Source organism: Citrus sinensis, chromosome 1, assembly GCF_022201045.2.
Source record: "Citrus sinensis cultivar Valencia sweet orange chromosome 1, DVS_A1.0, whole genome shotgun sequence".
In the NCBI taxonomy this organism is placed as follows: domain Eukaryota; kingdom Viridiplantae; phylum Streptophyta; class Magnoliopsida; order Sapindales; family Rutaceae; genus Citrus; species Citrus sinensis.
The window spans coordinates 15,083,552-15,155,640 of NC_068556.1; the positions used below are offsets into that span (position 1 = coordinate 15,083,552).

General features: G+C 32.9%; 4 protein-coding genes across 11 annotated transcripts; all 4 read left to right on the top strand.

The window, feature by feature from the left end:
- Positions 1-3,294: 3,294 nt before the first annotated feature.
- Positions 3,295-9,150, top strand: LOC102609711 (E3 ubiquitin-protein ligase ORTHRUS 2). The gene is made up of 9 exons (XM_006490673.4): positions 3,295-3,921; positions 4,929-5,461; positions 6,045-6,170; positions 6,643-6,742; positions 6,829-6,890; positions 6,966-7,068; positions 7,368-7,512; positions 7,762-7,976; positions 8,255-9,150. The coding sequence occupies exons 1-9, from the start codon at positions 3,454-3,456 to the stop codon at positions 8,759-8,761; spliced, it is 2,259 nt and encodes a 752-aa protein (XP_006490736.1). The 5' UTR covers positions 3,295-3,453; the 3' UTR covers positions 8,762-9,150.
- A 26,244-nt stretch (positions 9,151-35,394) lies between these two features.
- Positions 35,395-40,762, top strand: LOC102608864 (peroxisome biogenesis protein 3-2). 3 transcript variants are annotated; one of them, XM_006490670.4, is made up of 8 exons: positions 35,395-35,851; positions 36,041-36,190; positions 36,306-36,505; positions 36,612-36,742; positions 38,462-38,589; positions 39,157-39,384; positions 39,914-40,170; positions 40,419-40,762. In XM_006490670.4, the coding sequence occupies exons 1-7, from the start codon at positions 35,838-35,840 to the stop codon at positions 40,164-40,166; spliced, it is 1,104 nt and encodes a 367-aa protein (XP_006490733.1). In that variant the 5' UTR covers positions 35,395-35,837; the 3' UTR covers positions 40,167-40,170; positions 40,419-40,762. The 3 variants fall into 3 exon arrangements, with proteins under 3 accessions (XP_006490733.1, XP_006490734.1, XP_006490732.1); XM_006490671.4 differs by having other exon boundaries at positions 40,534-40,762; XM_006490669.4 differs by lacking the exon at positions 40,419-40,762 and having other exon boundaries at positions 35,396-35,851; positions 39,914-40,349.
- Positions 40,763-41,738: 976 nt separating this feature from the next.
- On the top strand, positions 41,739-46,366 carry LOC102608089 (pre-mRNA-splicing factor SPF27 homolog). 2 transcript variants are annotated; one of them, XM_006490666.4, is made up of 7 exons: positions 41,742-42,095; positions 42,187-42,362; positions 43,664-43,747; positions 45,114-45,183; positions 45,276-45,409; positions 45,493-45,546; positions 46,099-46,366. In XM_006490666.4, the coding sequence occupies exons 1-7, from the start codon at positions 41,859-41,861 to the stop codon at positions 46,106-46,108; spliced, it is 765 nt and encodes a 254-aa protein (XP_006490729.1). In that variant the 5' UTR covers positions 41,742-41,858; the 3' UTR covers positions 46,109-46,366. The 2 variants fall into 2 exon arrangements, with proteins under 2 accessions (XP_024948182.1, XP_006490729.1); XM_025092414.2 differs by lacking the exon at positions 43,664-43,747 and having other exon boundaries at positions 41,739-42,095.
- An 8,589-nt stretch (positions 46,367-54,955) lies between these two features.
- On the top strand, positions 54,956-65,645 carry LOC102608389 (uncharacterized). Of its 5 annotated transcripts, none has more exons than XM_025092415.2 (19): positions 54,956-55,121; positions 55,604-55,645; positions 55,738-55,815; positions 56,805-56,855; positions 57,004-57,105; positions 57,992-58,103; positions 58,816-58,861; positions 58,964-59,035; positions 59,273-59,335; positions 59,430-59,584; positions 59,662-59,726; positions 61,758-61,908; positions 62,824-62,929; positions 63,019-63,154; positions 63,886-63,950; positions 64,068-64,232; positions 64,615-64,687; positions 64,778-64,856; positions 65,317-65,645. In XM_025092415.2, the coding sequence occupies exons 1-18, from the start codon at positions 55,118-55,120 to the stop codon at positions 64,834-64,836; spliced, it is 1,545 nt and encodes a 514-aa protein (XP_024948183.1). In that variant the 5' UTR covers positions 54,956-55,117; the 3' UTR covers positions 64,837-64,856; positions 65,317-65,645. The 5 variants fall into 5 exon arrangements, with proteins under 5 accessions (XP_024948183.1, XP_015389637.1, XP_006490730.1 ...); XM_015534151.3 differs by having other exon boundaries at positions 65,334-65,645; XM_006490667.4 differs by having other exon boundaries at positions 55,741-55,815; positions 65,334-65,645.
- The last annotated feature ends 6,444 nt before the right edge of the window (positions 65,646-72,089 follow it).

Genomic DNA, 72,089 nt, shown 5'->3' on the forward strand with positions numbered 1-72,089 from the left:
ACTGTACAAATCAGAATCAAAATGAGCTAAATTGCTATCGATGTGTTTACTTCGTCTTGAAATCAAAATTGAGATGAATTAGATTGTTACAAGTTAATAAAAAGTTCTTAATTAACTATTGTCATAATTGGACTATTGGCATAACCCCTATTGTCCTCTTAAAACCACTTTTTTAAATATGCCTCATAAAATAATTTGAAATATAGATAACTTGTATTGATACCCTCTTTTATTCCACATATATCCCTACTTCTATTGACGCTCTTTAAACAAACCCCGTTCATGTTATCTCTTTTCTTAATTTCTTTAGCTACATAAACTAAAAATTCTATGTTTTTCATGTTGCTAACGTTAATTGGGCATCTTATAAATAAGATAATAGCTAATATCTTTTCGGAATTGATTGTTTTTATAGTAATTTGTCTATTGTTCAATTTCTCAATGACTTAAAACTCAAAAATAAGAAAAAATTAAAATTTGAATGTCATAAGTACTTCCAAGTCTTACAACAAGTCATGAGATGTTTCCATCTTCATCTATTTCTATTCATGAAAGCCATTTTTCTGGGTTTGGAGTTTTTCCTTACGCATCAAAAGAGGGCACCATTGATAATTTTTTGAGATGATTAAGAACAATGATTAATGGATTTATTTTAAGTAGTGTAAATTAGTTTTGCCACGGATAAAGACTATTCATCAAACTCATCTGCAATTGTAAGTGGGGTCTTCAAATTTTACTTGTGTTGGTATTGCCGTATTGGATGTGGGTATGCAAGGTTTTTTCAGTTAGGGGTAAATTTTGTAAATAGAAATAATAAGAGGGGTATTAAGAGGATAATGGAGGCGCGCCAACAACACCACCGTTATTATTTTGTATTTTAATTCTTGTGATTATTATTATTCAAAAATTATTATTACTATCATTAATTATTGTTAATAATAATAATATTATTAGTAATATTAATTTATTAATTAACCATAATACTTTTTATTTTTAATAATAATAATATTAACATTAATATAATTAATTAATCATATTACTTTTTATCATTAATAAATAATGATATTAACATCAATATATTAATTAATTATAATACTTTTTATTATTAATAATGATATTGATGATGATAATGATGGTGGTGGTAGTAGTAGTAATAAAAATAATAATAATAATAACAGCAACAACAACAACAAATCGGAATTGGACCAACAGTGACTGCGACATCATCATCATCACCGACATCATCATCGATGCCAATTGCTGCTACTGCTCGAAAATGGCCCCAAACAGAGACGACATCGGTGGCCAGCTGCTACTTCACAATCGACGATGATGGTTTGCTTGCTGTGATTTGCTTTGTTCTGCTGCAATTTGCCTTTTTTCATATTTTTAATTTATAGGAGCACAATTTTGAAATTTTGAAATGTTAATGAGGGTAGAACATCGGAGACTGATTCCCAACCTTCCCTTAAGAATAAGTCTCCCATTGCCTATTCTTAAATTGGAATAGGTTTTATGATTTCGATTTGGATTCTCGCCTCTATTTTGGGAAGTAAATGTTGTCAATTATTTCAATTTTAACTTATGATTCTCCAATATGAAAACTAAATGCACCATAAAAGTAGTAGTATTATGGGAAAATTGAAAAAGAATATGTGTCTAATCATAAGTTGCGACGTGACAAAAAATCTAATACGTCCATTGATTGGACGATCCCTCTTCACCTCAACAGATAACATGAATAATTATTTAAATGGGTAAATGACAAAAGCAATTAGAGGTAAGCACAATTTGGTTTAGTTTTTGCTAAATCGAGTTGAAGTAGACCGAAATAGTTCTAGCTCAGTTCATTTTTTTTAAAATTTTCTTAACCTTTAAAATTTTTATTTTTTTTAATTATTTAGTTTTGGGGTCATTTTTTATTAAAATGATTAGACCTATTATTATTATTTTTAATTTACAAACTGAACTGAATCAATGATTCAATTTGGTTTATTTGGTTCCCCTATTTTTTTGCCCACCCCTAAAAGCAAACAATGAGGAAAAAGATCACAACATATTACAACAAATCTTGTTGTAACGTTAGTTATTTATCTATCACAAAGTCAGCTAAAGGAAGGTCTCTAATATAGAACAAATACTTGTTAAAGGCGCTACACGTGGATAAGAGATGAGTTGCTTTGGTAGAAGTAGGCCAAAGGTCAAATCATGTAATTTTTGTATACTCATTATCCTTATGCTTATTTTAATTTTGGTTTGGTTCGATTTTTTTTTAACCTTTAAAATTTTATTTTTTATAGTTATTTCTTTTAGTCATCTTTTATTTAACTAATTAAATCAATCTTTTTTTCAATATATAAATCAAACCAAAATTAAATGAAATTGGCTATCCAGTTTGGTTTATTTAGTTCCCTAATTCTTTTGTCCACCCTTAAAGCAACTAACGAGAAATAAGCACAATGTTAGTCAACAAGTTAGGTGTTATCATGTGAGTTGCACAAACTATCACAAGGACATCTAAAAAAACATCTCCAATATAGAATGGGTACTTATCAAAAGGGTTACACGTTGATTAGAGATGAGTTACTCCTATGGAAGTTGGCAAAAAATAAACAATGTAATTTTTGTATGCTCGTTATATTTTATGCTTAATTTCATTGTTATGATTTTGACAACCATATTAAATTCTATACGTGAGCTCACCCAAACTCCTCATATCATCTTTCTAGATTAACCTCCACAACTCATATATCCCTTATATGCTTGCCTCAACCATACCACTTACCCAAAAACGCTTCCAAGCTAAACTTAGCCCACAATTCCTTGATTACAAATTGATTTATTTGATTTAGATTTGAACTAATGCCAATGAAAGTAATTGATTTGTTTAAATTGGATCTTAATGAAAATTTAGTAAATATAAAATTATTATTTCACATTTTTTGTATAAACCATTGTGGCATAATTTTATCCAACCAATAAAATTATACTACATCACTTTATATAAAATAAATTTATACAAAATTTATAATTCTATCATCACTATATACTTGTCCAATTGTGGATGAATAAAATATAACCTCATTCTTAGAAAAGATGGATTGTATTTACGAAATTTGGAGCGGGTTTCGGATTTTACCCCTATGTTAATTATTAGTTTACCAAATTACCTTTTATGCTTAATTTTAGTCAGCAGATTAAATGAGTAAGCTGTAAATAAAGCGGAAGCGGAGAGGAGACAATTGTCATTTCACAAATTTTGAAGCAAATTTAGCTCCCGTTTGAAATTCAAAACGCGCTCGACTGGAAAACACTTTTCGGAAACCCGCCTCTCGCTCTTCCCTCACTCTCTCTCTCCACTCTCTTTAATACCCCAACAAATATCATATCACACATTGTCACTCTCTTATCGTACGCACACCCCTCCTCCCCCAAACAACCATCGCCACTTCAATGGCGCACGATATCCAACTGCCCTGCAACTTAGATGAGCAGTGCATGCGCTGCAAAGTGAAACCCCCTCCCGAGGAAACGATCACGTGCAGCACGTGCGTCACTCCCTGGCACGTGGCCTGCCTGACCAAGCCTCCCGAGACCCTAGCTTCGTCTCTCTCGTGGTTATGCCCCGACTGCTCCGGCGTCGATGGACCTGCTCTGCCCTCGGGCGGCACCGCCGGAGATGGCGGGGATCTGGTGGCGGCTATACGAGCTATTGAGGCGGACGAGAAGTTGACGGATAAGGAGAAGGCAAGGAAAAGGCAGGAGCTTTTGAGCGGGAAAGTTGAGGAGGAAATGAAAGAGAATGAGAATGAGAAGAAGAGCAAAGGAAAGGAGAGGGAGAGTGATAGTGATGTTTTGGACCTGCTTGATGGTAGCTTGAACTGTTCTTTCTGTATGCAGTTGCCTGAGAGACCTGTTACGGTTAGATTCACGAAACAGACAATATGCTTTAATGCTTTTACTAATTAATTTTATCTGCTTTTGTAATTGTTTTCTACTTTTAATGCTATGCTTAATTAGGGTTTCCGGGGTCTTGAATATCGATTAACTTAGTTAGCTTACAGGTACGTTTGTAATTGTCGTAGTTCGGCTCGTGTGCTATAGGTCTGGTAAACACCCACTTTTATCATGTAGCTGATGTTTACTAATTACTACCCACTTATTAACTAATAATTCCATTCCATAATAGGTGCGAATTAAAAGCTGCAACACTTTAATCCCGAACATGTCGTCACAAGGTTTCAAGTAGTTTGAACTGCTAGATATTGGTTTTTGAGTGCTGTATTTCTTATTTGGTTCGGAAATAAGAGCTGTAGTTGTGAGTTTATGGCACATTCTTCTATTGTTTTTCTAAATGGTAAGAATGTCATATATCATTAAGTAATTAAGTATCACGATTGTGTTAGTGGTTGTCCTGGCAAGTGATGCTAGCGCAAATCAAACTACATCAGCAAGGGTATCAATTCACTAATACTTTACTGAGCTACTAAATATCCATTAGAATCATTTAAAGTAACTGAACTCGATAAGTAGTAACTGTTACGATATATTCTTTATTTGTGTATAGTTTTGGTACATATTGGTTATTGGTAATGACGATGTGTCAGTTTGAAATGATTTTGATACTTGTTTTGGAAATTTTTTGGTAGTTTCATTGAGACCATCCCACAACATCTGCAAATTTCTGTTTTGGATCTATAAGATCTTCTAATGTTTTGGACAACTTGCTCAGTGGGAAATGAATTTTCCTTAACTTGGATAACACTAAATTCTAATAATCAGTTATCTTTTGGAACTTGGAGTGCAGAAAGTAGGGATCTGTTTAATGTTTGCGACGGATGTGCTTCACAGTTGTTTCACATATTCAAAGTTATATAATTTGGGAAAGCTGATAGAACTTCAGAAGTTTTTTGTTTATCTTGTTTCAGGCACCATGTGGCCACAACTTCTGCCTAAAATGCTTCCAGAAATGGATTGGGCAAGGGAAGCGGACCTGTGCAAAATGCCGTCACATAATTCCTCCCAAAATGGCAAGCCAGCCCCGCATTAATTCTGCACTTGTGACTGCTATTCGTATGGCCAAGCTGTCAAAGTCAAACCTTGCTGCTGTGCCTACGAAGGTTTACCATTTTATGCGCAACCAAGACCGTCCAGACAAGGCATTTACTACTGAGCGGGCACAGAAGACTGGGAAGGCCAATGCTGCAAGTGGGAAGATTTTTGTTACTATACCACCTGATCATTTTGGGCCAATCCCAGCAGAAAATGATCCAGAGAGAAATCAGGGTGTGCTTGTTGGTGAATGTTGGGAAGACAGATTGGAATGCCGGCAGTGGGGTGCACATTTTCCTCATGTTGCTGGTATAGCTGGACAGTCAAACTATGGTTCTCAGTCAGTGGCACTATCCGGGGGATATGAAGATGACGAGGATCATGGAGAGTGGTTCCTATATACAGGAAGGTTTGTTTCTACATGACTTCACATTTAACTGGTTTGAGTTCACTATATAGGGAATCTTTTAGTTCATTTAATTCAACTTTTAGTAACTCCCTAGTAAAGAAGTTGCATTTGTTGATTGGTAAACCTAGTTGATGTCAGTATTTCACTGTTGTTTTCTTATGGCTCAGGATTAGTCTGCTTATATGATCTAAAAATCTGATTTTGTTTTGGTTTTTTTAACTTTGTAGTAAAAATCAGTGATTATGCTTGAATAGTTGCAATATAACCTGTTCTCTCTACTCTGACCAATCAATCCTATATTAAAAAAATTAGTTTCTGCTGGGACCCTTCTGTGAGTGTTGTCTATTTCTTCCCGCTCTATCTGATGTTGTATAAAACATCAAATCTTCTTTAATCATTTATATTAGATTTTATCTAACACTCCCTGCTTTTCGAGTATCTTTTGTTAAAACAATTGATTTATTTATCCTGTTTAGTAGTATGCCTTGTTTGATTTTTTTATTGGGACCCTAAAAAGTATTGCCATTCATTCATACCATTCTAATTTCATGATATGATTTGTTTGCATAAATGTGGTTGGCAGTGGTGGTAGAGATCTAAGTGGGAACAAAAGAACAAACAAAGAGCAGTCTTTTGATCAAAAGTTTGAAAAAATGAATGAAGCCCTCAGAGTAAGTTGCAAAAAGGGCTACCCAGTTCGTGTTGTGAGGTAAGCGTTTCTCTTTCAATCTTGTTCTTTCAAGACACTTTCTTTCTTGCCTCATTGAATTAAAGATGACAAAATGTATTTACTTATTGCTTCTTCGGGTCCTTTTTAGATGTGTTTTTGCATAGCAGAATATCTCTTTCTTCATGCTGCTTTCTGTCAGAAAATAGACAACGTCGTTGGCTTGGCAATTAATTTTTGAAGTTTAAAGGAATTAATTATTTCTATGCCATTTTCTGATATAATTAATATATTTGTTGCCTGTCCATACTTGTTTCACTCTTATGCATTATAAACCTTTAAGTCTGTGCAGTAGTTATTAGTAATTATTACTAATGGGAATCATAATAATCTTTTAATGTCTTTCTGTGTGATTTGGGTTTATATGGTGAGGACTGTTATTTTGGATTATTCATTTAAAACTTCCACATATATTTTCACTCTAGCTTCTATGTTTCCTTTCTTTCTTGAGCAGGTCCCACAAGGAGAAACGTTCTTCTTATGCCCCTGAGAAAGGGGTGCGTTATGATGGAGTCTACAGAATTGAAAAGTGTTGGCGAAAAATTGGAATCCAAGTAAATATATTGTATTTAATATATTATAATTACCAATAATATTGTTATCAGCTAAATATATAAACTGACACGTTTTTCCTGCAAAGGGTTTCAAGGTCTGCAGATATTTGTTTGTTAGATGTGACAATGAGCCTGCTCCATGGACAAGGTTTGTGCTGTTATTGATTTATTTGGATTCTTTCACTATTCTCTCCCTACTAAATTTTTGAAACTTTAACTGCAGTGATGAATTTGGGGATCGCCCTAGATCTTTGCCAGGTATTCCAGAGTTGAAAATGGCAACTGATGTAACAGAGAGGAAGGAAAGTCCAGCATGGGACTTTGATGTGAGTTTATGCAGTTTCTTTTCTAAAATTTGAATTGCATGTCTCATGCTTCTGTTCAAAGACATGTTTTATGGTCTATTGAATTGCTGTGTAGATAAAATTAGGTGAATACTAAAATTGTTTCATAATAATGCAAAAAGGTCTTGTGTATCAATGTTATAATGGATTTCAGCAGTTAAAGGACCCTTTTCATTGTTCTCAATTTGTGATTATTACTGAAACATAAATCCTTTCGTCACAGGTGTCACAGGTGTTTGTTATTTTGACTTGATATGGAATTCTGTTATTTCCATTTTCAGGAAGAAGATAGTCGCTGGAAGTGGAAGAAACCTCCACCGCTTAGCAAAAAACCAATTGGTACAGGTAAGCCTGAGGATGGGAAGAAGGTGAGGAGAGCTATTAGGCAAGCACAGAATACAAGCGTACGAGAGAAGCTCCTGAAAGGTTTGCTTTTTCTATGCCTTTATTGATGTCTTTCTTGAGGCAGTTGGTAGATTTAACATTTACAAACAGAATTGTTGATTGTTTGTTGTATGGCGAGCTCATGCTGGTTGCTGCAAGGAAAAAAGAAAATAAAAAAATAAAAAATGTACTAAAGCTATAAGTTAATAATTCTAGATTCTTAGATGCACTACATACTATTCATATAAGAAGTTTGAAAACTATGTTCACTTGGTAATTCTTTACGTGCAGAATTCAGTTGCCTAATTTGTCGGCAAGTGATGAATCTGCCTATTACTACACCTTGTGCTCATAACTTTTGCAAGTCTTGTTTGGAAGGCGCGTTTGCTGGAAAGACTTTTGTGAGAGAGAGAAGTAGAGGTGGACGGACTCTTAGATCACAAAAGAATGTCATGCAGTGTCCGTCGTGCCCAACTGACATATCTGAATTTCTTCAAAACCCTCAAGTAAGATGGGGACACTTCATAATTGTTAATTGTTGAAATGTGAAGAAAGTTTTGCTTTTTTCTACCACATAAACAGAATAGATGCTTCTAAACTGAAATTTTTAAAATACCATGGCATTCAAACACTTGTCTGGATGTTATTAGCTCTAAATATTTCCTTATCTGCTCAGCTTCGATGTAATGCATTAACTCATGACTTCTTATATTTCCAAGCACAAATTTTTCTTTCCACAATTGGAAAATTAGTTTACTTCAATATGTAATGTTCAAATCGACAGGTCAACAGAGAATTAATGGATGTAATTGAGTCACTGAAACATAAGACTGAAGAGAATGAAGACCCTCCTGAGGAATTGAGTGATGAAGAGATAAATGGGATGGAAAATCCTAATCCAACGTCTGGGATCACCGGAACTGCCGCCACTGAAAATTTTGAGAATGCTGATGTGAAAGAGGATTTGCAGAATTCTCCTGCCAAGCCTAAACCGAAAAGGGCTAGCAAGCGGATGAAACTTGATTCTGGGGGGAGCTCATCATTTGATGGCAGCAATGAAGAGGAAAACAGGATTTCAGTGGAGAAGCCTGGCTGTTCAAATGGAGACTCTAAAGTTAAAAAGGTTGAGTCAGGAGTTCCAAAAGGCTTGACCAATGATGGGGATGGTTCTGTGAAACAGAATGTTGGATTACAGAGCAGGAGCAGGAAAATTCCTGCAGCAACAGCAGATGAAGGGGATTCACCAGCAAGTACCCTCCAGCTGCAATCATCTGACGAAGATTTCGAATGACATGATTTTTGGTCAGACCATCAGGTATATGCGACTCCATAAGTCGAAATTTGAAGCTTCTATCAATTTGAAGGGGTTTGACGTTGATATTTGTACTGATGGTTCTTGTTTTGGGTTCTAAATCAAAATGGTTTTGATAATGGGGTTAGAGAATGCGATAGCTGGTTTTTGGGGAAGCAACAACTGTGAATACACAGTTTGTCATTTTTTCAAGTAATACAGATTCTCATTTTGAAGGTTAAAACAGTATGCTTGAAATGTAACTGATACTGCCCCGTCGAAATTTATTTCAATGCTATGTTAGCATTGGCGGTTAACCTTTATATTTATGAAGACCTTGGTTCCCATAAAGCTAGAATCCGAAATGTGATGAGGGTGTTGGTTTTTTATCCCACGGTGAATATAAGGCGCGGGTAACCGCGTGCCACGGCAAATGGTGTCATGTTTAAACACTACATTTATTTTTTTAATTCTTTTTGAGGTTATTTTTGTAATTGAAATCATGTTACCATCACCTTAATTAAACATAAATTAAACCAAAAATATGTAAATTTAGAATACAACTTATAAATTAACATTAAGTATAAAATAAAATATAAATTAATAGAAATAGAACATAAGATTTATAAATGTAAGTACGGGTAGACATAGGTTGGTTTGATTTTGGTTTTAGGTCAAGTCAAATCAAATCAGAAAATTTTGGGTCTAACCGAAGCCAACTCAAATATTTTTAACTTAATTTAAACTAACCCATTTAAGTTTGGTTTGTGTTTTGTTTGAATTTTATGATCAAAATATTATAATTATATTAAAATTAAAATTATTAATGGTTATATATATTAATTATAATACGAAAAAAATACAGTGGATAAAAGAATTGTAATTAACAAATTTTGCAACAACTATGGACGTAGTTGATCATTTTGATGCTTTAATTAGTAATGTATTCATAAAAACATAAGTTATTGACGAGTGGACTTGGCATGACGTAACGTAAGTTTTTTCATTATTTTTACATACTTATAACTAAAATCAAGATGTATTAAATAATATTTGAAAAATATAACAAAGAATTTATTACTAATAACAATAAATTTGTGATAATTTTATCATTAATTCTTTGGCTTTTTTATCAACATTGTTCACAAATAAAAGGTAATCAAATAATTTGAAAAAGGTAGCATCTTTATCCAAATTAAAAATCACTTTGCTTTTTTTTTTAATGGCTTTATCACTAATTCTTTAGTTTTTCTTTTCTTTTCTTCTATCTCTTTTTTAGCATTAAAGCATCAAATTATCATGCTATAAGTCCATTAAAAATCCTTTATGATGACCTGAATCAAATTGCATTAAATAGATCAGCCATAGTTTCTTGCTAAAGTTTAGCATTCGACCGAAATCCTTTTTTATAATAATATCATATTCAGTGTACATGACATGCTTTGTTGAAATTTATCTAGTGAACATTTTAGCTTTGGCCAACTTGCATATCTTGCCAAATAATTTAATCTGATAACATCATTTGCCATCAAATGACAACTATAAGGAGTAATGTCCGCATAGAGGTTAATCAAACCCAAATCGTACTAAATGTTTATTGTAAAACCCACATCCAACCCAATTTTATTATTTACCCAACCCAAATTATTTAGTGTGGTTTAACTTTTGTTTAAACCATGGGTTATGAGTTTTATGCCCACCCTTAGGTTACAATAACATTTTATTTTTCCTTAATGGTGGTAGTAGTTTTGGCAATCATGTTGAGGTGAGGTTATTGGAAATCTATTGTAATTTTTAGGATGCATGTGTTTGCTACCTTAACTGCATTTTTTCAACGTACTTGCTATGTTTTATAACTGATGACTACATTTCTTCATTGCTCCGAATAACATCTAACTCATTGAGATATTTAACCACTAAATCTTACCCAACAATGAGGAAATTTTTTTCAGAATGAGGATTCTTTGTTTTATGGTTGGGAACAAGATGTATATGCGCATGGTGAGCCTCATTGGTAAGCGAAAATTTTATGTTAATGAATTTTAAATGAATTGAGCTGAATTTAATTCATTTGTGTTATATAGGTTATTCTCAAATATATAAAATTTGAAAATTTCATTTGCTACCGACTAGAGTACGGAAATTCTATGATTTCATTCATTGGACATAATAGTAAATTTGGAATGCTTGTTAGAGGGTAAGAGAGTGAATGAAATGAAGCCATTATACAAGAAGTTTATTGGAACCATTGAACCTGATTCTAAGGGTTTTAATATACGTGAAGTATTAGAAATGAAAAATATAATAGAGTTCATAATAAAAAAGCTTCCAATTCATACGTGCACAAATTCTTATTATCAGGAGGCTTTGCAATGTAAGATGAATGGTAATAATAGTTTCATTATGGGGAGCAATTTATCTTCATAATAGTTTTTGATATTTTGATGAATTTTTACTTCCTTCTCATAGTCAATTTTGCAATTTGTAAGATTATATGGTCTGGCCAGTTACCTCTGAAATAACAATTCATGCCAAATTTTCAACTAAAAATAAGCTTACTGATTTGGATTTGCTAAAGAAAGCATGTACGAATACCTCTTTGTATAAAATTATTCCTTGATTTAATTTAAGTATTAACAAATTTTGACTTTTAATTACAATTATTTCAAAATTTTACATGATAAGGCTTGAAGAATATGGCAGGAGAAAGGTAGGGCAAAGATAAAAAGTTATTTAGTCATTTCACATTAACATATGATAATTTTAATGGTTATTGTGCACGCAAAATGTTCAATTAAAAGAGATGCAAAGATCATTATCAAAAGGTTTGGTAGCCGATGTAATTGATTTGCACTTTGAATCTATTGATGCTAAGATACTGAGTGATTGTTTAGCAGGAAAGTGAGAGAAAGTTTGAGAGAAAGGAACGAAAAATATCAGTTTATCGTTTCTAGAACAATCGAAATGTTTAGAGTGTTCTGAATATATATACAAAGCTATAACAGATTTTAACTAACTCAATATACACGAGGTCATTGACAAAACGGTTTAACAAATATAACAAACTAATATGATTCCAGCTCAGCGTCCACCTCATCAATCCAAGTGATATAAAACCTCAGCCATTGATTCTTTGAATTCTGTTAGCTATCTCAACACCCCTCCTCAAGCTTAAGGGTCGTGGAACAACATTAAGCTTGTCTCTATAATAGTTAAAAAAATTATAAGCCAAAGGCTTTGTAAGGACATCAGCTACATTCCATTCACTTGGAACATATCTGATTTCAACTTGCTTATTTGTCACATTCTCTTTTATGAAATGCATGTCCAGTTCAATGTGTTTAGTCCTGGCATGGTATACTGTATTTGAGGCCAAAGCAGATGCTCCATTGTTATCACACCAGATAACTGGTATTTGACAGCAAATCTGCCTTAATTCATTAAGCAAGGCTTGTATCCATAGTATTTCTGAACAAACTGAAGATAAGGCTCTATACTCTGATTCAGTGCTTGATCTTGCTACAACTTATTGTTTATTTGAAACCCATGAAATGAGATTTTTACCCAAATGTATACAGTAAGCTCCCACTGATTTTCTATCATCTACATCACATGCCCAGTCTGCATCTGTGTAGGGTGTCAAGACTATATCTCCTTCTGACGTGAATAACAGTCCATAATCCATTGCAGCTTTAAGGTACCTAAGAATCCTTTTACAAGCAATCTAATGCTTTTCTGTAGGTGCAGTAAGGAATTGACTCAGTTTGTTTACTGAGAAAGCAAGTTCTGGTCTTGTGAGAACTAGATATTGCAGAGCACCAATTATACTCCTAGACTCAGTAACATTTGCAATTAAGTTATCTTCACTACTAGCTTTCTTCAATTTCTGTCCAATGCTCATAAGTGTATCGGTTTCTTTACAATTCTTCATATCAGTTTTAGTCAACAAATCACTGACATACTTAGCTTGAGAAAGATGTAGATTTCCTTTTAAATCATGAGTCACTTCAATCCTAAGAAAGTAATTAAATTCACCAAGGTCCTTTAAAGCAAAAGTATCACCAAGATACTTGATAAACTGTTTAATGACTACCTTATTAACTCCTGTAATAAAATATCATCAACATATATCAATACTACTACAATACTTTCATTCTCTTTTTTAAAAAATAGTGAAGAATCTGCCCTTGAGTTCTTAAACCCCCACTGCAACAATATTTTTCTCAACCTGTCAAACCATGCCTTGGGGGCCTGTTTAAGGCCATACAGAGCTTTAATAAATTTGCAGACCTGACCAGCAGGTTGCTGTACAAAACTTTTAGGCTGAAACATGAAAACATCTTCAGTAAGCTCCTCATTAAAGAAAACATTGTTGATGTCTAATTGCTTGACAGTCCAATGCTTCATTATAGCTAAACTCAATACAACTCTAACAGAAGATTGTTTCTCAACAGGGCTAAATGTCTCAAAATAGTCAATGTCAGGGGTTTTATGAAATCCTTTAGCAACTAACCTGACCTTGTATTTTAGAAACAAAGCCATCTGCATGATATTTTATCCTAAACACCCATTTGCAATCATCAACTTTAGTAGCTTAAGAAGCAGGAACAAGAACCTAGGTTTGGTTAGCCATAAGAGTATCATATTCTGCTTGCATTGCTGCTTTCCACTTAGGATCTGCCAAGGCTTGTGAAACTATTGCATGTTCCTTTTCTTCCAAGGCAGTAGAATAAGCAAGAAACTTAGGCTTGAAGATACCTGCTTTAGCCCTTGTAATAATTGGATAAGATGGAGGTTGTATAGGTGCAGGAACAAGTGACTGCTGGTTAAAGGATTGTAGTGGTGGAGTTGGTGAAGATGGTAAATGTGGTAAAGATGAAGAAGAAGATGAAGAAGAAGAGGCTGGTGATGAATGTAATGGTGCAGGTGGTGAAGATGAAGCTGCTGAAGAAGTGGATTGAGAAGGGTCCATAGCATTGTCACTTAATCCTGAAGAGTCATATACTGGAATTAAGACAGATGAAACTTTGAACATGGGATATCTATAGTCAGAAGCCTGAGATGAAGAAGATTGCTTTGTAAAAAGTGGATCACTAGAAAAAGGAAACTATAACTCATTAAAGACTATATGTCTTACAATATAAATAACTCCTTTGGAACTAATACATTTGTAACCTTTATGCTCAGAACTGTAACCTAGAAATACACATTTAGTAGTATGAAAATTGAGTTTGTGTTTGCTGTAGAATCTCATATATGGGAAATAAGAACAGCCAAAGCATTTTAGGAAGCTATAGTCAGGTTTAAACTTGAAAAGAGTTTCAAAAGGAGACTTGGTTAAAGACAAAACAGGTGTGGGTAGCCTGTTAACAAGATATGCAGAAGTATGAAAAGCCTCCTACCAAAAACTTAGAGGTAAATGAGCTTGAGTTAAGAGAGTTAGACCCATCTCAACAATATGTTTATGCTTTCTTTCTACTGTACCTTTTTGGTGATGAGTATGAGGACAAAGATGTCTGAAAATAATCTCATTTTTCTGAAGATGTGGTACAAAGGACTTATATTCACCTCCCCAATCAGACTGAAGAATTTTAATGGCTGTGTTAAACTGTTTCTCAACCTGAGTTCTATACAAAATAAAGGTAGATAAAGCTTGTGACTTAGTTTTTAATGGATAAATCTAAGTGAATCAACTGAAGTCATCAACAAAGGTAATATAGTATTTATAGTCATTAAGAGAGATTATGGGGGCAGGTCCCCATAGGTCAGTAAAAACGAGCTCTAAAGGAGAGGATAATTTTATTTCAATAGCACTGAAATGAAGTTTATGAATTTTACCATATTGGCAAGCATCACAGAAGTCAAGAAATGAAGTTTTAATGCTAAGTTTCAGGTGTTTACAACCAGAAATAATAATTCCCATGACTTTAGAACTAGGATAACCTAGTTGTCTATGCAATATATTCATTGAAGTTTCAGCCTTAGAGCTGGACTGTGTAAACAGACATATCAAGGTATTACAAGAAGTGCTTCTAAAATCAGAACATGACTTATACTGTAATAACTATGAGCAACGGGACATCATTGAGATAGGAGCAGTACATGAAATGTTATTAATAGATGAATCATTGAGATAGGAGCAGTACATGAAATTTTATTAATAGATGAAATGAAAGCTTAATAAGATAGACTCTTAAGATCAAGTTTTAGCTTATACATGCCCTTCACAGCCGCACCCTCCAACAAGACATTCTTCATCTTCTTGTCCTTGAAAAAGCAAAATTTCTAGAAAATTCAACAATTAGAGGATTATCAGTAGTTAATTTTGAAATACTTTAAAGGTTCTTTGTAATGTGTGGCACATAAAGCAAATTTTTTAGCAATAAAGTGTGTGTACTAGCAGTCAAATGTGTGCTTTCTATGTGTGAAATTGATAAGCCTTGTCCATTTCCAATAATTAATTTTTCATTATCTTCATATGGTTCATTAATACTGAGGTTGTTGAGATCATTTGTTAGGTGATGGGTTGCCCCGCTGTCCGAGTACTAGCCCTCATCCATAATGTCTCAGGTGTGGCCATATATGCAGACATATTCCTCTAGTTATAGCCTTGATTAAACCTCTGATTATTATTCCCTTGATGTAGATACCTCATTTGTGGTGGAACAAAATCTCTATTAAACCTATCTTTGCAGTCATAGGCTGTGTGTCCAAAATTAAAACATACTTGACACTTTGGCTGATATTGAGATGAAGAACTACCTGGAAATAAAGGCATACCAGGCCTACCTCCTTGATTCCAATTCTTTCCTCTATTATTATTTCCTTTGCCACCTCTCTTTCCTCTGAAATGATTTCCTCCTTGCTGGCTTGTTCTGAAACCTCCTTACATGTATCCAGGATTATCAAATCTATTTCCATCTTGATTAAAGTTGGCTTTAGAATTAACTTGACCAAAACTTTTCTTCTTATTTGATCCTTTCCGAACAAAATTGGCTGCCAAAGCCAGATTTGCTTTCATTGCTTCTGCATGTGCTTGTTGTTCCAGCATTTCTTCAAGAGTCATTAGCATTGAAAGTGACTCTGAAAGATCAAGATCTTGACTTTTTCCAATGATTAGCACTACTACTAGATTATAATCAGAACCAATATCACTCAACACACTCATCATAAAATCATAATCAGATAAAGGTGCTCCTCATGCTGCCATGCTATCAGCAATTTCTTTCATCTTGTGAAAGTAATCATATACACTCAGATAATTCTTCTTAGTCATCATTATTTGATTTCTCAACTGTAGAGCTCTAGTTTTATTTTGTGAACCTGAAAGCTTCTCAAGAGTTTTCCAGACTTTAAAGGAAGTTTTACAACCAAGAGCAACACCAAGAACACTCTCAGACATTGATGAGAGTAGCCATCCATAAGATGCTTATCCGTACGATTCCAGCTTACATATTTTGGACTTGGAGCTCTCCAGCCCAAGTCTGGAGCTTCAATCAAACCGTCAATGTAACTTTCTAAACCATTACCTTCAATTAACGCCAACACTTGTGATTTTCAGGTCAAGTAGTTAGATCTGTAAAGTTTTATAGGTGTAATGAAGGAATATGTTCTTACTGAGGCAGAGGCTTGGATTGATCTTGAAGATGAAGCCATTCCCGCTCTGATACAAACTCAGAATCTATTGATGCTAAGAAACTGAGTGATTGTTTAGAAGGAAAGTGAGAGAAAGTTTGAGAAAAAGGAACGGAAAATATGTTTTTATCATTTCTAGAATAATCGAAATGTTCAGAGTGTTCTAATTATATATACAAAGCCATAACAAATTTTAACTAACTCTATATACACGTGGTCATTGACAAAGCAGTTTAACAAACATAACAAACTAATATGATTCCAGCTCAGCGTCTACCTCATTAATCCAAGTGATATAAAATCTCAGCCATTGATTCTTTGAGTTCTGTTAGTTATCTCAACATTTACAGAGGGAAATTGAGGCATTATGCCAAAAAGATCCAAGACAGATGTGGAGGGAGAAGGTAAATGATCTCATAAATCATTTTACACAGATTAACCAATTTATGAGATGGAAGCTGTAGTTATAATATTGTGTAATGTAAATTGGCTTTCTATCCATGTATTAATATCATCAACTCTTATTATAGACCACTAACAAATTAATGGAATAGGATAAATGATGTTATCAAATTAGATTACATAGCGAGATATGCAAGTTGGCCAAAGCTAAAATGTCCATTATATAAATTTCAACTAAGCCCATCATATACACTAAATACAATATTATTATAGAAAATGAGTTCTATCAAATGCCAAACTTTAGCAAGAAACTATTACTATTCTATTTAATGCAATTGGGTTCAAGTCATCATAGTGGATTTGTAATGGATTTATAGTGCGATGATTTGATGCTATAAAAGAATTAGTGACAAACTTATCACAAATTTATTGTTATTGGAAACAAAATTTTTGTTATATTTTTCAAATATTAGTTAACACATGATAGTTTTAGTTATAAATACGTAAAAATAATAAAAAAAATCACTAATGATGAAAAAATTACGTTACTTTATGTTGTGTCCACACTTCAATGACCAATGTTTGTACATTGCTAGTTAAAGCATCAAAATGATCAACTACAGCCATAGTTATTGCAAAATTTATGATGTATAATTTTGTATCCACTATATATTTTTCTTTTTTGAATATTTATTTAATAATTATATGTATAACAATTAATAACTATTACAATTTGGATATAATTGAATTTATCAAAACAAAAAAAATTTAATCATAGAATTCAAACCAAATCCATGTCTAGTTGCCCACCCCTAGACTAAGGTAAAATAAGTAAATTAACATAGTGATAAATAGATATATTATTAGTAAACAGAATAAAAAATTACAAACATAGCATAAAACTTATAAATCAACCTTATGTATAAAATAGGACATAAATTATGCAAATAAAACATAATACTTGTAAATTAAAAAAATAAATTGATGTATTATTGGGACGTAAATAAAAAAACTTATAGATGAAACATAAAACATGTAGATCAAAATTATATATAAAATAAAATATAAATTATGTAAACGGAATATAACACTTGTAAAAAGAAGATAAAACAAACAAATAAATATAGGAGTGGTAAGTTAGTATATCAATGATAAACAAAATAAAAACTTATAAATATAATAAAAAGTTCTTAAATCAACAATATGTATAAAATAAATCATAAATTAAGTTAACGAAATATAAGACTTATGAATAAAAGGTAAAATAAGTAAATTAATATAGGAATTGTAAATTGGGTTTATTATTGTTAAAAAAAACTTACATATGTAACATAAAACTTGTAAATTAACATTAATTGTAAAATAAAACATAAATGTAAATGAAATATATGATTTATAGATAGAATAAATTATGTAAATGAAATATTAGATTTATAGGTAGAAAGCAAAACAAATAAATTAACATAAGAGTAGTAAATTAGTGTATCATTTGTAAGCTAAAAAAAAAATATAAATGTAATATAAAACTTGTAACTAACATTAAGCATAAAATAAAACATAAATTATGTAAATGAAATATAAGACTTATAAATTAAGGTAAAACAAGTAAATCGACATAGGTAAATTAGTGTATTATTAGTAAACAAAACAAAAACTTATACATGGAATATAAAACTTATAAATCAACATTAATGATGAGTTTACTTTCAGGATTAGAAAATCAGAATCTAAAATCAAAATTATTGACAACGTTTATTTCATAAAATAAGAGTAGAAATCGGAATCAATTAGGTGCCAAAATTTTCCATAAATATTATTGGCAAAAAAAAATTAATTGCATAATTTTACTTAAATTTTGTCATGCTTGATGAACATTATAATGATTTAGTTTTTCTTATTTGATGAATGGTGGCTGCAGCTAGTTATTTAAATAATAATCCATAATAATGGTGAAGATTCATGATAGTCGATTCCCCATCATATTGTTTTGGTTTTTTCCCCATAACTTTACAATGATTTTATCATTAATTGATCATTGGTATGATGATGTATATTATATTATTTTGTCAATGGTGGCAAAAGTAAGTGATTTAGCAAAACAATTGCTAAAATAGTAATAATAATGGCGAAGATGCTCGATTTCACATATGAAATTTGAACTCGTATATATTCATCAGAGTTAATTAATATTGATTGAGTTTATTTGTGATATTGAGATATAGAAATGATTTGGTTGTTAGCAAGAAAGAAGAGAGTCATTGTAATTATATAAAATTTGGTGATGATGTTGCAAATGTTTATGGTTGTGTGCTCTACTATATGTTCCCATCTTTAGTTATGTTATGAACGAAGATTGATTTTCAAGTCACATTATAGAGTTTATCAATAAATGAACATTGACTATGAATTTGTTTATGAAAATGATGTGAAATGTATGTCATAATTAAGAATAGATAGACAAGCCTTTAACAAATTATGTAAGCTTCTTCATGAGAAAGGGAGTTTGGTAGGTAGTAGGAAAATGTCACCTGAAGAAAAGCTTGCAGGTTTTTGTATATTTTAACACATTATTTGAAGGCAGATGATTGGTATCAATTTTAAAAGATCTAGGCGAATAATTAGTAAATGTTTCCATGAGTGTTTAAAGGTAATGATCAGATGCCAAAAAGAATTTTGAAAAAATAACCCAAGTCAATATTTGATAATTCAATCGACCCAACATGGAAATGGTTTAAAATATGTATAATATTTCTTTAATATCGCTTTAACTTATACATTTATGTACAATGACTTTGAAATTTTTTGTATCTAATAATGTAGAATTGTTTGGGAACATTAGATGGTACATATATAAAGGTTCGTGTTTCATAAACAGATAAATCAAGATATAGAACTAGGAGAAACAAAATTGCAACAAATGTCTTGGAGGTTTGTTAACAAGATATGCAATTTATTTCTGTTTTACCAGGGTAAGAAAATTCAAGTCACAATTTGCCGGTGGTAAAAAATACTATATCTAGAATAAATGGTTTAAAAGTTCCTTATGGTTATACATTTAACCAAAATTATTTTTAGATTTGAAGATTTTATAATTGATGCCATGACTTTTTTTTAATGGTATTTTTTTTTGTCAATTGGTTATTATTATTTGGTTCTTTGTGGATACGCCAATGAATTGGGTTTTCTTTCATCATTTAGAGGGTAACAATACCATTTGACGGACTTTAAGAATATATGCCAACCTACTAACCAAAAGAGCTATTTAATATGAAGTATTCAAGCGCTTGAAATGTGATTGAATGATGTTTTGGAATTTTGAAAAAAAAATGGTTATACTAGGAAGTTCTGCCTTTTATGATATAAAACACAAAGGTGTATAATATATGTTTATTGTACGTGACATAATTTCATTAAAATGGAAACGCCTTTGGGTGATATAAAAGGGGAAATGGATAATAAACCAACTCCAAATATTGACTACAGCTTAGAGGTTATTATATCATCAAGCCCTTAAATGAGTCGACTATTTGGAGACAAAATTTGGCCTAAAAGATATTGAACACATGGCACGCAAGCAGAAAGCATAAAGATTTTGTCTATGAGCTTATGGAATTCAGTTTGTTTAACATTGTATTGTACTGTTATTTAACATTTGTTACTGTATCGTTTGTTGACATTGGATACTATGTTGCTTAAATTTAGAGATTGTATTGTTATTTTACATTGGATGTTGTATTGTACTTTCAGTTTGAATATTATATTGTTATTTTACATTAGATATTGTATTATTGTTTGAGTTTATATTTTGTTTTTCATTTTTACAATGGACATTAAATTGTTCTTTGAATATGGATGTTGTATTGCTTTTTAGTATAGAATATTACACTACTGTTTGACTATGAATATTATATAGAATGAATTCTATTCCCACTTCAACTCTCAGAGGTCGGGGTATGAGCAAACATTTTTGGACAACTACGGAATCTAATGCATTGATTGACTCATTATTGGAATTGAGTCAAAATCTTATGTAAAGATTTGATTGTGATTTTAAAAATGGGTATTTGCAACAACAGGGAAACAAGTTGGATGCAAAACTGCCAAGTTGCTGTTTGAGAGATTCTCTTTACTTTGAATCTAAAGTCAAATGGTTCGAGCAAAAATATTGTGCTACGTTTGATATGTTATCTCTTAGTGGGTTTGGTTGGGATATAATAATATATAAAAAAAAATGTGTTTTTGATCACCATGTTAAGGTAACGGGTCAGATCGGGTCGGGTCACTAATTCAGGTTAAGTTCGAGTTAGATCGGGTTGGATTTAAAACGGGTCGGATTGAGTTCGGGTCAGTTCGGGTCAAATCGGGTTAGTTCGGTTCAAATCCGGTCAGTTTGGGTTGGTTGAAATCGGGTCAATTCGGGTCAAATTCGGTTAATGCAATTTTGAGCTCTTTTTTTTTTGCTATTTTTGTAGTTTTTATGATAGTTTTAAGACATTTTTCTTAATTGTAGTCATTTTTACTAATTTTCAACAGAAAAAAAAGAAAAGAAAATTCTATTAAATCAAATGAATAAAGTTAAAATGCTAGAATAGGATTATTTGCCTATTGGCTTGGAGGATGGGATTAGGACTATTATTTGCTCAACCAACAAAGTCCAAACTTAATCAAAGTTAAAATAAATACAAACTTACAAAGTCCAAATATTAGTCTTTGAAAGTTTGAAACATAAACTCACAAAGTCACAAAATTTAAACATAATTAAATTGTTTAGAAACACAAATCATAAAGTTCAAACATTAAAACTAAATAGGCTTTCTTGGCTCCTCCACCTTGGTTCCTCCATGGCTCTGTTGAGTGTTAGAAAATGCATATTTATAAAGGAGAAAACCATCATTTTACATTTTAAGTCTTACTAACAACCCTTACTTTTATGTTTTTAACATTCTTGTGATTTAATTACGTGTATTTTATTTTAATTAAGTAATTTATGTATTTTAGGGGCATTATAGTCATTTCACAATAAAGGAGAGATCAGACGGCAAAACGGATATCACTTTTGAACTCAGGATGGTCGAAAACCTTAGGAGGAGCATAAAATGAAAAATAGCACTATTCACATGTACGGTACTACTCACGTATACGGTACTGTATCCGGTACTGTTCACAGCACTGTTCACATAGACGGATCGATGACGTGACATTGACCGATGATGTGACATTGACTGATGAGGTGTCACGATCCTGTTGGACTAAAATTCTTATGTACTGTTGATGGTGATGTGGCAGCATATCAGTGGATGAAAAATCTCGCGTACGGTGCATGCATCACACAGGATTATTTTCAACCAAACCGTGTTACTGTTCATCCGGGTCAAACCGTGTTACTGTTCATCCGCGTGGTCAAACCGTGGACTGTTAACTGATGACGTGGCGCAATCCTGAGCGTCCAAACTGTTTTTAATCCGATGGCTATAATTTACTCCATGTATCTATAAAAAGGGGGCCTCCCCCCCCTAATTTGATATCTCTGGATCCATTTTTGGACTCTGTTTTCTGTAATTTTCTCTCCATCTTGTATTTTCTTCGTATTTTAATAAATTCTCATTTTGCCCCTAGTTCAATTATGAGTGGCTAATTTTCTTTCAAACTTGGGTTGAAGGTGAAGTCTCAACATGTGTCATGGGCTTTATTTGGTAAATTTATTTTCTCTTCCCCTCTAGTTTTTGTGGATGTTTTGACTTCTCGTCGACAAATAATACTAATCTTGTCTAGTACCGCCTTGGTTTCACCGGCCCTCTAGTACAAGGTTATTATTATTTGGCACGATAAGCCCTTAGTACCATATTGATTAGAGCGTGGTTCATGAGGTGTGGATTCCCCCCTCATGATTTAATTGGCATTAATACGAATTATTTAGCCTATGATGCATGTTGATACAGATCCAGATACCCAAGTACGTCATTTTAATAGAATTCTCTTCAATTTATTCTCGTCATTTCAATTCCAATTTTAGAATTTATTCTCGCCATTTTAATTTAAGTTTTAACATATTCCAAATCATTTCCACCACAAATCCAATCTCCCATTTACAAAATTAATTCTACACACAATTAAAATTCACCTCCTCGTGGGATCGACACTCGTCACCATTAGTCCATACTACAATAGATTCGTGCGCTTGCGAGTACATTAAAATTTGCACAACATGCTCCATGCAAGCACTTTGACAAGTTCTAAATTTAAATTTTTGAACTCCAAGTTCAAGCGCCGATTGCCTAGAGAAAAATTGAAGAAATGTACAATAAATATTTTTTTTAAGCTATGTTGCAAATGAACAAACTCAATTCATATAAAAAATTGAGCAAATAAACCAAATTCATAAGGTTACACATCAAACACAAAGACAAATAAATAAATCCAATTCATATCTTTAATTGAGCTAAAAGGGTGTTACAATCTTTCTAATTTCTATTATATCATTATAAATTTATAATTACAAATAAATATATATGTTTACCAAATTTTTCAATACACACACACACTTGATTATATATATATAAGTCAATCATGCTTATTTTATGACATTCATCACTAAATCAAGTTAATAATAATACTAGACAATAATAACAGTCTATCAACTTCAACTTGTCTAACTAAAATAATTACAAATTAGACTTAAAATTTAAAACTATAACAACTATAATTATAGTTTAAATTACAACCAAATACTAATAGTACTATAATATCAAATTATGAATAATAATATATATTAAAAAACTACCTTTCAAACATCCATAACACCAATGTCGGCGCTCACCGCTTCCACTGTCAAAGCTTGCGATCTTATAAGCTCTATAAAATTTATAAAAAAAAATTAGTAACTCAAGTACATGACTGCATGCAGATATTCTATATAAAGTTATGATGCATTTTAAATATATTATGTATATAATGTATGATAAAAAATTAAAAACATTACCTTCTTGTAATTCCATATGAAACATTTGCTCTTTAATATCTTCTTGGAGGTTGTAGATGGGATTGGCAAAAAGTTTAGATTGCAGCCAATTTTCAGTGCATATCAATGCCTCAACTATAGCCGGTGTCAAAGAACTCCTATACTCATCAATAATACGATACCCGATGCTAAAGGCAGACTCAGATGCCACTGTGGAAACAGGAACAACGAGGAAATCTCTTGCAATTTGCTCCAAAATTGGATACCTCGATCCATTCACCCTCCACCAAAGCAAAACATTAAGTTTAAAATTGCTGGGATCTTCAACTAGGTCCTTCAAGTAACTTTCCACCTCAGATACTACTTTTCTACTCTCATTTTGAACAGAAACCTGCCTGGCATATCTAAGAAAAGGGCGAGCAACTCGAAAATCGTCATCGCCTTCACCACCAGCAACATCCACCAAATTAGCCTCAGTTGTAAAACGTTGAGAAGAACTTGTACCTCCATAATTGTCACTAAGACCACTCTCACTATACATCGATGGTGTGGAACTAGCGGAGAATGCACTATATGCATCATAAAACTCATTTAACAAGTCCTTCACTGCTTTGGTCATTTGTTCAACCATCAAACTATCATTGCCAAAAATGATATCAAAAATATGTTTAGCAAAATCTATTTTCGCTCGTGGATCAAGAATAGAGGCAACAATCAATATTTTGTTTATCTTTCTTGTGAACTCCCAATACTTATCAAATTTTTTCCTCATACTATAAGCCATAGAGGACACCCAATGATCTGTACTTTCTTGCAATGCAATCAATGAACTCTCAATTAAGCCAATAACATCAAAACAAAGATTAGAAGTCACACTCAAAGTGGCAGAAAACAACAATGTGGCATCATAAAATACCTTAAAAAACTTCACAATTCGTTCAGCAATCTCTCAATCCTCCGGTCCAAGTGGGCCCACCCTTCAAACATTATTTTCTTACTCAGCAAAGTATGCCTCATAAGGTTTATCCACTTCTGCCATTCTATCAAATGCCGCTTGAAATTTTAGCGCAGTCATCAACATCAAAAAAGTGGAATTCCACCTGGTAGGACAATGTAAAACAACAATTCCTTTTGAACAATTCACCTACTCAGCACATTGTTTAAATTTCCGCAGCCTCGTGCTGGAGGATCTCACATACTTCACAGCATTCCGAATAGCGGTAACACTAGCATGCTACTCTCCCAATCTTGAAACAAAAATTAAATTCAGAATATGTGCACAACAATGCACATGCATATATTGTCCCGCCAACACAAGTGCATCATCATTCCTCCAAGCAAGCAACTGCATAGTGACATAACCAACAACAATATCATTTGCAGTGGCATTACCACAGTTATTGCAAACCTCTCTATTCCCCAATCCTGTAAGCAAGCCACAATCTTTTTGCCAATCGACTTCCTTCTATGATCTTCGATTGCGCTAAAACTAATAATCCTCCTATTCAAACACCAATCACTATTAATAAAATGAGATGTAATCACCATGTAGCTCATGTTTTAAACAGAAGTCTATAAATCAATTGTAAGAGACACCCACTGCTTGTTGTTGCAAATCAAACTCTTCAACATTGCCTTTTCCTCCAAAAATAACTCCATGACATCTTTACCAATAGTTCTTTGAGATGACATAACAAACTGCGAGATGATTCCACACTTCCGATCATGCCTAAATCCTTTGTTGTCTACAAAACTAAGCGGCAACTCACCCATAATAATCATTTTAGTTACTGCCCTTCAACACGTGTCTTGACTCCATTCTTTACCCAAAACCAAATTACTTGCATTTTCTTCGGCGGCCTAAACTGTCAAATTTTGTTGACTTCCACTTTGTTGTGCCCGAAATGTCTTGTATGATTCGCATGTCTTTATATGCCTTGTCATATTTGTAATCCCATCAAGCCTTGAATGACATTGATATTATCTACCACAATAGTTACACTTGCATTTGTTTAGAGTATCTTCGAGTAAAGTGAAATGATTCCACACTTTCGATCTTTTCTTCATTGGCGGTCTTCTTCGCTTTGCCTTTTCCTTTCCTCTTTGAGTTCCTTCCATTTGTACACTTTGTTCTTCATCGTCACTCATCGAATTTGATCTTGAATGTCCAAACATCTGAATATACAAAATAATAATTAATAATAATTAATTCAAAAATCAAAGCATAGAAATATTATTGACATAATCTAATTAGTAATTTCAATTCAAATTGTTCATACTCCATAAAAAAAGTAAGAAATTCATGATTAATTAATTTATTTATAATATCCAATTACCCATTCCCCATAATAATATGATATTATTTGCCTATCTTTGTCTTAATTTTTATTATAAACCCTTTAATTTCAAGCCCAAATTACTTGTACTTAACGATTAACGGATGATTAACAATTTAACATACAATAAAATATTAATTGAATTTATTAATTTTTTTAAAGTTAAAGGCTTGAAACTTCTGCACAAGTGCACATAATCACATAACACATTATAATTATAAAATATATACAACATAATACTTAATTTTAATATTTAATCTACCTAATGTGCTAATTTATTCATAAAAAATCAATTATGAACTATTATTAACAATTATCAATTAATATTATTTCAATTATTAATAATTAACAAAAATTTTGTTATTTATTAACAATTAATAAAAATTTATTCATAACAAAATCATAAATACACCAATTTTCTTGATTTTATTACTAATATTTATAAATATATAATTACAAGTTTACAACAATTAAATAATAATCAATTACATAATAACCAATTATGCATATATAATTATATAGTATATATATATCATGAAAGTTATGAGTTATGACTTAGGTAACTTGAAAGGCTAAGCTTGAAAGGCTAAGCTTGAAAGTGGAAGCTTAAAAATCGAGTTTGGGTGGGGAGAAAGTCGGGACGGGTTGTGAGGATTTGACCTTCAAGCAGTAGATCGGTGGCCACGGCTCACGACTGGACGCGATTTCACTTGGCAGCAGATCGCGACTTTACTTGGGAGTTGGCAGCAGCATATCGGGGAGACGCGGACGGCTCACGGCTGGACGGGTTTGACTTGGCAGCAGCTGGTCGCGGCTTCACTTGGCAACAGCAGATCGTGGTTTCAACAGTTGGCAACAACAGATCGTGGACTGGTGTGTGTGAGTCTTGTGGTGGCTGGTTGTGGACTTGCGGCTGCCTTGTTCAGTTGTTTGTTATTGCGCTTGACAGTGAACTTGTGATTTATGAAGTTGTGAACTTGTGATGGTGGTATATGGCTGATAGCGTGTGTGTGTTAGGTTTGTGAATTTGTGTTTTGTGAATTGTTGAGTGACTGTGTGCAGTGTGTGTGTGTGTGCAGACTGTAGCGTGTGTGTGTGTTGTGCACTGCAGTGTGCAGTTTCGTTTTTTTTTTTTTTTTGCAACCCGATCGGGTATTCGGATCGGGTCGGGTTTGACCCGATCCGATCACAACCCAATCGGGTTTGTAATTTTTAATCCGATCGGGTTTCAATACCGACTTGAACCCGAAATTTTTCGGGTCGGGTCAGGTCGGGTAAAATGCCCACCCCTTGTAGCTCCATACCTTTGGTTCAAGCCATTTAGAAAATCCTGCCAATTTATCACTCATTTTTCTTGCTTAAGTAATTGATACCACAACTGAGCATCACTTTCGAGATGAAATGATGCAAGTGCCACACGATCTTCTTATGCTGTATGGTTAAAGTCAAAAAATTACTCCACTCTGCAGAACCAACTCATTGTGTCTTCTTCTTCATTAAAGCCAGGGAAATTAATTTTGACAAGCATGGGAGCATATTGTGAGTCATTTTGGTGTGTGCCATCAACAATGTTGGACCGTCTTACTGGATTTTGGAATCGTGCCATGGAATTTTCTCCTTCCTAATCATGTTGTGTGTTGGTCCATGTAACAAGTTATAAGGAGAGTTCATTGAGTTTCTCTAAGATTTGTTGTTGACTTGCGGTGAGAGAATTGACATCATTCTCCAACGTCTCCACCCGTAAATCCATGCCCTTACTCTGATACCACTGTGGCACATTCTGGGGATTAGTTTTTTTATTTTTCTTGGAACCTATGATGAAGGGAATTTAAAGCTAAGAGTTTAAGGTTAATAGAGGAACCTTGGCTTCAACAACACAAGTTTATTTGATTTGGAATAATTGACTCATGCCTTTATTCATGTCTTTCATGGCTTAAATAGTCATTGAGTACAACTAAAACTAACTTATTGATCAAATTCCAAAAAAAAAAGGGAAAACTAAGTGTGTTTGGTAACGTTTTTCACTTAATATTTTTTGTTTTTCAAGAATGAAAATTAAGACAATTTGTTTGCTAGACAACTTTATACCAGTAAATTAAAAACAAAGAAAATAAAAAGTTTATGTCCTCTATCATTTATAAAGAAAAGTTAGAGAAAGCCAATTTGACGTTCTCCAACTTTAAGAGAACACTAGACGAAAACAAGTTGAAATAAGGGAGGTGTGTCAGGGATTTGTCTTCTCTGGGACCCACATACAATTTCATTTAATTTTTTTCTTTCTTTACTAAAATCCCATCTCTCTCCTTGTAAGCTCCCTAAAAATGTTTCCATGAATAAAAACAATTTACATAATATATGTAATATGTCTGACTTTTAATTATTAAATTATAAAATAATATAGAGTGATAATTATAATTTTATTTTATTTGATCAAAACTAAAGACTAAATTAATGTAATTAAAAATTAGTTTGGAAGTGGTGTGACATGATTTATTTGTGTCAAGTATGATTTTTTTCCCTCTTTAATATTTTAACTGTGGTTATTGCTATAGACATGCAAATAATTAGTTATATGTGGATGCAAAAATAATCTATATTGACATTTTTATAGTATTATTTGGATTGCAAATTCGAATTGCCCACAAATAAACTACTTCAGAAAGAAAAAAAAAAGTTGCAGTTAGGTTCATTTGCATTTTATTTTATTAAATTAATAATAATAATAGACTAATTAAAAAATACTATTTTTGAATAAGTAATAGTTGAAAAATATGTTTTATAAAATATTATACCAAGCAAAGTTTCATTACTTTTTTTTATTTTCAAACAAATAACAAAACACATTTTTACTATTTTTCACTTTCATATACTATTTGAAAATAAGCTGCCAAACGTATTTTCAATTTAAAAAATCTGACATCAAAAACATCATTTCCTTCTCTAAAACAAACATAAAAAAACTGCTAATTAAAAAAAATATCAAGCGCACCCTAATTCTTCCCACAAGACTAGGTCCAACTTAACAACCCTTGACTCATTAGACTCAAATTCAAGTCATGGACTCATAATTTTAAATATAATAAGACTTTGAAAATAAATAAATTTAGACCCGTAACAGTTTCTAAATTGAATAATTATACTTTTGGGTTTACGTAATATATGTGATGATATATGTGAAAATTTTCGAAGATAAAACTTATTCTTAAAATGGATTTTGAAAAATTATTATTTTCATGTTTTTCAAAATTATTTGTAAGATAAGGTGATTTTGCATCCTTCTAAACCTCATCGTTATCAACCCCAAATAATATATAACTACAATTAAGAAATAAAGTTTCAAACTACATAGAATATGTATATAATAGAAAACTAGATCCAATTTTAATTATATGTTGTACATGTCTAGAATGAATTTCGCATTCATGGTTAAACCAATCCAATAAAACTTATTCCAATTATTTTTAATACAATCTTCTTGTTTTTAATTGATGAGCGATTTTTTGTTTAATAAAATTAAATGAATAAACTATTTTTTCTCAATTAAAGTTTAACTTTGATTTACAAATTATACGTTATTTTTGTAAGTGTTTATTTTGTTTGTAACTTTAAAATATCACTTTTACATTCTTTATTAATTTTTTTATTTTACTTTTCATTTACTACTCTCATACATAATTTATAAAACTTATACTTATTAGGCATTAATGACATAATATTAATCAGGCATAATAGAATTTTTGTTTTTTAAATAATTCTATTTTGTTGGTCAATCAAGTTTTGGAGGAGGTAAGGGCCAAAAATTAACTTGATGAATTGGAATATCCAACATTTTATTTGTCTTGGTGTTGCATTTATTTTACATCATCTCCATTGTAATGAGATCTAAAATCCTAAAATATTATTAAAAAAAAAGAAATCCTAAGATCCCTAATTAGTTCTTAAAATATAATTTGACCTTGTTGATTTAATTTTTTAATATAAATGACAATTGCTACTTTTAATCTTTAATAAGTTACTAAGGGCGCATAAACTATGATTTTAAATAGCAATTTTAGCAAAAGAATTATTATAGCTTTACTACTTTAAAATTGTAAAATAATAAATGATAACAAAAAGTATTGTTCCTTATCATTTTGCTATCATAACTTTGTAAAATCTTTCATTTTATCATTATTTTTAATTAAAACTATTAGTTGATTAGTAAAATACTAATTTTAGTTTTTACAGTAAAATATACAAACAAAGGTATCAAATACTAGACAAAAAATTATGTTATGCCCTTAAATTGTTAAATAATAGTTTCAACCATAAATTTATGAATAACTATGAATTTATTATAACTATAAAAGTAGTGAATTGACAAAAATACCTCTAGATATTTTTGTTAAAAGAAAACAACCTATTCTACCCAAAAAAAAAAACTTAAAGCTTATCTATAAATCAACATTTCCATATTTAAGGTTTTTTTTAAGAATAGATTGTGCATTTTTAACATAAATGCCTAGGGTTATTTTTGTCAATTTACTGTTTATATATATATAATAAATTCATGGTTAAAATTATGATTTAGCAATTTAAGGACATAACAATAATTTTATATCTATTATTTTATACATGCATTTGTATATTTTACTATAAATGGGTAAAATTAATATTTTACTAGTCAACTAATAGTCCTAACGAAAAAGTAGTAAAATAAAAGGTTTCGCAAAGTTATGGTAGTAAAATGATGGGGAACAATACTTCGTGTAGTCATTTGATATTTTACAATTAGTAAAATAGTGAAATGATAATAACCTTACCAAAAATATTAAATTTTTTTGATGTTTTATCATATAAGTATGAGATAAAATTAACTTAACTTTTAAACCACATCAACAACTATTTATTAACAAACTTTAGAGCAATATATTAAGTGACACCATGTATGGAACAAGACCTTGATGGTGCATTTACTAAACGATAATCGAAATGAGCTGAAATCAGAATGAAAATAGAAAACAAAATAAATTATTTACTTTAACTGTATGAATGAAATTAGAATGAATTGTATTATCATTAATGCGTTTGTTTTGTCTTGGAATAAAAATAGATTATTGCAAGTTATTTAAATGATCTTATTTTATTATTGTCATTATTGTCATTATTTATTTATTATTATTATTATTCAAAATAATTATTGTTAATAGACTATAAGTGTTGCTCATTCATTAAATGAATTTCGTTTTTGATAGAATTATTTAATATTTTGTTTATCATGTATTAATATTTGGAATATAACATTTGAGTGCTAATTTACGTTCTAACGTTATACATCACTTATTTATTATATGATAAATTTTATAATTTATAAAATTATTTAACTATTATTTAATAAACATCACATCAATTATAATTAAATTAAGACTTAAATATTAAGATATTTACCATTAATTTTTGGAAAAAAAGTTAGCCGAATAATTTAAGTTGATCATAGAGACTCCATTTTTGAGAATTAATGCCCAAATAAAATTACGGTCGCATCAAAATAGAAATACTCTACATAGGGTCCAGTTATAGTACAACTGTAGTATCATACCACAATTGTACCCAATCATTAAATCCAACTACGATGACTAAATCTAATGACAGTTGTAGTTTACCATGACTGAATCTAACAACTATAGTACCACAGTTGCACCATAATTTTGTCCATCTATTTAACTATTTTCACCGGTGTCATGGTCAATTTCTAAAAGCGAAAAGAAAATATTGGGCAATTTTCAGAAACCTCCCCTGAGGTTTGATATAATTTCATTTAGATGGCGAGTTTGATTGTATTCTCACTTACCTCCCCTGCCATTAGTATACATATAGTTTGACCGTTAGTTGACGAGGACAAATATGTAAAAGATAAGGTGAAATTATAAAAAAATCAAATAACAATAAAAAAAATATTTTAAAATCTATTAGACAATTGTATTAACCGATTAGACACAATATCCATTGTATAAAAGAGTGCATTTCTCTTTCTCTTCTCTTTCTCCAGCACAAAAAAGTAATGAATGGCATTCTCTCACAATTTTAACTCCACTCACCTACTCTCATTTGCTGGAATAAAAAGAAATACACATCAAGAGCATACATAACCCATGAAAAAGAAAAATATAGGTGGTCGGAGAAGGCCACCGACCGGTGACGATCAACAGCGGCCAGACGATGCCACTGTTATTGGAGTTTGTAAGAGGGTAGTTACTTTATCAAAGTCTAAAATTTTTAAATACCTTTGATTTTCTTGTTTTTGAAGATTTTATAAGTGGTTGTTGGTTGTGTTTGATTTGTCTTGTTCATGGGTTGGTGGTGGAAAAATTGATTAAAAGGAGAATGAGTTCAGCCGTATGTGGCCATGAGTTGAAAAAATTTAATTATTAGTTATTTTATGTTTGTGATTTACACCATACATAGCGTAATAAGGCTATAAAGCCAATAATTTGTTATTGTTATGCAAATGAGTGTGTAAAATAGAAGTAGTCTTAGCTGTAATTTTTATTTTTCCCGCCAAAGTTTGCTTAAGTTGATATGTTTATGAATTTGCAGTGTTTGTGTGCGCCTGTCGCAGAAACACAGTTTTTGCGTTTTTGGGTGACAAGTTGTCTCCTGTGCGACAAGTCCTTGTCGCACTAATACAGACTATGTTTTTGGGTGACATTGTTGTCGCACGTACGATGAATTGATGCTGCCCCCGTATTGAGTTTCTGTGTTTATAGGCGACAAATTTATCGTACGGGGGACAACTCTTGTCGCACAAAAACACTATTTTTGTGTTTTGTGCGGCGATATGCTCTTGTCGCACATACATTCTGTGTTTTTGGGCGACAAATAGGATTTTTGAGCGACAAGTGAAACATTGTTTTTGTGTTTTGTGCGGTGACATACTCTTGTTTCACATACAAACATTCTGTATTTTGGGGCGACAAGTGTTGTCTCCCGTGCGACATTTTCTATCGCACGAACTCAGTTTTTGTTTGTTAGGTGACAGGCATGTCACATGAAAAATATTAAAATGTATTACTATTATCATTATTTTTCTTTATTATTGTAACTGTTGTTGTTGTTGTTTAGCAATGTTATTATTATTATTATTATTATTATTATTATTCATAATTATTACTTTACTTTTACTTATTAACGTGTGCTTATTCACATATGATAGAGACGAAAGGCCAATTGAAATGGATTGCTTTGACTTAGCGGATGAGAATGAGATTAAAATTTATTACTATTATCATTATTTTTCTTGAATAATCTTAATTGTTGTCTCGTCAACTTCCTCTTGATGGCTTCCATGACATTTACAAATTTAGAGGTATTTGTAATACACCCGGGGAAATGTTCCGATGCCGGAATCTTCATCCTGCTTGGTTCCTTTCTTGGATCGGGTGGATTACGCTTAGACCGCGACTTCTTGGCCATTATATATGCAAATCCATTTTTTTATTCATTAATCAAAATCATAACTCAAAATATTACAAATAAACACATAAACATCTTTCTACAATTTTGTATGACAAGCTTGTCGCACAGGAGACATGAACTTGTCGCACAAAATTACAGACTAATTTCATGCGACAAATAAAAATACTACCATTAAAATCCATCACCGCATGTTCCTTTAGAAGAAACTTAAACCAAAAATTAAAAATAAATGGCCGCATGTCACGCGGCAATGGCAACATAAAATGGGGCGCCCGCGACAGCGCGCGCAATGGCCGCTTGTCGCGCGCAATGGCCGCTTGTCGCGCGCGCGTTACTGTGCTCATCGCGTGCTGAAACTCGAATGCGACGAGCGCCCGTCGCGCGCACGACAAGCTAACATTGCGCGCGCGATTTTGCATAATTGGTAAATGGCCTTTTAAGCCCTTTCTCGCAGATTTGTCGTGCTGCATGATGAGCTTACAAAATTTGTCTTCGCATGAATGTGTCATTGTACTTAATCTACTTAAAATGAGACAAACAAACCGCAATAGGTATTTTGTCGAACACCCCATGTGCCATTTTTTACCTACCAATTTAATTAAATCGTTTTTTATATTTACACAACAATCAATCCTAATACTCATCTATAATCATTTATACACTCATCTATCATTAATCAATCTTATACTCATCTATCAATATCATTTCATTTTATTTCGGGATAAATAAATATGGTTAAAAAAGAAAAAGAAAAATGATTTATATAAAAGGAAGGAAGAGATGGGTTGAATTCAACTTTTTAGTCTAAATATTGAGTACTTATAGTAGTAATTAGTTAAGAGAGCAGATGGGCATGAGAAAATGTTTGTTCCTTTCCTGTAAAATTAAAAAAAAAATATTAAAAACATATAAATTAATTGATTAATGGAGAATGGGGGGGGGGGGAAGCAAATATTGTGTACTGTGTGTAGAATATATAGACGGAGGAGAGTCATAGTACCAAGACCTGCAACGATTTTTGGAAAATGCGGCCAAAATGGGGAGAGCAATCTGTTTCTGCTTTTTTGTGTCATAATATTTATTTATTTAAATATGAAATACGAAAACAATATTTTATTACTTTATATTATACATTAAAAACAACAATTTATGTGTGTATTTTACTTAACTGCTCTTGTCTCTACATGTTTTTTAAAATATAATGGAGTGAGGAAAAAGCCTTTCAAGAGAGAGAAAGGTGATAGGGAAAGAAGAGAGAGATTCATTCGTACTAGAGATAGACTTTCTCACAAAAATTAAAAAAAAAAGCACATGAACATGAAAATGAACATGGTGATTTTTTTTTTTTTATGTTAAAATGAGAAACAAAAGGAGTTTGCAATATAAGCATAGCTAAGATTACCGGTAACTAGGGAGAAATATTGCAGTCAAAATTGGCGGAGGTAGAGCCACGTGCTGCCGGAGATCAACTTGCTGTCAAAAGCTCGTCCACCCACCGTCGATTGTTGCCAGAAAAGTCAAGACCTAGGTTGAATTTGGAGAGAAAAGGAGGTAAATATATGGTACCCTATTTTTGTCCATAAACACACTCATTGGTAAAAGCACCCGTATGAAGTTGTTGGCGCCAAATCTTGGGCTTAGTTTAAGTGGTTTGGATAGTTTAATAATTTTACAAGTCAATTAACGGTCAAACCGTATGTATACTAACGACAGAGGAGATAAGTAAAAATACAATCAAACTCGTCATTTAAGTGAAATTATATCAAACCTCAGGAGAGGTTTCTGAAAATTGCCGAGAAAATATTGGAAATATCAATCTAGACAGTAGCATTGGGATGTTGGCAGACACTGCCTTTTAGAGTTAAAGAACTGAGTCGAGTCGAGTCGAGTTGAAGAGAGACAAGTACAGAAAAGGGGTAACAAATCAGACAGCAAGCAAGTCTCACGCAACAACGTATGACAACTTTGGCTGCCCATTCATTATTCATTCATTCAATTCATTAGAGAATTTTTTGTTTTACCCCCTCTCTCTAAACTTGCTCCCTCTTTAAAACCCTCAAATAATTTTTTGAAGATAAAAAAGTATATATATTATAAAACCTTGAGTCAAAATCCACTTCTATTTTTCAATTGGCGGGTCTTCCTAGGGCTTTGCTTCTTCTAAGAGCCTCCTTCACTAACAAGGAGGCTTTTGTTGTTTCTACTTTGCCCACTCGTCCTAATGGGTTTGCTTCAACCGTACGCTCAGTGATAGTGATGGATTTTTGGGTTACTTAGCATAATAATAAAAATGCTTTCTTTAAGGTTAGTTCTTATTTATGCTTTTATGTTTTGGTTTCTATTCTTGGTTTGTGTTAAATTGCTGTCTTATTGCTTTATTTCCCTGTTTCTTCTTGTGGGTTCTTTATTTTTGTTGTTGTGCGTCCTCTTGTGTGTGGTAGTTAATTACCTCGTGGTAGTGTATTAATTTCTGTATTTTTTTTGGCAATTTAGTGATTTTTGGAGAAGGCATAGAAGGAAGATTTTTATTACAACAGGTGTTTTAGGAGGTGGGTATCTTCTATATAAATTATATGATTCACAGCGGAGGATTGCTGATCTTGACAGACAACAGTGTGAGCATGATGAGCTCCTTAAGGCCCAGTTAAGCGGCAATGAAATTTCATATTTTGGTTTTCTTTACGTTGTGAATTTTGTTTCCTACAACAATTTAATATTTTGGTTCTCATGTGTTGTGATTTTTTATTTCCGTTGATAGAATGCAAGCGCATTATGAGGAGGTTCAGAGAATAGCTGATGCAACAACATTGCCCCATGCAATGCACTATTTAAGCATTCGGATAGCCGAAGAGCTGGATCTTTCTCCACTGACTGATAAACTATTGAGGGGAAAGGAACAGCCATACACTTTATCATCTTCAGAGAAACTTGAGCTATGGGATAGACTCAAAATTTTAAGTATGAACTTGTTAAATTTTGTTTTTTACTCTTTATGAGTTCCCTTTTATCCCAATACATTATAGTAATCCTACCTTGACGGAGGCTTATATTTCTCACGGTTCAGGTTTCACAAAACTTGTGGTGGCACTGTGGGCAGTGACAATGGTTAGCTTATATATTAGAGTTCAGGTTAACATCCTAGGTAGACATTTATATATTGACACTGCTCGAGGCCTTGGAAGCTCCGATTTACCTGTAAGTCCACCATCCTTTCCCACTTTATGCCTGGAGATATTTCGAAGCTTTAAAATTATTTCAGTTCAATTCCTTCACCTATTAAAAGATCCATTGTTATTCTTCTATATAATTACTTTGGTGCATTTGGCTCATTTTCATACGGATAATTGATGTTTCTTGGCATTGTGATTTACCTACCAATGGAACTCTTTTTCTTATTAGTATTTCTAAAATTTTCCCCTGTTTTAGAAAATGAGAACAATCGTTTTTGCTGAATCATAATTGATATCTCTTTGAATTAAGATATAGTTTCACATAAGATGAAACCATGCCTGTGTTGTTACGTTCTATTAATTGCTTAATTGAAATTCATTGATTTAGTAAATGTGGGCGTCAATGTTCAAAATGAAGGTTGCTTTTCACCATGAAAAAATCCGCAAAGGGGAATTAAATTCAAATGAACATAGAGCTCATATAACTTTACTCCTGGATTCATCAAGTATGCAATCAAAAGCATGAATACTAGCCTGAAATTAAATTCATTACGTCTTAATCTGGTGTGTAGTAGTATCATGAAATTGTCAGTTACGTGATATGGAGTTAAAACATTCTGGAGAATTTATAGGAGTATGCATAAATTATACAAAAACTATGATAAATAGTCTGTTTTTTTAACAGCAATTGCTGAAAGGTAGCAGGGGTTTATTGTATGTTCAGGATGGCAGTGCAAATATGAATTAATAAGACACAGCAAAAAGTTTAAAAAATGAAAAAAAAAAAAGAGTTCCGTTAGAGTATGATAAACACTGGGACTCTACTTGTACTAGCAGCTCAAGTACACATAATCGTTATCTCTTAAACAACAAGTCTAGAATTAGAGGTATGGGCCTGAGCCTTATTTGTTCTTTTTCTTTTCTTTGACCTAATCTTCTGAGAACTGATACCTATCAACAACTTGAATTTGCTTAAGGAAAAAAAGGGAAAAGGAAAAGATACTTACCTTCTTGTATTGTTCAATGAAAAGAGGAGAAAGGAAATAAAGGGAGAAAAAAAAAATTGCCCTGTGGTGGTGTTTAATGGTTCTTTGGAATGTAAATTTTCACTGTTGACTTAGAAGCTTATTCACAAGCTCTAGTTTTGCTCTCATGGGCTTGTCTTCAAACTATAAAGCGATTGATTTAACATATTTTCAAGTTGATTTGGATACGGATGCCTTTGTGCTCGTTAACTTTGATAAGTAGTGTTGTGAAACTGTAAGTGGAGTGGAAGAAATATTGCAAGACAATGAAGCAATAGCATATAGGTTTTATGTTAATGCATATTCATTGACGAGATTGCCTCACAGGAGCAAGGGTTCGAAAAAACAAAAAGGGTGAGAAAAGTTGATGTGGTAGCAAGGTTATATATGATACTTTTATTGCTCTTCTATCACCATTGAGGGTGTTAAACATACAACGGGAGACAAAGAATAAATACCATCTCACTTGGTCTATAAGATGCATATAAAAGTGTTAAATTGTGTTTGACTGCGGTGCTTCTCAGTTGTTGGTGTGAAGCGTAGAAACTAATCAATTACCCATGTCCCACAAATTGGAAGTCGCTGAAGACTAATGTTTCACTTGTTCATCTTCTCACTTGGATTTCTCATGTAGCCATTTGTTGCTTGGTTCCTTTCTTTTTGCACTCTTAAGTCTCTTGTTCTTCTGGAAGTTTGGCCTTATGATTCTTTTTTGGCAGGAGGATGCTGATCTCATTGACAGGGATGACCAGCAGAAGTTTCTGGCCAGTGTCGATTATCTTGCCAATTATGGCATGCAGGCAATGATTTCTAATGTTCAGGCAGCAGCAGATGAAGCATTGAAGGGGTAAGGTCTTCCCAACTGTGAATTTGTTTCTGTATTATGATCTTCAAGACGGGAATATACATTCTTTGGATCTTTCTGCTTGTGTTAGATCATCCTCAATGCTCAATTATTGTTTCCTCCTCCAAATAAAGATGCAAATGCAGTATAGCATAGAAAAAGTGGATCTTTTTGACTCTTTTCCTGCTAGTTTCCTAAAGTTTGGTCTCGATGATATTATTAGCACTATTGAGAATGAAATCTAGGCCTTTAGCACATTGATTGATTACAAAGCGGGGAACTTTAGGTAATCATATCCCCACTTCTTATTTCTGAATAAGAAATGGAACAAGCTTTAAGTGAGGATTCTTATATTTTTAGCATAATTCTGTTAACTAAAAGAAGAATGAAAATTAAACTTCATGTGTCCAGTTACTTTGATTTAGAAGGTGATTTTCTAGATGCTTGATTGTCCTTGTAAAGACTAAATCTGTTGGGAATTATTCATAAACATTGTTCAAAATCAGGAGGAGATAGGTATGTTAAGTCTTGGAGGCTTCATTAATTGGCTTTGCCACTTTTTGTCTGCAGAAAGCAATTGAGGGATATCTTTAACACTGTGGTGCTTCATGAAACTTTCATGCAAATACTTGAGGTGTTCATGAGCATGGGAAGTCCTCATCAATGGGTGGACTTCTTGATGCCTCAGGATATTAGGTTCTACAAACTAGTTACAGCCTCCGGTCATGATGAGACAACTCTTTCTGGTGCTACCAAATTTGATGAACTTATGGTAGAGACACGAGCTGTGTTATCGAGGTTTGTTCATCATACTTGCTTTGGAAAATTATATTCCGCTTAAAAATCAACTAGTTCTAGTATAAAGTTTGGCGAAATGTTTAGTGGTTGCACAACTCCACTTCATGGATGTGGAAGTTCAGAAAGCTGTAATCTGCTGGGGTTTGTTTGGGATTAAGGGGCTATAGCTTTTAATAATCCGCAGTTGCTGTGAAATGGAATCACTAGCTGTCAACTTTAAGTGTGCGGATGAGTGGTAAACATTTACTGCCAATTCAAAGGGAGTATTTACCACACACTTCAGCAGCTGTGCTTTCAAAGCAAAGCTGACGCACGGCACTCCCAAACATACCTGGAGTCTGTGGCATCACTTTTTTAAGTGATGAATTACAAGTCCAAAATTAAGTCAGCAATGCTTACCTTGCATGTTGGGGCAACTCAATAAAGAAAGATTAATTTCAATTGGCAGCCTATTTCCTCCATTTCATTTGAAATTTCTTTCTCTACTCTTTTGTTGTAGAAAAAAAACTTTACTTCTTCTCTCTTGCAGTGCTGAATATACGAGTGTTGTTGATATGTCATTCAAAGCGGCAGTGGATGCCCTGATAGATGAAATGAGGGTACAATCAGGAGGTAGTCTAATATCAGGGATGCCACTGGCTAAACTTGTGCCACGAGTTGTGCAGATGAGTCCATCTCTGCTTGCGGAGCCAAGCAACAACAGAATTATCCAAGTCATCAGAACCATACCGGAAGTTGAACTCTTCTTCACTCTCCTCTATGCAAATATGTCGGACTCGTAGATTGGTGAGCTTTGTCTTCTGTTTGGTCTTTTCGTTTCCATACAAGAGAAACATCAATGTAAAGATTTTAAATTGGGGCTAGGTTTGCAATCTAAAGATTCAAGGTGAAAGAATAAGAAAAGTTAAAAAATGAAAAACTTGGATTTCTTCATTAATTTATGTTGATTATTCTGTGCTGCTAAATCTTCCCCATTATACCTTGTGAATGATGATAAGCTTAAACTTTGTGTTTTGGATTTTACCATTATCTAGTGCAATGGGAATTTTCTGGACCCACAAGTTCGATTGCCCTTCTTGCTCAATTGCTCTTGGTTTATGTAAGTTTTCTCTTATTAGAATGTTCATATCATTTGGCTGTTCTGTACAGAACGTTGACATTGGAAACTTGAGCTTCGGTGTTAATAGATTGGTCCTAAAATCAGCTGCCAAATTCTATATTTGTTTATTGTTCCAAGTGGCACTACCGTTGGTGTTGTATTTATTGTTGATTTTCTAATTTTATGTAGATTGCAAAATGTGGAAAAGTAAACAATTGGTCAAAAGGACATACATAGTCACAATACATAGCTAGTATATACAACAAAGATTGATTTACAGATATCAGTAACAGCAAACAATTGGTTAATCAAATGTGTTTCCATACTGAACATGAAGCAAGTAAGTATAGTGGAGATCCTTTAATAAAAGATGCCTCCACAGAAAAGGAAGCGCACGTACTACAATTAGAGCTTTGTGGGAAATCCTTGAGCTCTTTCATATAAATGCTCCATAATGGATCTATTTCTTTCAAGTATTTAAATTTTTGCACCGATTGATCTTTTTAGCATAAATTCTTCTAGATTGAGCTTTAAGGGTTTCCAAACAATAAGAAAAACAATCATAAAACACACAAAAACCATCTATACATGACACCTTTAACAAGAAGTAGAACAAAATATCCACTACGTATATAGGTGGAAGGAGAAATATCTGCCTAGTAGAACAAAAACTGCACTACATATTTGGGGAGGGAGAATATCTGCCTTTACTTAGAAAGAAAAGATTATAAGAGAGAGAGACCATGAAATAAAGAGTTCCACAACACTTGGGTGTGTCAAGATAGAGAGGATGAGAGTTTTTGATTTCTCAAAAGGAAACTCAATGTTCCTCTCTCAATTAAAACACTAAATAGATGTAGACATTTCTCCCATTGATCTCTCTCAATTAAGACACTAAATAGATGTCGACATTTCTCCCATTGATTTGCCAATAGATAATATTTGTGAGTATAGAAATTTGGGTTGCACTATAATAGACTCGATGTAGGTGGTCTTAATAGATATCTTTTATAAAATACCAATAAACTTCTAATTTTTACAATTTAAAAAAAAAAATAGAGAGAAGAGAGTAGTTGGAAAAGCTTACTACTGGATTAAATTTAATAACCAATCACTCATGATGATCGCTGTTGGTAGAATTAGATAAAATAATAATAAACATTCTCAAAGTCAAACTTGTCTACTCAATTTGATATTTCAGCCCAAGCCCATTTTGATAAAACCTTTTATTACGATTGTACCCCGAAGAGAACAAGAAAATTAAAAAACCACCCCGTCCGCTCAAAAACTCAGCAGCTACAAACTCTGAAAGAAAAAGAGGGAAAGGAAACGACAAAAAAGTAAAAAGGCAAAAAAACAACTGTTTAGCTCCTGAATGGCGAGCAGTAGCAATAATAACGGCGACATTCTGATGCTGGAGGCTCCACCGGATGCGGCCAGGCCATGGAACGCTGAAATCATCGACGCGTTGCCGTACATCGACGACGACTATGCCGACCCTAGAGTCAAGGAAGAGGTTGACCGTATGGTCGAGCAAGAGATGCGTCGTAGCTCCAAGAAGCCCTCCGATTTTCTGAAAAATCTTCCCCCTCTCTCCAAGTTCAGATTCGAGGTGAAGTTTCAATTTCATTACCACTCATTTAATTTTAGTTCTTTTTAGCGTTTTATCGCTTTTTTTATAAAAAAAAATTATTGTATGGCAGAATCATCCAATGCTTGCGAAAGAGTATGAGCGTGTGAGAGCCGGGAAGCCTCCTGCGGTGCTTGATACTACACGGTATCAATTGGAAATTCTGCCGGCGAATAAAAGAAATGATGAATCTGCTTGGAAGCAGGCACTTCAGAAAGCTCAGCGCTTATCGCAGCATCAATTGATCAGGTATTGATTCATATAACAATTGTCATACCAGTTATATGTGGATGTGGGCACATGGAATTCTTAAACTAAGCTTGAAATGAACTTAATATTTGATTATTCGTGCAATTTTTTCTTAAATAGGGAAAAGAATGAGCCAAATTAGACTCTTAATAGTTCACTAAAAGCTCAGTCTGCTTACGTCCTTAAGGGTTTGGCAAACTAGTGATAGCTCATACGCACATTGCGTACCCAAGGATATTATTACTTTGAGTTGAGTTATTCTTTCAGTATATTTATGACCAAACTTAAGAATTGTTCTCAAGCTCAATGGAACACAAGCTCTAGTTGAAGTTCTCAATAGCCAAGTATTGCTCGGTGTTGGAACATAAATTTTGCTGCTTATATGCTTGAGATGCTTGCTAATCCCAATCTCTGGAGTGCGGCTTGTAGCTTATATACTTGTATGAACAAGACTTGCCGAAGGTCCTTGCTAGCTCATTTCATCTCTTGATCTAGTCTCCTTTTTTTGCTCATCAAAACATCCTTTTGTAGCAAAATTTTGGCTCTGTGTTGTTAAGGCTAGGGTGCTTTGCTGCTTAGGCTGCTGCAAGGTGGCAAAAGAAATGGAGTTAATTGCAACATTTTGGATTTTATGCATTTGGGCTTGCCAATCTTTCATCAATGGGCCTTTGTTAAAAAATGCTGTTGGAATTTAACCTCAACCAGTTGAGCCGTCTCTTTGTACCTTTGTACAAGTGTGCAAGGAGCATATACATAATAAAAACTCGTTAAAATGATCATTGTCGGACACTTATTGTTATGACTGAATCACACTATGAAATGTCATAAAAAAGAAATCAAGTAGATTTATTATTCGTCTAATATAAAAATAAATGTCATAACTTGATCTATTTGTAAATAATTTGAGGTTCTCATGCAAAATCAAGATCTTTATAGATAAAATGGTTGACTTGTATAGACTTTTATAACATAATTTATTTTAATCTTTTTTTTTAGTCACGATAATAAAATATTGGCTAAGGTATATATTTTATTTCTGGCACTTGGCTTGCTCATTTTCATCCCAACAAGCCCTTATTGTCGAATCGGGTTCTGTTTCTTTGGGATTCACTAGCATTCTTGTTTCTTGGTTTCTCATTTTTGTTATAATTTTTGTTTAATTCTGAATTCAGTAGCTATTTAGGAGTCCCTGAAGCTTTATAATCTTGATTCCTTCTTAGATTCTACTAAGCTTTGAGTCACACTTTTTATTAGTGTATGTTCTGAGTAGTGACATTCTGGTACATAATGTTCAATTATAGGCTGGAAAATTTGGAGTTGATGTCTAAACATGGTCCTGAAGTCTGGAGGCAGCACAATCAACGATTGGAAGCATTACTATTGGGGTTTGTATCAATCTTATTACAGGGAGTTCTTTTTCTTATTTTTGTTATTATTACACTACTATTCATTTTTTCTTTTATTTATTTAAATATTTTTTCCTCTTTTTTTTGTTTTGGGGGGGGGGAAGTGTACTGGGGATTCAGCTACGAATGCTGCGTTAAGTTGGTTGCACCCCGAACATTGCATTATGGTGTACTTCACAGTGTTCAACACGGCGTATTGGTGCTCCAATGCTTTAATTTCATGACCTATGACTAACATTAAACCTTAATTGAAATGGAATCCTATCATTAAGAGTGATAGAAATCGTAGTTGCCTACACCAATCTAAATCATCTGGAGACCAAATAAAGATCTATTAGAATTAGCATCATCTAGAATACCCTAATACAGACTCATCTAAATTGCATTCTGCCCCTTAAACGCTATAGAAATCACTTTCTTTTCGGTTTTCCACCGTGGAATACTAGTGATGCATATGGTAATGGAGCATTTTTCATGGCTGATTATTTTTTGGCCCCTTCATTATCTGTCAATTTTGAGTTTGGCTACATATTTTGGAAGTCTTTTTGTTATCTTTAAGGCCTCTTGGAGAGCTTTTCCCTGTTATTAAGTGGCAACTTATTTCTTTCTGTAAATCTCTTTTTTGTTATTAATATGTTGTGTGCTTGTTACTTAGCAAAAAGTGATGCACCATTTCAGCTTTTGATTGAAGAGTTTTAGAGATTCAGTTAGGTTTGCCAGAGAGCATGTGTCTTAATCGACACCAAACACCCCCCCCCCCCCCCCCCCCCCCCACCACAAAAAAAAAAAAAAATCAATCCACAACAGAATGAGAGGGGAGAGAGAGGTGAGGCCAGTTAGTGGGAGAGAAGATGGGTTACAGAGTGCAGGAGATACCCATGAGAGGACACTAAGGGTGTACTTCAGATGGAGTATTGGTACTGTTCAATTGGAAATGCTGAGAGTTTAAAAAAAAAAATGAAATGGATGTCAGAGTTCTACGTAGAAAACAGTTTTCCACTACGTTGTAATAATAACACATTCATTTCCTTGATTTTAACAATAAAGAACTGTATTTGGATTTTATATCAATGAACCATTTGCTAATGGAACACTAAAATGTTCTTGAAAGCTAAATGTGTGTTATGACTGAAATTGTTCTTAAAAGAAACATGTTGTATAAAATGCCTACCTTGTAACCACGAAATGCTTGTTTCCTTTAGTGGTCTTGAACAATTAGCAAGTTTGTGATTGCGCTGCTGCAGTTAACGCTTTTTGAAATGATACACCTCTTTCTTTATCACTTGCAGTAATAATTTTGCATTTTACCTCGGCTATTGCTTAATCATTTTTCTCCTTTTTTCAGAATGCAGAGATTAGCTCAGGAGCAAAATGAAAAGATTGAAGCTGTAAATCGTGAAAGAAAATATCATCAGGTAATCTATATTTTCAACGTACCGTTCTTTGATGTGATTCATTACTATGCAGTATCTGATCAATGAATATGTTAATTTCTTTGAACAATCAGCAAAATACTGCATATGAGTTGAATGCTTTGTCCACACAATGGAGGGAGCTTTGTGCCAAAAATATAGAAATCCAAGCTGCTTGTGCAAATATTGAAAGTCACATAGAGGAATTGAGGAAAGAAGCTGCTGAGAGGTAATTAGCTTTTGAAAATTTTTCATTGAATAACATATGTTGGACCCTATCAGAGTAATAATTTCTTAATCTTATCCATCCAGTGGCTGGAACTTAGATATTGATATGGAGAAAGGGTTTTTGGCGCAATCAGGACAGTAAGTGGTTTTTTGGCCTGTCAATTATGCAGCATTTAATTTAGACCTGATGCAATGCAGTGGTTCTGTATCCTATTAAGATAACCTTTCCCTTAATATTTTTAGTTATAAATGTTTTCTAAAAACTGATTTTTGGCTCAGATCTTTTTGTTTCTAAGGAACTAGTATTTCATTTTTTGTGTAGCTCTCATGATAAATCTAAAAACAAAGAGAGATTTGCCAATGAGTAAAACTATGTGAGTTTCTTATAAAAAACTAACAATAACATTAACAATGACAATAATAATGATAATAATACAACTATTTTTATTTATTTGTTTGTTTCCTTTCAGAAAACCATTTTTATTTCATATTGGTTTAGCAAAGGCTTAATGCTGATAATCATACTTTTGATGTTAAAGCGGCGGCTGTACAAAGTATAGGATTGACCTTTATCTGCTTGAAATAATATGTTCTCTAAATGTTTACGCTTCCAAAAAAAATTGTCATAATTGTGATTGATCAATAAGTGGAAATTTACAAACTGGTTCTTTGATTATTGGTTGTCGATAGGGTCCACTAGAAGATTTGGCAGCGTTCAACCATGGTGATATGTACAAAGGAGTGGTCTCCATCCCAGTTTTCTTTTAGTGGGTTGCTGCAGGCCCCTTAGATATGAGATTACTCGGTTTTAGTTCTGTTGCAGTTATATGGCAAGAACCTTTCTGAAATTTGAGGAAAAAACTCGATGTGCTTCCTCCACTATCGGTCTACATGGAGAACTCTGATGCAACATAAATCTATCGCACTATAAGAAACATGAGCACTTTTCTTTCTTCAATTTTTTCTTATTGTTATCTTTTTCCTGTTATCAGTCACCGCCCCTTCAGTTTAAGTAGGTCGATTATGCATTTGCTTTTTTCTCCTGATATCACGAAAACTATTCTAAAACGTGTATTATAGATGACGTGGTATTTATCAATTAAAATGATAAATTGGTAATGGGGGGTGGTGCTAGGAAGCCTTTCCCATTCTCCAACTCCTAGTCTTATTTTAGGGTTAGTTTGTAAATGTTATAATTTTTAAAATAATTGTTATTAACTATACTGTAGAAATAATTAACTATAAAGAAAATCAGCTAAATATTTGATAAAATTTATTTTTTAAAAGTACTGTGAGTTTTAAAAAATGGTTGTATGTATTTAGTAAATCTTATTATTAAGCTACTGAAAGAATATAAATAATTGAATTGAACATAATATAAAATAAAATTTATTTATTCATTTATAAACATGATGACTAAATTGGAATAATATAAAATAAAATTTGTTTACACATTTATAAACATGTATATAAAATACTTTTTTGTATATATATAATAACAATTGATAAATAAAATAAATATTTTATAATATTACTTCTATTTTTTTATCTCAAGATAATTGTTAATATTAATAATCTCTCTAATGTCATTGATTTTATTTCCTAATTAAAAAGGAGAATTTTAGATTTTTATAACATATATGAGGATATATATGAAATTATATTAAGTATAAAAGTGATTCTTAAAATCAGATTTTCAAAAGCAACACGTTCTTTACTTTTCAAAGTATGCTGTAGGATGTAGTGATTTTGCCAAAAGTAATTTTTTAAAAAATTTACCAAACACTAAAATTAACATTTAATTTTTTAAAATCACTTTTAAACTTCCTATAAGCAATTTCAAACATGCTCTTAATCTTATATTTTAATAAATTTGATAGGGTGGGGATGAATAATTTTTATGTGAGGACTGATGTTGGCTTCCCACCTCATCTTCATTTTCTTTATATATTTATGAGTAAATTTCAAAATACACCCAATTAAATCAACATGGTACAATTTGTTTCTTCCCTTTTTCAAATTCCCCAAGGAAATTAAGTAAAATAGAAAAATTATTTTTCAATGGCTATTTTAATCATTTTACCCGATATTGATTGAAACTACGAACAAAGTGTATAGTAAATGTCAATCGGGTTCTTCTATGGTGCTGTAAAAAATTTACAGCATCAATAATGTATTAATTGTGAACCATTAGATTTAATTAATGGTGTACAATATTTGTACTAAAAAAATAATTTAAAAATAATAGTAAACAATTTGTTAACCGTTCAAGTGGGTGGAGAATTTTTGTAAAATAATTGTGACCACCCTTAGAGTTTGAAACAATTTCACTTAAATGGCATATTTTATTTAAAATTACTTTTCAACCCTCCTTTAAATTTGTAATATGATAATCTTTGTTAAATAAATCTTCCAAAATCAATTACCATTAAGTATAAAATATAATATCAAGTAGGTTATTTAACACAAAGTCTTATAATAATTTGTATTGTATGAATTTAATTACAAACCATCAATACCTAAACAATAATGATAATAGAAGGCATTTCAATAAACTATTTTATATGTGTTTTATTAATAATACTATATGAGTCACAACAAATGAGAAATATTTTATTCACCAATTATTATTGAAAAATATATATGTCTATATAACTATAGAGTGAGAAATATTTTGATTTAAATTTTTAACAAAAAATTAAACTATTTATTTCATGCAATTCAATGGTGGAGGATATAACATTATGAAATGTTGTTTTGACTTTTAATATCAACCATTAGATTATGATATATTAGTGGCTCAAATATTGTGTCAAAATTTTAAGTTAAAGTATCCCAAACCATATCTTTATAATGGAAATATAAAAACATGCAATGATTTTTTTTCCTCATTTTGTCCATTAAATATTAGTTGACGTGATATTTTATTTATTGTCACTATTAATTATCATAATAAAAGTAATGACTCTTCGTAACATAAAAAATTTATAATTACTATCAAAGAATAACAATAAAATAATCTTTCATGATTCACAAACTAAAGTTAATTAGGAATATGTGTTAGATTTAACTTTTATGAAATTAACAAAGTGACATTTGAAAATAAAATGAAAACAAGCTTGTGAAAGTTAAATTTTATAAGGCTCGGATAATTTTCTACCATGTCAATAAAAAATCTAAAAATATAAATGATTTTCTTTCACTTTTTTTCCCACGTAAATATTATCGAAGGCAATATTTTATTTATTGTCACTATTAACTATCATAACAAAAGTAATGACTCTTCATAACATAAAATTTTATAATTACAATCCAAGGATATCAATAAAATAATCTTTCACGATTCATAAACTAAAACTCATTAGCAATGTATATTCGATTTAACTTTTATGAAATTGACAAAGTGATATTTGAAAATAAAATGAAAATATATAAGCTTATAAAATTTAAAACTCCCACCATGTAAGGATATTAACTGTAAGATAAATATAAAGTACAGAAAATAAGTATGTTAAATGCATGTTAAAAATGATACATACTTCATGATCAATTATACAATGGCCCTTAATATTATATAAAATAATGAGTATTTTAATATACGATATTAAATTTTATTAAAACATGTGTGATCAAGTAATTTTTATGTTACAAGCAATCTCAACAATGAGTTTATTGATGTAACTATGACATTTACTTAACTATATGTACTTAGTTGTGTTATTTATTAGTGTTATATCATATATAAATTTTGCAATTGCAACTTATTTATTTGATTTGTGTTAAATAACCTACCATTATATTTTATACTTAATGGTAACAGATTTTGGAAGATTTATTTAAAAAAGATTATCACATTTCAAATTTAAAGGGGGATTGAAAAATAATTTTAAATAAAATATGTTATTTAAGTGAAATTGTTTCAAACTCTAAGGGTGGTCAGAGTTATTTTACAAACTTCTCCACCCCTTACACGTTTGTTAACCGTTTACCATTATTTTTTATTTTTATTTTTAACTACAAATATTGTGTACCATTGATTAAATCCAATAGTGCACAATTAAAAATATTATTGATGCAGTAAAAAAATTACAGCATCATAGAGGAACCCATGTCAAAATCACAGTTCATTTTTAATCCATCATTTGCATCATAATTAGAATTCCACGTGGTATCCAATTGGCAATTAAAGCATGCCAAGGCAATTCAAGAATTTTGGGGCAAGATTAAGAGGATGTTTGGGATTGCTTTAAATGGTCATATAATCACTTATTTAATAATTTAGTACCCTAAATATGTTTAATAAACTCATATTAAAAGTGATTATTAAAAAATCTGATTGTCAAATAATTTATTTTTGAGCTAATTCTTCAAAGTTTGTGGGAGTTGCTTCTTAAAATAGATTTTTTTAAGAATACCATTTTGTAATGTACAATACCAATAATATCCTCATTTTAATAGTACAGTTCCAAATGTACCCCTGTATTGAAATAAAGTAATTTTTTAATATATAAAAAAACTTATCAATTAATTTTTGTCTCAATTAACATTTTCTTTTTTCATCTTTGAGATTAAGGGTTAAGTCTTTCCATATGGTCGCACGAGTGTAATTTCTCATTTGGGAGTATGTTTTTCCATTATTCTTTAAAAAAGATTTCTAGATTGACGTTAAATGGACTATAGCTAGATAAGTTTTATCGGTTTTCTAATGGTAATATTAGTAACTATTAATTAGAAGAGATCTCCTTTTTTTTTTTAATGGCCCAAGCCCTTAATTTGCCAACCTTAATTGAGATTTGAGTCTGAAAAGTGAGGGGGTAGAGGTACTTGTAGTAGGGATGTCAATTTTTCTTGATGACATGGATCCCATCCCGTTTGGGACGAGATTGAGATATATTTTTGTCCCACAAAAAAATATAAGGATGGGAGTGAGACATTTTTTTTATCCTACTTGCATATGTGAGACGGGGCTGGGATTGGTAAATCTCATCCCATCCCGTCCCATTGTCAACCCTAACTTGTAGGGACTAAAGCGCACAAGTGTAGAAATTTCTAGGTTATTTACAAGTTGTAGAGAATTTTAGAATTTAAGCCGGACTTGTTCACTTGCTGAGCGCACTACGACTGGTTAATTGTATAATGCGGCCTACTACTGAGCGCACTCTATTGCTGAGTTTTTTTTTTAAATAAATTTATAATTTAAAATATGGCCAACATGTCAAAATAAATTTCTATCACAAAGTTCTTGATAGTGAAAATTTTTATCACTATGCTAGCATATATTTTTATAGACAATGATTCTATCATAAATCCATCATTAGTGTTACGATAGACAAAAATTTTATTACTGGTCCATCATATTTTTATGATATAATGAAATCTGTCATAAAGTAACTGTCATTTATTACCATTTTTCTTATAGTATTATGTCGCATGTCAAGTTAGAAAACTCAAGTAAAAAACCTTTATCACAAGCAAGAAAGCCTTAACGCCTTATCTAATATAAGGGTTAATACTTCATCGATCCTAGTTCCATCCCGAGCATTATGCACCTATTTGATATCCGGGATAGGTTAGAATAAGGTAGAATATGGTAGGATTATATTTAATGCTATCCCATGTTTTTGTAATACATGAAATTGGACTAAATTGGATAAATAATTTTTATGTTAAATCAATTAAAAATAAATAAAACTAGCTAAATATCTGGATTTTTTTATTACTATTTGCTTATTTCAAATTAAATTATAATATTTGTAATAATATTTAAATCAAAATAATTATAACAGTAAAAATAAGTTTAAATTAAGTAAAATTTGTTGAATATTTTTTTATAAATCAATTAATAATTTTATTTTTATTATTAGTTATTTATTCTACATTAAACTATAATATTTATGATTATACGTAATAAAATAATTGTAATAATACATCTAATTTAAGTGAAATTTGTTGAATATTTTCTTTTAATAATCAATTAATACTTTTCAGCTTTTTGAAAAATTTTAATTATAATATTTTATATTTTTATAAACATTACATATTGATAAGTTAATAAATGTAGTTGAGCTATAGAAATTGTCCCAAGAAATTACTCCCATGGGGGTCATGGTATAAATTTTCTTGAGCTTTTGTGATTACTATATGGTTCATGGTAAGATTACTCCCATGCTATACATGCACCAAACATAGGTTATGATAAATTTTTAATGTACTGATCGAATCCCAAGTTTATTATCCTGCTACGAGAGGCACCCTACATAAACACATTTTCTTCTTTTTGAAGAATATAAAATAGATTTAAATTTATAAATTTATTGGGTTGAGTACTGTGTTTAAAGTTGATCATAAATTAATTTTAAATTCAGTAAAGAATGGTAACAGAACGTTACAAAACGTAACGAATCATTCTTTGTCAAAATGCAAAACCATATTCTTTTCAAACTCAATTCTCCCACTCATGAACTATATGGCACACCGGCCGCACACTCCAAATGTGGGTTCTGAATACTCAACTTAAACTGGTCTTCCACTGGGACCCACGCATTTTGACCAAATAGTAATAGTAGTTATCATAATTTTTTAATCTTACATTGGTTAAATTGTTGATAATTTTTTTTTACAAAATTTAAGAGAATTAATTGTATTATCTCATCAACTAATTAATTATTATCACATAATTTAAGATATATTTAGGATAAAAATTTGGGATGTGTAACAAAAAAAATAATTTATTTATCTTTAAAGGCTCGTGTGTGATTGCTTTTAGGAATAAGGTGGGCAAAAAAGTCCGGCTCACCTATGAAGCCCTGAACAAGGGCTTAAAAAAAAGCTCGTGTCAGGCTGAGGCCCACTATTTAAAAAAAAAATTTATACATTAGAATAATATAATTAAAATTAAAAAGTAATATAAAAAAAGAAAACTTAAAATTCTTAATTTATAAATCAATATTGATTCAAAAAAATTAAAATTATGATATTAAACTCTCTCTTATGCATTAATTAATTAAGAGAGTGTTTGAATTAAAAAATTCAAAATTAAAAAAATAAAATTTTAAGCTTTTATTTGCTTTATTTATTATTTTACTTTGAATATTTATTTTCTTTAATTTATAATTATAACAACTTCTTAATTGTTAATTCATTTCAAATTTATAATAATTTAAAAATTTTTAAAAATAAATAAAGCCCAAGCTTGACCTGAGCCCGGCTCAAGCCCAACCCTCATGCTTATCTTAAAGTAGGTTTAGGCTTGGGCTTGAAAAATCCCAACCCAAACCCGCTTTTTGCCATCTCTATTTAGGAACTTCAAAAGTGATTTTGAGAAGTTAAAAGCTAATTTTATTGTTTAATAAATTTTTTAGAAATTACTTTGGCAAAATGATCCCTTGCTATAATAGATTCTGAAAAAGGGATGGAATAATTTTTCAAAATCTAATTTTGAAAATCAATTTTATACTTAGGGCGTATTTGATATTGCTTTTAGAAGGCTTAACAATGATCTTGGTTAGCTAAAAATTAATTTTGATATTTGGTAATTTTTTTTAAAAATCACTTTTGGTAAAATCACCACATCCTATAGCAGATTTTGAAAGGTAGGGAAATAGTAACTTTTCAAACTTTGATTTTAAGAATCACTTTTATACTTAATGCAATTCCATATCTATCCTCATATATATTATAAAAATCTAAAATGGCCCTTATTAGTTAGGAAAAAAATATTAAATTTAAAGAGATTATTATTATTGATAATTATATTGAGATAACAACATAAAAATAAAACTGATAATATAAAATATTAATTTTATTAGTTATTATATATACACAATAAAAAATATTTTATAGACATTTTTATAAGTGTGTAAATAAATTTTATTCGACATTATATACAATTCAATTATTTATATCTTTATAGTAGTTTAACAACAAGATTTACCAAATACAGATGATTACTTTTAAAACTCACAATAGTTTTTAAAATAAATTTTACCAAACGTTTAATTGATTTCTCTTCACAGCTAATATTTTATACATTACAGCTAATAATAATTATTTTAAAAGTTATAGCATTACCAAATCGAAACTCAATACAATTTTATATATATTCTCATATATATTATAAAATCTAAAATTGTCCTTATTAATTAGAAAAAAATCACTAACTTCAAACATATTATTATTACCAATTATATTGATATAACAAAATAAAAAAAATAAAAGGATAAAAGCTCTTTTAGTTTCCATATTTTGAGGTTCATGCCCATTTAATCTCTATATTCTTAAAAGTGCCTCAAAACATTACCGTTGAATTATATATTGATACTCCTGTCGTTACTTTTATTCGTTCGACTTGCTTTTACGATATTACCCTCTTACAATAATGTTTATTTTTTTTGGATATTAATAAAATAAAAAATTAAATTATAAAAAATAACCCAAAAATAAAACAAAACAAGAAGAATATATATTAATTTTGAGTAATAATATAATTACAAACTCTTGTACAAATTTATTTTGTACAAACTGATGTGACATAATAAAAATAGTTGAATTAAATATTTTTTTGACCCACATGATCTATTTTTATTTAACCAATGAATTTATACAAGATAATTTTGTATAAGAGTTTGTCATTGTATCATCACTTATTAATTTTTGTAGAGGCTCATGTATGACAAAAATAAATATTGTAAAAAAATTAAATTAACACTTTTTTTGGACATCAATAAGAAAAATGAATATAATAACTCCTTAGCAGATGGCAGACTGTTCTACAAAAATTACTATATATTATTTTTTTAAAGTTTTTTTGGAATTAAATTAGTAATTTAATTTTTTATTAAAAAAGAAATATTATTGTACGAGGATAATATCACAAAAGCAAACAAAATAGAACAAAAAGTAATAGTAGGAGTGTCAATAATTTAACTGTAAAGATGTTTAAAAAGAATAAAAAATAATGGAAGGGGTGTCAATAATTTAATGACGAGGATATCTTGACTCTCGAGGTACTTTTGGTACTAGAGGACTAAATGGGTACTAACCATAAAACATAAGGACTAAACAAGTTTTTACCAAAAATAAAATTAACACTATAAAATATTTATTTTAGTATAAACTATTATATATACCTAATAAAAAATATTTTATTTGTGTATTTATAAATATATAAATAAATTGTATTCTCATGTTATGTCCCATTCAATTATTTATATTTTTTCAATAATTTAACAGTAAAAATTTTACTAAACACACATGACTACTTTTAAAATTCATAGTACTTTTGAAAATAAATTTACTAAATATATAACTAATTTGTTTTACAACTGATTATTTCTTTAGTACAATTAACTGCAATTATTTTAAACACTGTAACATTATTAAATTGGCCCTAAAATATAATTATGTTATCAATTAAAAAAATAAAATAAAGAAACCCGGTCGACCCAGACAACCGAACCACAACCCCAAATCCGAGCAACATGGTTCAACAGGTGGCAAAAGAAAGCGTAGGGACCAAAGGAAACCACAAGCGCACAACCATATTCACGTATACACACACAAAACGCACAGGTTTTCGTTTTATTCTTTACGCCGAGGGTAAGGGTAGCTTCCAGAACAACAAACAATATTATTACCACTCGCTTCTTTCACTCGATTAAGGAGGGGAAAAAAAAGAGAAAGAAGAGAAACCCTAGGTGCCTTCATCACTATGGGTAAGCTATCACGCGCTGCTTCGTTTCAATTTTCACTATCTGGAGCTTCTCATCGAATTGCGATTTCTTTTTAATTAATTGTTTTTGTTGGATCTGCTGATTTTTATTTGATTAATCTCTGATTGTTTATGCTCTGGTCTGATTTCAGTTGAACTGTCCGTTACGAATTTTAATTCGTTGTGATATTTTTCCCGATTTTGCGGCTGAGTATATAAATGTTTCTGTGCTTCGTTTATTTTATTTTGCAGTGGCTGGGAAATTTGGTTGAAGTTTAGTAAAATATCTTGGAATTGTAGTTTGTGTTTATTTTTTATTTAAATTTTTATTTTTCATGAATGCATGATGATTCTGGTGTTGCAATAGGAGAGATTTGTTTTATGTTGGCATGATGAACTTGTTAATAATTATGTTTGTATTCTTTGCTGATGACCAAATGTTCAAGAAATGTTGTAATTAACTTGTTTGAGTTCACCAATTGGTAGATATTGAGGAGGATATCCGCTCATTACAGCTTGACTCCGCAGGTAGTATTTGAAGGGTTCATGTAGTGAATTTTATTTTATTTTTGCTCTTCCTGTTTTTTGGAAATTTGTTGAATGTTTGAATCGAATCTTAGCAGAAGAGAATAATGGGGTGGTCAATCCTGGAGATGCAAGGCCAGAAGAAGTTGAGGTGGTGGATAAGATGGAGGAAGGTTGGTAGGATTGATAAATTTCATTGTAGCGCTTTTTTGTCAGTACAAATTTATTTTGAGAAAGTGTATAAAGTGCAATTGTGGTTGATGGAGATAACTTTTAGACCTGTTCAATGCCTAAATTTGGCTTTGTTGCAATCACATAAATATGATCAAAATTTTGAAATGAGAAAATTTCAATCAAAATGCTCCAAAACTGAAACTATTGGATTTTGATGGTTTTTTTGTATGTGATATATATAACTGTGACTTACTACACATTTTGATGTAATTGTGGTTGGTTGTAGCCCTCTTGAGTGAAATGGCTTTGTTTTTTTTGACTTGCATTCAACTCTATGATGTTTGTGGGATCCTTTATGGGAGTAAGAATTATTTCTCGCTGGACGGAATAGTTTCTCTTCACATGGTAGCATTTCAGTTGATCATGCATATTTATTTTTATTTCAACAATAATAAATGTAGAGCCGTCTTATTTTCTTCAACAGAATTTTAAGTTAAATCTTAATGCCATGCAGTAGCTTTTCATGCTGCTTGTGGATGCCTGTTAGGCTAGTGCTTTTGCAATCAAACTGGTTGCTGATTAACCTGTTGGAATGTCAGTTCACTTGCATTTGCCCTTCCTCCATTGAGTGTAGTTTGATTTATTCGGGAAGTCAATTATTTGCTCTGTTTTGACCTTATATTTAGCAATTGTAGTTGCTAAAAGCATTACAAATAATTGCTGCTTCAACTGTTTAGTACAATAGAAATCGTTTTGGTTTTTCTCACTTCTCTTTCCTGCAATTTGGAGCCATGCCCCTTTTTTTCACATGTTCCGAATTCCCCTAAGATTATTTGTAAAACACCAATCTCGTTGTTCGGCAAGAGAGTAATCTTTTTTGCATTAATAGTGCATTCTTCTTGTGCCCCAATGAAACTACAAATGGCTACAACCTGTCATATGAATTAGATTTGAAAATGTTTTACAAATTATGTTTTGATGCTTTTAGATTCAGAGGAGGTGCAAGCAGTATCCCAGCCTGTTCATCCTGAGCCTAAAGGTTTTACTGAACTATTTTCTGTTATGTTTTTAATTTTCATAATGCTTATATTTCTTTTTGCTAGTTTTTTGCTTAAAAGGCGGATAGCTTCTTCTTTGCTTAACCATCAAATCATTTCTCATGCTTATTGGTTGACCTGGATTTTTAGTGAAACACAAGGAAGTATCTGCGGTGGAAGATGCTGAATCTCAGCAAGAGACTGAAGGAAATAATAAGCGACACTTGAATGTTGTATTTATTGGTCATGTTGGTAGGTTGATGTAATTTATGGTTTTTTAACCTTATTAATACACAGATGTCATCATTTATTAAATGGCTTTATTTCAAATTACTCATCCAATTTTCCTATATGTCAATATATTTATGCATTCATTGCCCCTTATTAAGAATGTTATATGAAAATAACATACTGTCACTAAATACTATCAAGCACTATTCTCTTCCTCATGGCTAGGAACTGTGTGGTAAATCTGAAGCCTGTGGTGGATGATTGACCCTAGCTTGTTTGTGATTTATGCCTTCAAAATTAATTGAAGAATGCTTAATAAATACTTTGATTGATAAGGATTGATTACGTTATATATTTGAGTGACGCATTGTGTTTCAAATATCCTGGGTTTTCCGTTTAAACTGATCCTTCTGAGTAGAATTTCTTTTGGAGTCTTTTTATATGTTTTTATTACTTTTTTCACGGTCAAGAAATAGATTATTTCAACGGTAAAACTGTTGTTAAATTTCTGTTAACTGTAAGGTATTTATGTAGTGAGAGTGGAAGAAAAGGAAAATTTATCAAGACTTAGATCTTTCTTCTTTCTATGAGCAAGTAATGATAACTAAACTCTGCACCATATACTTTAAAAATCAAAGTTAATTTATAGAATTAGTTTATTTAATCCTGTTATTTGAATTTTGAAGCAAACCTTTTAACTTTTTATTTTTATTTTTTTTGGGGGTCCTGTGAAGGACTTTTCCTTACTGAAGATAGTTTTGTGAAAAATTTTATTTCTTGTTTTAATTACAAATACTATGGTTTTTCTCTATCTCTAAAAGAATAGTGTTCCATCTGTTTTAATATCCTAGTCTCCTACCTGAAATCAATGTGGTTGAACTGTCATATCTTGTGTGTGTTTTTGCAGATGCTGGAAAGTCTACCACTGGAGGCCAGATACTTTTTCTTAGTGGCCAGGTCGATGACCGTACAATTCAAAAATATGAGAAAGAAGCAAAGGATAAAAGTAGAGAAAGCTGGTGAGACTTCATTTTGGTTAATTTTACTACAGTTCCACTGCTGGGGAGCATACAGGCAGCAAAATCGCAGAAGGCTATACATTCTAGTATCATTTTATAAATTGGGAAGTTGATTTGCACCTTGTTTTGGGGCCAAACACTGGAATATTATTAGGTTACATAATTAAAGAGTTTTTCTTGAATTTTCCTCTGCATCAATTAGTCCTTGTCCTTGTCCTTGCAGTAACAGTAACAGCCACTGGATGACAATTTTTAAACAGCATTGTTTCTGCTGGATATAATTTCTTAACTATTTCCTTATGTATCAAATATCATATCAATCACACTTTCTGTAGTTCTGAAAGTTTGGAATTCTTTTCAAGAACATCTTGATGTTATTGTTTGTTTGTCTTTATTTTGGTCATATTTCTATGATATGCACTTCTGCGACCATCTAATTTTTTGTTTTCCCCAACTGTTTAAATTCCAAATACTCTGATGCCTGATCTTTTATATATATATATATATATATAGGCGCACTATTTCTATTCCTTTCAAGTTTAATTCCATTGCTAATTTGGGTTTCTCTAGATAATTCGTGTTGCTCCATGATAGTCTGCTTTAGTTCAGTTTGATGTTGTTTCCTTTTAGAATATTTGATGTGGTATTTTATGGATGTCCACTTCTTTACTAGAACATCCTTTGCTAATCTTGACCATTTTCTACATGTTAGGTATATGGCGTATATTATGGACACTAATGAAGAGGAGAGGATCAAGGTATTTTTTTAATATCGTAAAGAATTTGGCAACTTCAAATGCTGTGGTACTTTATTGAATTAACTGTTTTTATATAAATGAAATTTGTCACCTACTTTGTAGGGTAAAACAGTAGAAGTTGGAAGAGCTCACTTTGAAACTGAGACTACTAGATTTACAATTTTGGATGCGCCGGTAAGGGACTGTGTTTAGCTTATGAATTTATTTCTGTATTATTACTATTGTGGTCACTTATAAGTTGCTGTACATTGTTGTTGTTGGTTGGTCTGCTAAAGTAGAATAGAAAAAGCACTGAACTTGACCTTAGGCCATTCTAATTTGTTTAGTATAAATTGATTGCTGAAATCCATATTTATCCCTCTTTTCTATTGTGGGGAAATATCTTAACTTGTGCTTCTATGGATTCTTCAGGGTCACAAGAGTTATGTCCCTAATATGATTAGTGGGGCATCTCAAGCTGATATTGGTGTACTGGTCAGTTAGTGCTGATGTTTCTTTTCCTTTTTTTTTGGTGAGTTCTGCATTTTCAATGTTTTCTTGACCTCAGTGTCTGTGTGTCTCTAATTAGGTAATTTCTGCTCGAAAAGGAGAGTTTGAAACTGGGTTTGAGAAAGGAGGGCAGACCCGTGAACATGTCATGCTTGCAAAAACCTTGGGCGTGACTAAACTGCTTCTTGTTGTAAATAAAATGGATGACCACACTGTGAACTGGTCAAAGGAAAGGTGTTGACCTGTCTCATGACTTTCTTATTGTGCCTTTTCTGTGCTTTAGCTTTTCTTCATTATTGACCTTCTTACAGGTATGATGAGATTGAATCAAAGATGACACCATTTTTAAAGGCTTCGGGCTACAATGTGAAGAAAGGTATTGTATCATTGGCTTTATGAAAGACTTGTTAGAATTGTTTTGCCTAATAGTTTTATACCATACACATCATTTTAATTTTCATATTTTTATAAAAGCAGTCAGGAAAAAAGCTATTTATTGTTTCAGAGGGATAAAGTAAATAATTTTATCAGTTTACCTTGCAATTTTCCTAGTCCTGGGAAGGTTTTAAAATTCTTTGTGATGTGAGAGTCTGTTTGCCTGTTATTACAGAAGAAGCCCTGGTTCACATAGTCGCTTTTGTAATTTTCTCTTTATTTTGTTCACTAAGATTTTATTTGTTTCCTGCCAGGAAAAATAACTGCATTATTGTTTGACCAACAATGAATAATCTATTCCTGTTTCTGTCAGAACTATGTCTCTGAGAAGAGTTGCAGGTTTTAGGAGCGAATTCTACATTTTTTTTTGGGAGGGGGGGGGGGGGAACTAAGGGCATATTGGCAATAGCATTCAAGTAGATTTTGCGCTGGTAGAGCTTTTAGAACAACCCAACACACCAACCCCCACACACCCCCCCTTCTTCTTCCAACCAAAGAAAAAGGAAGGTTAATTTGTTGTCTATTATACCTTTTAGTAAAACTATAAATTTACTTTATAGACATGTTTTTAATGTTACATTACAAGAGAAATGAAAAAAATTGTAAAAACTAAATAAGAGTGCTTCAAATGATTTAACCCTTTAAAAGAGCTTCACTCCTCAACTCTACTGCCAAAACGCAAAATTTGAGCTCTTTTTAGTTAAGTTATACTAGCTTTTTAAACCCCAGAAGCTCTACTCTATTTGCAACCAAAGCTTTTTGGCATTAAAAAGAATTTCTTGGCCACAAAAGCCATATCAAAACAAAAAATTTGCAGTAAATGTCATTTTTCTTTCTTTTGCGAGTATCAGAAATCATCCTCAAGAATTTTTTTTTCCACATTATAGCTTTAATTTGGATATTTGATCATCATGGGTGACATTTTCAGTTGATAATTTCTTGGGTTGGTGACATATTAGCAAAAACCTTACGTTGGTCTTAGGTTCTTCTATTATGTGGGGAAGAAGTACTAAAAATATCTTCCCCTGTTGCTTGTCATAGAAAGGGTGACATGTTTCTGTTAGTTTGTTAGGGAGATGCAACCAAGGCATGGCATTGATGTTCAAAATTCCTTTGCTTGTCCAAGGAGTGAGTTCTTTTCTGATTGGCAAAGTTCCTGTTCATTGAAATAAAAGTGAAACATTTCCATAAGTAGATGCATTGTGGTTGTTGGAAAGGACATGCTGTTTTTGGTTTCAGTGTTCAAAATTTTTTATTCTGCATAGTAAGTGCTTTGGTTTTGTTGAAATGAGTCAGTAGTAATTCTTCATTTGAAAGTTCTGAAAAAATGAATTTTCAATTATCAATATGATTTATTTTATTCTTTGCATCTTACTACTTTATCATGTCCACTTCTTGAGGTAGGATCTGTAGTACCCTTTATTATACACAAATTATTACAGAGTTTTGGCCATCGTATCAAAACACATCCCATGATGCAAAACTTGTATTTAATGCACAATTGTATGCATTTACTTTTTGCATGTGTAAGATACAATCATGACCATTCAAAGTGTAAAAAATGAAGGCTATTGATCTTAAACCTTGTCAGTTAATGTTTTGTCCCTTTGATATTTTCAAAATGTTTGAAACATTATGTACCATAGGAATTAAATTATTGAAGAATGGGTCACTTTCTCGGATGCAGCATCTATGAACTTGATACAGGCTTTCCATTAGCCAGCCTTTGGTGCAAGACACTGGCTTTTCCATTTCATTTCTTTTAAGCTCATGTATTGAGGTTCTGTGTTTAGTACTTAATGATTATCATGTTTCTTTGAATTACGCTGTATTAAAGAAAATCTTTGTGCAGAACTTAGCTTCTTGAGTGATTGATTGGCCATTTTGCCTTCATAGTTTGCTGCAGAACGATTTGATAGCATACTTGTATCTGGTTGTTTAATGCTGCGTTTATTCTTATATAAATTTGCAGATGTGCAGTTTCTCCCAATATCTGGTTTGATGGGCTTAAACATGAAAACAAGAGTGGACAAAAGCCTTTGTCCATGGTGGAATGGCCCCTGTCTTTTTGAAGCCCTTGATCGTATTGAGATAACTCCTCGAGATCCTAATGGTCCATTTAGGTATACACTAACCTTTTACGTTTGGATTTTCATTGTTCTTCTTCTTGTTGCTGCCACTTAAATTGGTTTAAATCTCTTTATGTACAGAAGTTTTTTGTGATTTTATCAACATGTTCACTATAGTGCTAGCACTTTTTTATCATCTGTTTTAGTATGGGGTGCTTTGAATGAGTGACATTATTTTCTTTTGGAAAGATCCTTCGTCTTGAAAATAGAGTTATCATCCTTTCACTATGCTGAGTATTGCGAAATAAAAAGCCACTACACGAATCATTGGAAAATGACACTTCTCTCGTTAGCTTTTTAAAAATAACTGTTTACTGCACTTCTGTCACTTTCATTAGTTGACTTATAAAATACTAATTTTGCCCTTAATGAATAACTCTGACAATAAAAAGAAAATGATACAAATTAATGCCATGTGAATTTATAATTTTACCTTGCTCTTGGTGTGAAACCATTTAAATTGAAAATGGTGATTAAATGACATTATTGCCCCTGCAATTGATCTGTTGCATGATCAATTGTGAATTGGTGGAAACGTTGTAAACTGATATTTTTAAGAAGTTAATGTAGTAAAGTATTACCTTTCAATAATTCTTGTATTGGTATGTTATTTCGCAATACTTGCCGTAGCCCTTAGACTTAATTGCAAATTTGGGTTTTGTTGAAGAAAATACAATTTTGTCCGTATAACGTCAGTGTGACATCATCGTTAGACTAACGACAATGATGGAAATGTATTAAACTGTTCTTTTTTTTAAAGTTAATGTAGTGAAGTATTACTTTTCATTAATTCGTGTAGTGGTTTATTATTTTGCAATACTTGCCGTAGTGAAAGGATGATAACCCTTGAAAATATCCATTAATATACTTTTTCAGAACGGTTAATTAAATTTCTATATTTGATTGTAGGATGCCTATAATTGACAAATTCAAGGACATGGGAACTGTTGTTATGGGGAAGGTGGAATCTGGTAGTGTACGGGAGGGGGATTCCTTGTTGGTCATGCCAAACAAGGTATCTGCTCTAGACTTGCTTGTTTTCTGACCTGTTTCATTCTTTTATACCTTTGTTTTTGTTAATTAATCTAACACATCAATTTGCAGGCTCAAGTTAAAGTTCTGGCCATATACTGTGATGACAATAGGGTTAGGCATGCAGGACCTGGTGAAAATCTACGGATCAGATTATCTGGAATTGAAGAGGAAGATATACTATCTGGTTTTGTCTTGTCAAGTGTTGGTAAGTTCTCTTGCTTTCTATTACTTTTTGGGGGTAATAATTTATTGGTACAATAATTGAAAATGTTTGGATTGCAGTTACAGTTTTTTGTTTTCTTACAGTAATTCTTAGTAGATAATTGTCCACTATTGATTATGTGGTGGTGTTAATTTTTGTTCCTCCTTTTTTAGCTGATAGGAATGACATTTTGAAGATGTGTTTTGATGTTTTAGAAAATTGCATTGACATATTTGGCTCTTAACTTGTTATGCTCAGTTCAATGCTTTCTGATATTCAATTGATGTTTGTAACGGCCTAGTTTTGCTTTGCTTGTTGGTAGACTGCTTATTAAAAAAAGAAAGAACTATTGCAATGTAGGGTTTTACTTTTACCAGTAAGTTAATATTCGGCATGTATATATTGAGGTTTGGCATACTTGCCTGCTGATGCTTGATTTTAATTAGGTTATACATTCTTCCCTCTGATAATAAAGAATTTTATTTGTTATTCAAAGCTAAGTTCAGACAGAAGTTTATATATTGAATGAGTATATTTTCGTATTCTTTTTCATATGATTGCAAATAAAGTTGTAGACTTCCATACTGTGCAGTGGAATCCATTTATGTTTATTATAATTCATTTTATTTTAGGAAAATATGATTTAATTATCCCAATGCATTCATGTTTATTTTACATTTTTATTCTTTGTTTTCCATGTATTGTTTTGGTGACTTAATTTTATTTTACTGCAGCAAAACCAGTAGCCGCAGTCACTGAATTTATTGCCCAGTTGCAGATTCTTGAGTTGCTGGACAATGTATGCATGAGAACTTTGATTTCTTTTTCCAGTGATTCTTTTTTGTGCAAATTGCATTTTTTGAATTTTAGTTGGTGAATGCAAATTCTGTAACCCTTGGATTTTGTTGCTCTTTAGGCAATTTTTACGGCCGGCTACAAGGCTGTTTTACACATTCATGCTGTTGTCGAGGAATGTGAGATTGTTGAACTGCTACATCAAATCGATCTGAAGACGAAGAAACCGATGAAAAAGAAAGTTCTCTTTGTTAAGAATGGTGCTATTGTTGTTTGCCGTATTCAGGTTTGTTGCATGTCTTGATTAATAATTTTATAAGTGTGGTTTTGTTTGTTTATTTTTTACTTATAAAATTGGCAATTCTCTTCTTTTCTTTCCCTTTCCCCCATTATTATTTTCTATAAATGTATAAAAGAATGAGTTGAAAGTCTCCCATGTGGGTTAAGACTCATTGGAGAACAATGGAACTAGAAGCGGAAATATATAGTTTGGACATGGGAATTTTCAGCAGATGGGTGGTGCCAAATGATTTAACGTCTTTTTGATATTCTCTTATATTGATCCTCCTAACAAAATGTGTACCTTAGGTGAACGGGTAGTACCAAATGAATTTGAGGTCTTTTTCATATTCTCTTATGTTATCCTCCTAACAAAATGTGCACCTTAGGTGAACAATTCGATATGCACTGAAAAGTTTGCAGATTTTGCGCAGCTGGGAAGGTTCACACTTCGCACTGAAGGTGATGATGGATGGTGTCATTATTATTGTTATTATTTGGTAATTAATTATGATTTCTTTGTTTCTAAGTCATAACGTGTTTGTCTTTCAGGGAAAACAGTAGCAGTGGGTAAGGTGACTGAGCTTCCTACAGTAAGCAGTAGTGCTTAAAACAATTTTGGCATCTAGAGGTTAGGGTTATTTATATTACTTTGTTGGATTTTCTTTTTCCATACCAAGTTTCTTGAACATGTCTGTTATTCTCGTGTTCCACTTTCCTGTCATTTGGAAATTAAGTGTTTTAAAAATTCCTCTTAGTAAATGAAGTTATTTGTTACCTGTTTTTTGTACATTTGTCTTCACATCTAAATTACCTGGTCTGAGTTTGGAGTACTGGAATTTAACTCATCAATTTTCGAAATTGAGCTTACTTTATTTTCATAAATTATCTTTAAATTTCAGAATATATACTTTTAGGTTTATAAGAACAATCGCTAGCTGCCATTTAGGTTTTCAAGCTTGAGCTTAATTTCACCACGGGTTAAAATTCTGTTGACTATTGCGAAATATTACTGGTCGATCATGTCTGCATGGAGTGTGTGCTGATACTGCTGGAAAAAATGCCAATCGTCACCACTGATATTTTGATAGTTAATTTATTCTGACAGGTGAGTTGAATCAACAAGGCTTTTTGAGTAGCTATTTTTGTCCCAGCTGAACGGGGTTTGAATTGAAATAGCATCTCCTGCAACTTATTGAAATTCATTGATTCAGCCTTTGCGAGAAACACACAGCTCTTAATGGCGCTTATGTAGTGCACTGCGTTATTGATGGTTTTGTTGTTTGATGGGTGTTAAGTATGCACTAATTTGTTCACCCATTGCCATTTTTACAGCTTACATATAGTTATAATTGATATTTTTGTCAGTCAGTCTGTTCAAAGTTCGCTTAATATGAGTAATATTTTTGATGTTCTCTTACCTCAAGATTTGTCTCTTTGAATGAAACTCATAAATCTTTGTTTTTGCATGGCATCATGTCTTAGAAATCACTTTTCGGTCTCCGGTTTCTACTGAATTGGTTGTATCTTCCTACGTCAATTGAGTGTTGCAACAATACAGTAACTATCCTAGCCTAGCCTTCAAGCAATTCTGGTGCAATTGCATCTTTATTGCTAAGTTCAATACTGTACAAGGTCTTGGCTTCGAGCCACTAGTGTGCGTCTATTAACTAAAACAAAGTAAAAGTAGTTCGATTCTGAAAAGGTAACTCAATTCTGGTTATTGCACTGCACGGAATTATGCGATACTTAAGCCTTCAACTATCTATCTTGATCGTGTTAGGGCTATTATGTGGTGGATAAAGATATGGAATGTGGTTATTTGTTTTCTATTCTTAGCCTCTATCATAAGACTTTCACTGATGGGCTCCTTGGAGAACAACCCACTTGGGGAATCTTGTAGCCCATAAATGTAATTTGCATAAGGGGAACTTCAATGATAAAAAATTATTTTTGAAATATATATATATATATATATATATATATAGTGAGGCTCGAACTTAATACTTAGTTTTAGCCTATTTTGAAAAGTGTATCGATGAGTAATTGAGTGGTTCAAACAGTTCGATCTTAAATGTAAATCTTAAATAAAATATTAAATAGATACAAGGATAAATACTTTAAAATTCTAATTTCTCAAAAATTATTGGAATGTGTTATTTCAAAAAACTAAAAAACATAACAGTAAAAAATGTATTTTGTTTCATCAGATGTTAAATTTTGTAAATTAAGAGCCATAACACAATCTCTATCAATATTGTAAACTGTTTATAACATAATGCTACAAAGGATTGGATGTGGGTTGGTTTGGTTTGGGTATCTAGTTAATCGAAATTAAATAAAAGAAAATTGAGTTAAGTTTAAACCAATCCAAATATTTTTAATCCAACCCAAACTTGGGGTTAGTTTGGGTTTGGTTTGAATTTTATTATCAAAATATTTTTTGTTTGATAAATTCAATTATCAAAGTTATAATAATTATTAATTGTTATACATATTAATTATTAAATATTAAAATATGAAAAAAATATAGTCGATAAAAAAATTGTAAATAATGAAATTTGTAATAACCATGCTGTAATTGATTATTTTGATGCTTTAACTAGCAATGCATTCGTACAAACATTAGTGTCTGTTTGGTATGATTTATTTAGTAGTCATAAGTGCTTATTTAATTCAATAAACTCTTATCATAATTTTTGTTGTTGTTTGATTTTTTTTTAATAGAGTTTTTTAAGTTTAAATAAGTTATTTTACCTCTACTAGAAAAAACTCAAATTTTAGATTTTTGGGAGTAGAGGTTGAAAAACTTTTTTAAATGTCAAAATATCTAAAATATCCTCTACTTATTTGATAACTTTATTTATTATTTTCATAATAAAACTTAAAAAACTTGTTTATTAAAGTAATTTCATAAATTTTTAATAAAATCTCTTATTGACAAGACAACCAAATAACTAAACTTTTTCTAGTAAAAACTCTACTTAAAAAGCTGTATCGACAAGTGGACACAACATGAAGTAAGATAAAATTTTCACCATGGTGATAATTTTTTCATTATTTTTACATACTTATAACTAGAATTATGAATTATGATGTGTTAAATATTATTCGAAAAATATTTCAAAAAATTGTTACTGATAACAATAAATTTGTGATAATCTTATCACTAATTCTTTGGCTTTTTTTTATCAACATTGTTCGTAAGTAAAATGTGATCAATTAATACCAACAAAGTGTTGGCTCCACTGGCAATGAAGTTCCCCTTAAGTGGCTTGACTGGGTTTGCTCCCCAGTTCGAGTCGCAGGGAAGTCGCATTTGTTGGGAGAACCTGTGGCTTCCGGTTCGAGCGAAGACTTCTAGTCTGGGTTGTGGTACGGGCTTAAAGGTGCCCCCCACAGTTGGGGCCCTCCTCAGGATACCTCGTGATTAAGACAAAAAAAAAAAAAGAATGTGATCAATTAATTTGGAAAAGGTCGTATCTTTGTCCAAATTAAAACTACCTTGCTTTCTTTTATGACTTCATCACTAATTTTTGGCATTTTTCTTTCTTTTCTTCTATTTTTTTGGCGTTAAAAATCAAATTATCTGCTACAACTCCGTTACAAATCCATTATGATGACCTAAACCCAATTGCATTAAAGAGAACTGTTTGGGAGAGATACTGTTTGGGATAAACATGTCGACGAGACCAGGAATGACGAGCAGATATTTGATGGCAGAGTTTTGCGAACCGGTGTGTTCCGTAAAAGCCTGGTGCGCGGAAGAACAGGAGCAGAAATATCCTGCTCGTCCACGATGTTGTCATCCGCGAGGCCAATTTCCTATAAGAGGCATACGGCCATTCCGGCTAGAGGTCGATAGGCGAGGAGACCCGGTCGACGGCAGTTGGCAAGACATGCTCTCCAGCCCGAGAATCTAGGCACGACAGCCACGCTTTCCCCTGAGCCGTGGCGTAACATGCAAGATCTCGCAGAACCACGACAACCACGCTTTCCCCTGAACCATGGCGTAACACGCAAGATCCCACGTTTGCCCATAACGCAGCAGTCAGAGCCCCAGACCGTCTCGAAGAAAGCGGAAAACTGGGATTCAGAGGAAGCCTATAAAAAGGTAACCAACGAAGGTAAAAGGGTTAGCATTTTTTGAGATAAAAGAAAAAAACCACGAAAAAGCCATAAGACCTGTGGCAAGCGTTCCCCGAACCTTGATATCTGACTTGAGCGTCGGAGGGTTTGCGCCGGGAGAACAACCGACGTACTCTGACTTGTCTGTGTGTGCAGGGATATCTGGAGAAGAAGCATTACTAGGAGACCTCCTGGTCGTGGGGAAGTTGATCGAGCAGAGATCCTGGTAGTAGAACGAGGAGAACCGGAATCTCGCATCAACATTTTGGCGCCGTCTGTGGGGATGTAGAGCAAAAAGCTTCTGTTGATAGCAAGAAGAGGGGTGAAGTAAGCGAAAAGCAATGGAGACAGGAGGAAGTAGTGCACAAGGGGGTGATATGAGGCTTAACGATTCCGTGACGCTGAGGGAGATAGTCAGTGAAGCGCGGGAAAAAGTCATGTTCGACCGGATGGAACGGATGGAAAAGCAGATGGAGACCTTGACAACCATCCTGCATGAGCTGCGGAGCGAGCGAAGGGTAACCCAAGAGGGAAGGGTGAGAGGTGGTGGAATGGCACCAGGTCTCGATAGTGCGGGGAGAAGTCAAACCACAGAGAGATTTGGTGGTGAGAGGGGTAACGTACCTCTACGGGGAGAATTTCATAGAGAAAGAGAGCGGTCCCCGGCAAGACAGACTTGTGACGCGGACGGCGGGGTGGTGAATGCAGAGGAAACAGAGTTGAGGCAACACTTGCAAGATGTAGAGCAAGAGCGGGATCAAGTTGCAGCACGTGACCCTGGTCGTGCAGGGCAGCTGGAGGAGGAAGTGCGCAGACTAGCGCAGATAATTGACGACATGCAGGGGAGGAACAGAGCCCCTGGTTGGAGGATAATGCTGGACGGAGAATCGCCGCTCGCAGCGGAGATCATGAGGGCTGTTATTCCGAGAGATTTCCGCCTCCCCGACCTCAGATACTCAGGAAGAACTGATCCGCTGATGCACATAGAGCGCTTCAACGACATAACTGGGGTACAAGGACTATCTCAATCCCAAAGGTGCAGGGTGTTCCCACTATCCCTCGAGGGACGTGCACGAGAATGGTACAGGAAACTTCCTCGGGGCAGCATTAAAACCTTCGAGCAGATGTGCCAGGAATTCGCAGAACAGTTCAGTGGGGCAATGTCACCGGAAGATGACATGATGGAGCTGAAAAGCATGAAACATGGGGAGCAAGAAACCCTTCGGGAATTCATCAAGAGGTTTCATCGGGCTGTCCTCGACTTGAGAGCCTTCAACCACCCTCAGGCGTTAAGTGGACTGAAAGAAGTGGTGAAGATAGGAAGGCTGTGGTACAATTTGAGAAGCCCAGCTATTCAAACGTATGCGGCCGCATACGAGCAGGCTAAAAGAGACATCGAGATTGAAGAGGAGAAGGCTGCACGGATCAAGACAGACCAGTTGGAAGGGTTGGGGAGGAAAGAGAAGAAAGCATTACCAGGGAATGGGCCGATCAGGAGGAGGGACCACCAGGCCTCCGGTAGTGGAGCAGGAGGTAGGGTCACCGCTTACCAGCCTCATCAGAGGCCACCACAGTATCAGCACAGCAGGGCGTAACCTCCTCGTTCCCCAGCTAGGGAACCTTGGACAAGAAATGATCCGGCATCTGGTGGTCTTCATCAACATTCCCACGGTGGCAGGACGAGCAGACCAGAAGTACTTCCACCGCCCCCAACTTAGAGCGGGGCAAACAGAGAAAGAGCAGTGCATCTGATCGACTAGAACCAGGACTATGGGCGGTACACCCCCTTGAAGATGTCCCTGGATGAGGTATATGAGGCCATAAAGGATCGAGGGCTGCTGCACCTCCCTACACCAATAACAAAGCTACCCAACAGGAGGGATAGAGGACGTTATTGTAAGTTCCATGGCACCCATGGCCATACCACAACAGAGTGTAGAGATCTCAAGACCCAAGTCGAAGATTTGGTGAGAAATCGGTACCTGGACGAGTTTATGGATGGGACTTTTCCGATGGTGGCCACGACAGATGAAGGGGAGCAGGGTGATAGAATCTTGAGGCGCGAGCAGCCCGCAGTAAGGGTGATAGCTGGGGGCCCAACGTTGGCCGGAGATTCAAACAGATCGAGAAAAAATTATGCTAGGTACGCCATGACCAGTAAAGAGGTACTCCTCAACACCCCAGCAGCCAAACGAGCAAGGGTCAGGCAATTGCCAATCATGTGGACGGATGAGGATGAGGAAGAGATTCTATACCCCCACGAGGACGCCTTAGTCATCAGGGCTACGGTCGCTAGCAAGAAGTTTGACCGGATATTGGTTGATACAGGGAGCTCAGTTGATGTGTTATTTAAGTCAACCCTGGAAGAGATGGGAATAGCCGACCGAAAGTTGGAATACACCAACACCTCCTTGAAGGGGTTCGGAGGAGGGAAGCTGGTTCCTCTGGGCGTGGTCGAACTGCCCATCACAATTGGGAGCCCCCCGACAGAAAGAACAGTGATACTGGACTTTGTCGTAGTGGATGAGGAAGGTCCTTACCAGATGATCCTAGGTCGGCCATTTTTAAGGATGAGCAAAGCGGTGTTGTCCAACCGTTATCTGGCTCTGAAGTACCGGGTGAATGGGGTAGTAGGAGTGGTACGAGGAGACCAGAGGATCGCAAGAAACTGCTACTCCTCGGCAGCAAGGGAGGCAATGCAGATAACATCCCTCGATACCCGAGTGGAAAACAAGACTGGCAGACAAGAACCTGTAGAGGATCTGGAAACAGTGAGCATGGGACTGGAGAACCCGGGAAAGACGATCAGAATCGGGTCGAGACTTAAGAGAGAGCAAAAGCAGGAGTTGGTGAAATGCTTACAGGCTCATGCTGATGTGTTTGCCTGGATACATGAGGACATGCCGGGGATTGACCCTGAGGTAGCGTGTCATAAGCTGGCAATAAAGAAAGGTGCTTGGGCAGTAAGGCAGAAGAGGAGGTGCTTCAACCAGGAGAGGTACGAGGCTGTAAATGACGAGGTGGAGAAGCTCTTGAGAGCAGGGTTCATTCGGGAAGTCAGTTACCCAGAATGGATATCAAATGTGATGCTGGTAAAGAAGGCAAACGGCAAGTGGAGGATGTGTGTGGATTTCACAGACCTCAACAAGGCGTGCCCAAAAGACAGCTTCCCTTTACCAAGGATCGATCAGCTAGTAGATTCAACGGCTGGACATGGTCTGCTTAGCTTCATGGACGCATTCTCGGGATACAACCAGATCCCCATGTACGAGCAGGATGAGGAGAGTACGGCTTTCATCACTAACCAAGGTTTGTTCTGTTACAGGGTGATGCCATTCGGTCTCAAGAATGCTGGGGCCACCTATCAAAGGCTGGTGAACAAAGTCTTTAAGCCGTTGATCGGGAAAACCATGGAGGTGTACGTGGATGACATGATTACCAAGTCCAAAATCCCGAAGGAACACGTCAGACACCTCGAGGAGACATTCGAGCTTTTGAGGAAGTATAAGATGAAGCTCAACCCGGAGAAGTGTGCTTTTGGGGTCGAGTCAGGGAAATTCCTAGGATTCATGGTGAGCCATAGGGGGATTGAAGCAAATCCCGAGAAAATCCAGGCGATTGTGCAAATGACGTCTCCTCGTAACCTGAAGGAGATGCAGAGCCTCACGGGGAGGTTGGCGGCGTTGAGCAGATTCATATCCAAGGCTACAGATAAGTGTCAGCCATTCTTTCAAGT

Excerpts from the sequence above, each read along its gene's own strand:
- LOC102608389 (XM_025092415.2), top strand. Across the intron at positions 55,816-56,804 it reads GGTGGATAAGATGGAGGAAG|ATTCAGAGGAGGTGCAAGCA; the intron begins GTTGGTAGGATT and ends TGATGCTTTTAG. Across the intron at positions 64,233-64,614 it reads TTGTTGTTTGCCGTATTCAG|GTGAACAATTCGATATGCAC; the intron begins GTTTGTTGCATG and ends TGTGCACCTTAG.
- LOC102608089 (XM_006490666.4), top strand. The coding sequence starts at position 41,859 with ATGGCGAGCAGTAGCAATAATAACGGCGACATTCTGATGCTGGAGGCT. Across the intron at positions 42,363-43,663 it reads TCGCAGCATCAATTGATCAG|GCTGGAAAATTTGGAGTTGA; the intron begins GTATTGATTCAT and ends GTTCAATTATAG. Across the intron at positions 45,410-45,492 it reads AGGAAAGAAGCTGCTGAGAG|TGGCTGGAACTTAGATATTG; the intron begins GTAATTAGCTTT and ends TTATCCATCCAG.
- LOC102608864 (XM_006490670.4), top strand. Across the intron at positions 36,191-36,305 it reads GATGAGCTCCTTAAGGCCCA|AATGCAAGCGCATTATGAGG; the intron begins GTTAAGCGGCAA and ends TTCCGTTGATAG. Across the intron at positions 38,590-39,156 it reads GCAGATGAAGCATTGAAGGG|AAAGCAATTGAGGGATATCT; the intron begins GTAAGGTCTTCC and ends TTTTGTCTGCAG.
- LOC102609711 (XM_006490673.4), top strand. The coding sequence starts at position 3,454 with ATGGCGCACGATATCCAACTGCCCTGCAACTTAGATGAGCAGTGCATG. Across the intron at positions 6,171-6,642 it reads TACCCAGTTCGTGTTGTGAG|GTCCCACAAGGAGAAACGTT; the intron begins GTAAGCGTTTCT and ends TTTCTTGAGCAG. Across the intron at positions 7,513-7,761 it reads ACGAGAGAAGCTCCTGAAAG|AATTCAGTTGCCTAATTTGT; the intron begins GTTTGCTTTTTC and ends CTTTACGTGCAG.